Here is a 70008-nt window from a genome sequence, read left to right on the forward strand (position 1 = left end):
GCATTTTTGTTGAAAAAATGCAATATATACACAATACAATTCAGTAAGTATAGAGTTAGGGATTACAAGGAACTCCATCGACCCCCTTGAGGGTTTGCATTCCAATCACCGATAAGTTCCACTCGAACAATACAATTGCAAATGACCAATTTGTAAGCAAGTGCCAAAACACTGATAATCGAAAAAAAAATGTCAAACTCAAAGATAACTTCTCCACCGGATAATATGAGCAAATCAAGACCGTATTGTGTGAAGCCGCTACAGTATAATATTCCAGATTTACTCAGTATCCAACAACAGCGACTGATCGACCCTTTTGAAAAAGGGTCGAACCTCATCCATTCGTCGGGCAAGTTTGGGGAGGTGCCTCGTGAGCTACCATATCTAAAGTCCTTTTTGCCGCCTTTTACAGCTTAGCTGGTGCATGATGCTTGCATTTTAGCTTGCACTCTTTCCCTATATGATAAGAGAGTTGCATCAGGTTGCTAGATTGTTTAGCACAGCTTGCGAGTGGGGAATGTCTCGTAGTGTAGATCACTGCAGCGTTTGGCCGTGTCGCTGCATAAGTAAACTGCAATAAGTCAGATGCAGTAGTCGACGGGAGGAGGGGACGACGTTTCTATCCTTGTAACAACTCTGATCATATCTCAAGTCATTGTCGAGGTCTTTGTTGGCTGTGCGTACTCACATACTGTACCCGAGTAGCAGTAAAACATTTCTATATCGTTATAGAGGTTTGTATTCGCTAAATTATACCTTTTGTGACGACTCTGCACGTTACAATGCCGGAGGGAATGCTGTTTCGTTGGGTCATGCGTTGCAGATAAACATATGATGAGTATGGACTATATCCAACATTTCCTCTGATTCAATTACATTTTTATCGTCTGTCTCCAATACAAACCGAGTGATGGAAACGGGCGAGACCTTTGACAAATGTAGCACGGGGGGCGGAAACATCCCACGGGGCCAAACGTTGCGCTCGTGGAAACTGGGTGGGAGGGTGGGGGTGGGGGTGGGGGGCATTTCTAAAGCGTTGTTTTCTCCTGCATGAGATGCGTCACAGAAGGCCGTTCTCACGTGCCTTTCAGGGTTTGGTATTGGGCGCGGCTATTTTACAGCCAGCATGTGAGCCATTTTTAAACCGGGAGAGAAACCAGGGTAAATGTAAACAAAACGTAACACAGGACCAATCAGTTCACGGGATGCCGCGGAAAATCAAAAAGTGCACCCGCAGGAAAAAATGTCGTCGTCGTCGGACAGCAGGTTTGAATATCATTTGCATTTGCAAGAGGGTACAAACGATACTATTGGACCAGTATGAATGTTGAAGAGCAAGCCTTTGCACCGATCAAGAATGCACTTTCCAGAGGTGGTCGCAGGACAGATGTGTGTTTAGTGACATGAGAGAAGCACTGAGCGGTGATAATGTTCGAATTGACGGTCATCCTCAGAAGACAAGTAGCCAAAAAAGTGTAAAGAGAAATGTTATTTTTCCACCAACACGAGCAGTAGAGAGTTTTATTTTACCGTTAGCAGTAGAAAGTTGCATTTAATTGCATCTAATTAGAATAACACTTGCGATCATAATCCCAGAGACTTTGGCGAATGAGCGCGAATGCGATGCTAGATTGTACCGGACACAGTGATGGAATGTCTGAACCCGTCATGCGGAGCGTCAAACCCAAACGCTGTTTGTTTGTTTTCATAATTTAGGTTTGATAGTTTGTATTTCTAACGTCGAGGAGCTTTCTGTCGCTTCGGTGCGAAATTTTCATCGTTCCGATTTTGTCAGGCGATGCAGTGGGGCTCTGACCCAGATGGGCGGATGTTGCCACTTCCCATTTATTTACGTACGATCCTCAGGGCAAGAGTCCGATTTCACTTGCCCAGTTTATGTCTATGTCTAAAAAAAAACAAAGAAAAGAGCTAAAACAAATCGACTGTTTACATTTTGTCCCGCAATATTTGTTGGATGCAACATTTGGGATAATTTCCTTATTCTTTTTTGGAAGATTGAGATTGAGTCTAAGGCACGAGGCTGGCCGGTTGGAGCGGACTGGGCTTTCGAGTTGGTAAAAAGTTCTCGAAGGATACGAACAAATTGCCTGTTACCGAGGCTGTTTTACAAAATGCTATTGCACAACTTAGAACGTTCAATTACTTGAAGGAAGAATCTGGTATTTATAGACTGAGGCCCCTGCACCCGCCCGGCTCCGCTCTCAGCTCACTCCCAATCAGCAACCGATGAGTCATCGATGCTGTTCTTGTCCGTTACATGTTTTCAGCGGTTAATTTGACCCGGAAGCCTCAATATGCTGTACACCTCATAAAAAATAAAAAAAAAATAAAGTATGTATAATCCATATTATTTGCCGTCTGGGGGATCCAGATGCATGCTATAGCAAAGCAAAAAGAAAAAGGGTGACGTTCCTTAATGTACGGTATTGGTTTTTTTTTTTCTTCTGGATGGTCGGACGAGTTGTTTTTGCCTTTGAATGAGGTTTTTACGTTGGCGGATTCCAAATACACGGCCTCGGGGGACTCGGGGGGGGTCCTGAGTGTCCCCGGGCGGCGAAAGAATGCTGTGAATAGCTCATTTACTCACTTGTTTGACTAGAAGCCGAATGCACTAAACTGGAGGAGATCTATTTTTTTTTTCCCGTGAATGTAGAGTTGGTACTATCGCCTGAATGCTGCTGGATCAAAACAATACGGACAAAAAAAAAAAAAAAACTAAAAAACATTCACACACACAAACGTCGACAGAAATAAGCGCGGGCGCGAGGGAGGTCGGGGGGCGTATCGCGTTGTTTTTCGATACGGTTCCGGAGGCGGCGTAGGGTTTGTCAGGAAAGCAGAAATCGATATTCCCACAATACAAAACAACATTGCGACAGTAACAGAGGAAAAAGTACTAACTGCAGCTGCAACTTTTTCTTTTCCTGAAAATGACTTGAATCACATTGACAAAAAAAACAAAAAAAAACCAATAAAAACGAAAAAAATCTTAACAAAACGCTACACGTGCATTTATGTACTTTACACAAATTTGTAAATACCTCTTAAGTTAATCGAATCGGAACGATATAAATCCTTCTTGTGATTGGTGAACTGGTGAAGGTTTGAACCCAAGAGCGCGACAAAAAGGTGACGAGACGCAGAATGAAAAACAAAGTGCATCTTTCTCTTGAGTTCCATCGTCATGACGACAGTAAAAGAAAGGAGAAACCATTCGACCACAATATGGCCTCATCCGTCCATCTAACCTTGTGCATGTGATTTATTTAGTTATAAGCCTGAATGTAATCATTTAACATGGAGATAATAATAATAATAATAATAATAATAATAATAATAAAAAAAAAAGCTATTTTAAAGAGGTCTATTTGAAGAAGAAAAAAAAAAAGCTTATTGTCTTAACTGGTATTGAAATTACCTAATATTATACTGGGCTGTGCTTTTATTGTTTACCTACGAACATGTTGTTCAGAAGATGCTGTACTACCTGTAGTTCTGTTTCTCATTTTGGACATTGTATTAATCTTAGTTATGTTATCCTTCAGTGCAATATTCTGTATCTTTGTCTCTATTTCTCTCTGTTAAATCTAACTTGTAAAACTAGAACTACTGCAGTGTCATTGTAAAAGGGAAACAGCCTGGTGTTCATCAATTAAAGTACATTGAAATCAAACTCTTGTGGTCCTTTTGTTTGTTCCTCCACAGGTTATTATTTTACAGCACAATAATTATACAAGCTCATTTAAGTTATATAACTTTAATACTTCATTAAGCTAATCTTAACACGGTAATTAGGAGGTGATTTTACAATACAATTTAATTATTTCCTTGAAATAACACAGGAATAACTATGATAATTAATATGCATTTCCCTTTGTTTATTTATTCAGTAATTAGTAATTAATTAGTATCAAGTATGTTTTAAACAAACTGAGTAAACCAAATTCAAGCTGTCCCAATACGTTGAAACTGGCCTGTATAATTGTGGTACTGGGGAGTGGTTTTGCCGGCATCTTCAGGTGGGGAGAGCCGGCACTGGCAACCGGAAGGGGATGCAGCTGCAGGAGATTGAGGTATTTAGCAGAGCCTTTAAAAGCAGCCAGTGCATCGGCACATCGGCCTATTTTAACTTTTTTTTCTTGAGCTATGATTAGTTACAGTTAGTGCACCAACAGCCACAAGATGTTTTCTTTCTTCTTTGAATCTTTATCTAGAGTTTATTTTCATCAACCAGTAGCTAATGAAGGAATATTGATTTATTGATTTCAATCCAGTGTTGCGCCTCGCGGTGCGCGGCAAACAGGAGTTTACAAAACGCAGCCATATATGTTGCGATTTTCACACCAGAAAACAAACTAAGTCAGTATCCCGCAGATCAGGGAAACATGCGGCAGCTCACTCATTGTAATCATTCATGTTCGGATTATGTCAAACTGCATATTAAGATCTTATAATTTATATTGCTGCAAAAAACAATTTAGTGTTGCTGCTTTCACTCCACCTTGTCCAGATGAAAATGAGTTGAATAATTTTTGCAGCTTGTAAAAGGACGATAGAATTTAATTGGTATTTGAATACTAAATATTGATTTGGTATGAGAAACCCATATTTATGTTTATGCTGCCTCATTCTCAGCCGTCTGAAATGAGTACTGAATGTTATCATATTACAATTTACTAAAAAATGTAATCATATGATATAAAAATGTACAATACACATATGAACATGACAAGGCAGCTTTAGCAAGAAAAGTTCCAATTCCATATTACACTACAAAATATTTCCCAGAATATCGACTTGAATTGACCGAATATAGTTTTTTCCCTCCTTTTACAATGTGGAGCTTCCACAGGGATGATGTGATGGAATACGATTCCTGCAACGCTGGGGACGCTGATGGAAGAAAACCTGAGTCCTCACTCCGGTTCAAGGGTGGTCGAACAGAAATCTATTCATTGGAAACATGCACACGGAGAGAGAGAGAGAGAGAGGAGGCGGCAATAAGAAATGGGCAGAAATGAGAAGCGAAAGCACAAAGGTTTCACACTGTTGTGCTGCAGGGAGAGTGGAGGTCACTTCCAAAAACTTCCAAGGGCAAAACACCTGCGGCACCAAGGGACGGACGTGAGGCCTGAGTTGTCCTTGTGGAGTTACACCGTTGGCAAATCAATGGGGTGACTTTGGGAATGAGTGTAAGAAATATGAAGCCGGAAGTCATGCAACCCTCCTTCCGGGGAGGGAGGGTGGTGGAGGATCCGCCTGAGCTGAACCGCTCCGTCCTCTACCTCCACCCATCCCGAAACATGTGATATTTTCCCTGTGACGCAAACAGAACGCCATTGAGAAAAGAAAAACAAAAACACAAAACAGAAAGCGACTCAATAGGTTTTTCGGTGAATGCCACGTTCCCCCGGTGGGGGAGGGAGGTTATCGACTCGTGCCCTGTGACCGGATCAGCCCTGACTGATCCACACCTACCTTTCCCCGGGGTGAATGGCTGTTCATTTGTCACTGGTGACGTAGCTGTTTTACGTCACCTTTATCAACACGCGCACACACACGCACGCGCGCGCACACACACACACACACACACACACACACACACACACATACACGAGGGGATTTGCTCCACCCACCCCACTTGGCACAGACTCTCTAACCTGGCTTGTTCCACCAGTGTGGGGATGACCAGGACCATCCATCACTGCCAAGATAAACAAGCCCCTTCCCTCCATCCCCTCGGTTTCCATGACATGTTCAGCTTGGGTTGGGGTGCCGGGGTGGCGTGATGGGACTGGTTTGGGTGCGGAGGAGGTGGAACTGGAGTCTAATTGGACGGCGTGTTAAGTTCCCAGTAACAGAGCTGTCTGCGGATCACACAACGACTGTAATTTCCTCACATCGGCAGAGTAATAGTTACTAATAGTTCCCTCCACACACACACACACACACACACCCCATCCTGAAGGCAAAGGAATAAACAGGAATTAAATTATTCATTAAATTGTAAAAGCGGATAAAGAGAGAATAAATAAATAAATAAAAATAAATAAATAAGTAAGAAGTAAAATAGATAAAGCTAGGGGGGGGCGACATCACATAAAAGCAGATCAATAAAAATGGGTTTTGAGAAGTGATTAAAAAAAAAAAAGAAGTCACTGACTCCACCCAATCTCCTCAGGCAGGTTGTTCAAAAGGCGCGGTCACCTATTTAGCTTTTAGTCTAGACTTTGGAACAGCCAGAAGGGCCCCGCCCGCCTGAGAGTCTGAGGCTCCGCACTGGCTCATATGGGATCAACATATCTGTTCTGTAGCTTGGAGTCAGACCCAGACGTGCTTTAAAAGCGATCAGTCAAATCTTCAAAATCCATTCTGAGCCGAACAGGGAGCCAACGGAGAGAAGGGCGGGATCGGGGTGAGGCAATGTCGTCTTCTGGAACCGGGCAGGGGCCCACATGGAAGCATCAAGGCGAAGGTGATGGGGTGGGTGTGTCGACCCACGAGTGTAGTGGACAGTACGCTGACGGGAAGTGCGTAGGGAGTGAGTACAAATACTATTGCTACAAAAAGAGGAAGTCAAAGGACCTGCTTTCAAAATCATGCACGGAGAAGCTTTTTTTCGGCCGGTGGAAGAAATTTGATTGTTACCGTCATCAAAACATGCAGCCGCTGTTGATGCAAATTGGCAGTGCCCCCCCTTGCATATCATTTCATCATTATTTAAACTGGTATCATTCTCTTTTTTGTATCAATGCCCAATGACGTTTTTCTTTTCCTTGAAAACAGCAGCAGCCGCCAAGCCAGAACTTCAAGGGGCATTGTGACATTTTTGTTAAGCTTCCATATAATCGTCAACACAAGATCTGTGTTAGCTGTTAGTTGCAGGATGAATGGGCAGACGTGTGTGTGTGTGTGTGTGAGTGAGAGACATTAGGAGAGAGAGAGAGCGAGAGACGAGAGAGAGACTGTCATGGACCAGGATGAATGACATCAGCCTTTGGCTCCTCGACTCGCCCGTCTCTCCCTCGTTCCATTCAGCCACCGTTGCTCTGGAGTCAATTACATCTGGGGGCGTCGCCATGGCAACGCACGGGAGCCGTAGACGAGGAGGAGGAGGTGGTGGCGGCGGCGGCGTGAGTCATCACTATTCCAAAAGTGATTTGGGAGAAGACGAGTGCGGAGGAGATGGCGGGGTGAGGGAGGTATCGCAGAGGGAAGGGAGGGTAATAAGACGCCAAGGGAAAAGTTTTCGAAAACAAAAACGGTCCATGTTATGCTGGAGGTTTGTGGTGCTTCCTCCATGTCAGTACCAACGACATTAGTTTCTGCCTTGCTTCCCTCCCTCCCTCCCTCCCTCCCTCCCTCTCACAGGCACACAAAGAACCGTCCTTTCAGCCATGACGTAATGTAAGGCTTTTGAGAACTACTTCTTGAGAACTTGTACGGTAAGGTAGAACCGCAGTGTTTAAAATAAAATAAAATAAAAATAAGAAAAATTAATCAACATATAATAAACCTATTTGAGTAAAGGATCTTGTTTTCCAGTGGGGGAAAGAGTTGAACTAGTTTAACCCAGAAGATATGGCGGAATTGTAGTTAGTGTTTGGGTTGTCGCCACCGTGGGAGTGTATAATTATTGTGGATTTTTTTTTTTTTTTTTTTTGGTTTGAAGGATTCAACTCAAAACTTGGAAGGGAGGGGGGCGAACAGAAAAAAAAAAAAAAAGGATAAGAAATGAATATTAAAGGAAGAAAAAGTAATTACCAAAAGACAGAGAGGTTACAGTGGTGTTCCAACACACACTACACACTTTTTTTTTTTTATTCCGTGGCGGCATCATGTGAGTCATGGATAACAGACTCAACACCCCAAGAGACAGACACACACACACACACACGCACACAAAAAACAACTTTTAATAAAACTCTCTGGACCAATTCATCACCAGAGCCCTGAGCCAGTCTCTAAACAACGTTAAATTATTACATAAATACCTAAGAAACCAGTGGCATCTCAACGTGAAAGCAACATGTTTGAATGTAAAACCACAACATTTCTCAAAGACTCAAAGATTTTTTTTCCTGTTTGTTTTTACAGCAGAGGAAGGTTTTGTCAATCATCATCATCATCATCATCATCAACAACAAGCAACAACAAAAATACACATTTCTTCTACATTTTCTTCTATATATGTTGTTTTTTTGTTCAAACTTTAGATGCTGGTTAAGTTTAAATGGGGAGGGGGGGGTTGTGTGGAAATTGAATGAAAGTACAAACAATACAGCGGGTCGCTTCAGCCATTTATAGTTTATTGGTTGCCATGACAACACTAGCGGCAACCAAAGGTTAAATTCCTTTGCGCTCTTAAGGATTTAGGGGGAAAATCCACTCTGCATTTCATTACTACATGCTTTGATGGCCGTAAAAGAATTACACAAAAGAAAAAAAGGAAATATTATGTAAAGGTTTGTGTTCTTGGATTTAACAGAAGAAGTGTTGTTCCTAAAATGAACTGAATAGAACAGATCGCAAATGTTTGAATGTTTCAACAATTAAATGTGCTTTACAATCTGCTGCTTCAGATGTATTTATTCGTGTCCCTCATTAGCACATTACATTTGAAGACTTTTTGGTAATCGACTGCAATTGTCATCAGGCATAAATTAATGATATGTATATGATGAGATCAGTCATTGCACCAGAGGAAGGTCATTTGAAATAATTGCACTTTTAAAAACACATTAATACTTTGGTATGACAGCAGACTACAGACAGTAAAAAGTTTGGGTGCTAGCATCTATCCAGAGAGCTCCAACACATGGTCATTAGTCCTTTCTCTCCTCTACTATACTATTTACAATAAATGGAGTGGTTTCATAACGATACAAATCTATTCCAATGACATACAATATTTCAATACAATCAGTTACAATTTGATTCAGTACGACAGCAAAAGAAAAAAGGTTCAGAGCAGTGCTGTGACGCATATTCAAATCATCGTTCAAATTCATCGATTTCAGCAACGAGTTACATTCAAACAGAGGGGGAAGATAATCCCCCCAAGATATCAACTTCATAAAAACAGCGTATTCTCGGTTTAAAGGTTTGATCCTGGACGACCGCTATGGAACACGGTGCATTACTGCAAGGCAGTGCGTGCGCTGAACTCTTCCCTTTGACACCTGGTGAACCCGCACGTTGTGCGTTTCTTCCAAAAACACAGACGACGCCAGAACGGTTGATCAATGTGGCCAAAGTACTTTGGATCTGGACATAAGTCTGCATCCCTGTGTTCCAAAACCCTGTCACCTTCAAAAATGCTTTCTAATGTGTTTTTTCGGCGGAGCAGGGACCTCATTCATAGAACGGCATCGTCACCGGATGTTGTTTTGACAAGTATGAAAAGAGAAAAGCCACAAAGCAGCTGGATTGGTCATGACAGAAATATACTGTATATGAGTGACATCAAATATAATTTCAACCCAAATACGGTTCCCATCTCTGATTTGGCACAACTCCAACTTTACCGCCTCCATGTGAACATACGCATTGTAATCCATTACTGTAATAGTGAACATTACAGAGAGTTCACTCTCAACCTTGAAGATTTCATTTATTTATTTATTTTTGGTTTATGGTTCATTTAGCTCCATATGAGACAGATCCTGGAGTAAAGTAATCAGATTACTTATTTTGAGTAATCCAGTGCATTACTCACGGCAAACTGTAATCCTCAAAAAAACAACATTTAGGCCGCCCAATAAGCTGTTTTAAATGTCATCGTTTCATTGGAGTCATCTCAGGAAGGGTTCAGCTCAATCACTTTGACGTCACAACGGAGTGTTTTTATCACAGGGAGAAGAAACCGATTCGGTGCAAATAAAACCACTTGGGGCATCATAACCAAGGAATTTGAAAATGATCAAAGAGTCATATTTTTTTTTATAAATGAGGTCCCACACCTTATCTTATATCATACATAGGGGATGGAAAAATACAACTTTTGACAATTAATACATATTCTGAGACCTCTAATTATAGTTTGATACCGAGTACTTTATTTTTATTTTTTACTTAAAAGACATCGAACATGTGCAAAAAAAAAAAAAAAAAATTATATATATATATATATATATATATATATATATATATATATATATAGCTGGATAGCTGGATAAAATCAAATTACCTTTCTTTACTATCTCACATATGGCTGTTGGTATCAGACACGTTTCACTGACATTCTGCAACAGAGAGTTCATCCTGGTACTGGACAGATATCCGACAGATATGGCAGTGTTGGTATTGGTCCATCCCTAATTACACAAACATATCAACGAGTGTTCTGATTAAAGGCACAGCGTGGGTCATCCCCGAGGCCCCGCGCCGCCATTCAAACTCCGGCGAAGACGTCTGAACGGCGCCTCCGTGTGCATGTCACTCAGTAGCAGCCAGATGTGGTTTTCGGATAGAGGCTGATGGAAGCGGCGGGGCGGGACGCGGCTTGAGTGCGGTGCTCGAATATCAAAAAAGGAAATCAAATCCAACTCCTCTGAGGTCCTGCTGTGGACGCGCCGCCAAACGGACAAACGGGGAGAAGCGGGGCTGGACCGTTGATGACTTGGAGGAACGGCGGCTCCTGCTTGGCTTTGGTGCGGATTCTGTCCTTCGGTTTTCGTTGCAGGGATGGAAAAGGACGGAGGAGGTGTTAAAGTACTACTCACTGTAGCTGAAGTTCAGGCCCGTGCTCTCTGTGGCGGGTGAGGAGGGGCCCGCACTGGACACAGCACTGGAGGAACTACCATCTGCGCACACACAGACACGCACAGACACACACAGACACACACACACACACACACACACACACACACACAGTAAGTCAGTTAGTCCCATATTTTCAACATCTTGGTTACTTCCAGTGTATTTGTATTGGACTAAAAACATGCATGCACCTTAATAATTCAGACCAATAAAGCAATGGCCGCCGCTTTTCTTCCTATTCTCACATCCTCATAATTGTGTATGATAGTCATGGCCGCTGCATTTAATCAACCTGGAACCCAACGTCGGCCACAGCGCACCGCGAGGGTTCTTTCTCTGCACTCTGACAAGTCAACCGGGTTTAATGCGTCGGGAAGGACAGGTACAAGCAGTGGCTACTGCAACCCAGACTTAAAGAACATAAAAGGGGGGAGAGAGAGAGAGAGAGAGAGAGAGAGCGAGGGAGAGCGAGAGAGAGCAAATTAGTGGAGGGAAGAAAGGCAAACTCAATGTTAAAAACAAAACTAGGCAGACTACAAAGTAGAAGTTAGTCAAAGAAAAGTTAACAAAAAAAAAAAAAAGGTCCAACTGAGAGGAGATGCTCCACCGCCTCACTACAGATACTGGTGGGAGGCCAGATTTATCACCCCCACCCACCCCCACCCAAGAGGCTGGATCAGAAAAAGAAAAAGAAAAAAATGGGTTTGTAGAAAGAAAAAAAGAGAGTGTTCGTAGCCAGGTAGCCAGGGAAGGAGGGGATGGAGGGAGGGAGAGGAGGCCGACGACATTAAAAATGCAGCGCTGGGTTCTTCTCCCAGAGTCCTACTTTTACCCAGGTCATAATTGATGATGGTGTGAAACATAAACGCTCTGTTCTTATTTAGTCGCCCTGACAGCAACGGCGCCGCGAGGAGGCACAGGATGTTTCTCTCGCCGCAGCGCGAAGAATATCACGAGAACAGGCGAGGAGGGAGGCGGAAGGCAAAGCAACTTTCCTGTGAGCAGCGTTTTCATTTCTGGCAACGTTATTTCGGAACAAAGAGGAAGTTTATGGGAAAATTGGCTAAAAGGAAGATAAAATATGACAAGCGTGGTGAAATGACGCGGGCAGTGATGTTTGAAGATATCCTTTTCTTGAGTCACCTTTTTGTGAAACACTGCCAAATACTGGCGATCAACAGGAAGTGCAATAACATCGACTAACATTCACTGCCTGTTTTGAAAGCAGGCAGCTATTTAGCCAATAGTGGAGTGTATGGTATCTATTGATGGCTAGTTGAAATCACCATGCAATAATTATATTCATGGTATGTTTTAAAGCAGTTAAAATTATACTGGTACAACCTTTAAATGCTTTTCTAATACCCTAATATACAGTTAGTCCTCACTTAAGGACCTACCTGTTTAAGGAGCATTCAGACTTAGGACCAGCTCTCTGACCAGTCTGTATTGTACACTGTGTACAATACCACGGTGTCTCAGCGTCAAGCATCTCATCATGCATCACCCTTTATACACTATACCCTATATACACTGTATATACTATATATGCTATATACATGTCATTACCATTCTCAGTCTCATTCCCACAGTCTGTCAGTATTCACTACACTAGCGTTTGTAATCGCCACATCCCCTTACTGAGAAATAACACTATAAACACTATATATATATATATACTACAGAGTATACTTTACACACTGTATACATCTCATCTCCTCCCTGTTCTCAGCCCCCTTGCCATGAAATAACACTTTATACTATACTGTATATAGATACTATATATCCTATATACACTATATACATACTATTGTGGCGGACAAAGGGGCGTGGTCAAGCACCGGCTGCGAACGACAGCACGGTTCACTTTTCCCCGCGGCCACCGAGCTGCCTCGAGGCAGGGAGCTTTCTTAATGTTGCTCTGTCTTACAGGGGAGATCGGTGCACAGGCTGGTGAGCAGCCCAGCAGAGGAACGCCATTCCTCCTGCACCCGAGAGGACCGTTATTATCCACGATTATTGTAAGACTCCTCAGTGATATACATATATAATTGTGGCTTGCGTGCCACATACTGAAATGAACAATAAAACTCTCGCCATGTCGCCGCACCACAGCCAGAAAGACGCCGCCTCCCTCCCTAAACTGTGGGAAGAGACCCCCACAAGTAAGGGGGTTAGGGAGGAAGGCGGAGTCGAGGCAGCTTGGCGGCCGCGGGAAAAGGGAACCGTGCTGTTGTCAGCAGCCGGTGCCTGACCACGCCCCTTTGTCCGGCACAACTCTATATACTATATCCACTATATACACTATAACATCTCACTGTTCTCAGTCTCATTCACGCTCATTCACGCAGTTTGTCAGTATTCACTAAACTACCGTTGGCATCGCCACGCCCCCTTACCGTGAAATAACACGGGTCCTCGCTTAGTGACCTGGTCCCAGGAATGGAACTTGGTCGTTAAGTGAGGAGTACCCGTGTAGGCATTGTACAAAAGCGTTTACAGGATCATTCGGACCACCTTTTCGACCTGGACGTCACCCTGCTATCGAGAAGCATGTTGGGTGAGTGGAAGCACAGACATGAATGAAATGCAATTTTTTGAGATTTGGTGATCATTTTGGTGCAGTGTCTACACTACAGTGTCTTGAACCAGCTATGTGGAGAGTCTGAGTGGTCAGATCCTTTCCACTTCCATTCAATGATATCATCTCAAGTAGAACAAGGAGGTTCTTGCTGAAGGACACACCGCTGGTGAAGGGCAGACATTGGCTGTGGTGGGAATTGAACCTATGATCGATCAATCACTGACCACGAGGTCAGACCCAAGATAAATGGAAGGCTATTAAGCCGCATCTGCTTCTGTCGGCTTAGAGGTCGTTCTCAAAGTAGGAGGACAAAGGAATTTTTTGAAATTATCATTTTTTTTATAACCTTCCTCAAGCCTGACTTTGCGGAGCGGGGGTGGTCTTCATATTGTTACAAACAAACACGCCTAGAACCAGCGGTGGGGGACGAACAAATATCCCATCCTCTGTTAAAACGATCAACACGTTGAGAAAAGGGCACTCTGGTAAAACCATTCCACTCCAGTACAAGGCATGAAAATAGTCGATTTTGAGTGGAAAAAAAAAACCATCAAAGTACTTGTCCAACGTCAAGACCTTATTCTGGTTTGAAGACACATCCAATCCTTCATAAATGAACCTCTGCTGGCCCGGCTGAAAGTGTTGATGGTCCAGATTTGGATCCTTTAACGGCTTCCTCTTTGTGTTGACCGGCTCAAAAGGTAGAAGTTAACACAGTTTTTCACAATTATTTACACACTCAAACTGGAACTTGAAACACAATCGCTGAAACCTCAAACTCATGCCCCAAATCCCTAAAACCAGGTCCGCAAAATTGCCAGCACAATTTCTGCTTTAGACTCCATTTTCAATTCTAAATCACACTTTTTGCAAAACCCTACACACGGTTCTCTACATGAGGCACGACATTCAAAATTAAAATCTCTTGTGTTGCTTCCGAAAGCAACGGCCATCACAACTGGCAACACCCACTCCTCACAGGTGCAAACATCACAGCTTTAGCACTATACTGTACACAGTATAGTACACAGATGAGCTTTCCTGTTTTGGAGGAAAATGGTGTTTTTGTCTTTTTGCGTTTAGAGTTTTGAAAGGTTGAGCCACTTTTATTTTCTTGCAGAAACCCCTTTAGATGTATCTTACTGAATGGTTTTCCTGCTTTTCTCCTGTTGGGTATCCAAAGTGTTACATATGAAACACACGTGTTCCAAAACACTGCATTTTGAAAAAATGTTTTTGTTACTGTATTTGTGTGTTCATATTTATATATTTGAGTAGATTGACATTACTCTAACAATCTTTCACAGCCGGCTACAGTGTAACACTGAAAATGCAAAAGGCATAAACCTACCAATAAGATATTAATAACATTGTTGTGTGTTGAGCATATCAGTGTGTTGTGGTAGAAAGATCTATTCATACGACGGTGCGTGTGTGTGCGTCATTTTGAAAGCAGTTTTCAATGCAGTATTTGCTTTTGCCAGAGTTTTGCATGTTGCGTTTGTGTGTTTTTTGTGTGTTTAAAGTTTTGAGAAAATGAGCCAAAGCTTCAGAAAACGTGTGTAAACAATTGTGAAAAACTCTAAACCGATTACATCGCTTGCATCGAATACCCCTTTAGTAAAAATACACGCAACAGTTATTGATACATGTACCACAGTTAAAAGTAAGATATTTGCTTTGAAATAGTCGTGTAAAAGGTATAAAATAGTACAAAGTTTTGGAAGGTGTACTTAAATAAAGTGCCTGGGTAAAAGTACTGTAATCCGTTAATTTGCATCGCTAGCCTTGGATTCAACTAATATGAACCAGTTTTCTACAGTTTGCCAATCTGCAACTCTAGTGGGGCTTTTTTGGCGGACTTACTCTCACACATTCTTATCGCATTTAGTTCAGGGATTGAAATGATTTGTGTTCTGCAAAGAGCAAAATCTTTTGACCTTTCAACTCTTATCGTCACATTTTAGCAAATGGCTCCACTCAATCAGTAAGTCCTTTGGTGCGTCGAAGCCAGAAATTTGCAGAGCCAAGAAGCTTTATCGCTAAATATCAAGAGACTCACGCCATAACGGGCGACTTGGGGGTCGCAGAGACGTCTCGGATCCGGAGGAGGAGAGGGGCTGCTGGGGGCTGTAGAGGGACGACTGGCTCTGGGAGTCGAACAGGGCAGAGAGAGCTGCGAAGGACATGGATGGATGGATGGATATTAAGATGACAAGGGGCGGAAGAAATATCCTATACTTAAGTAGAAGTGTAAATACTGTGATAAAACCAGCGGCGAAAGGAAAAGCCCAGCCATTCAACATTGTACCCGTCAATGCATTAAAGCACCAGATAGTTCATCCACTCAAGGACGGAAAGTGGACATTCTGCACATTGGCTCGGACCTACCCTTCATGGTCTTGGCGTGGGCCTCACTGCTGCTCTCGCACACCGCGCTGAGGAATTTGTCCACCTGCTTGAGGGACAGCGAGTTGTGCAACGTCTCCAGCGGATAAATAGAGGGCACCATCGAGCAGCCTTCAAATCCTGTGGGGGTAGAGGGGGAGGCACGGGGGAGATGGAAACAAGTCTCACCACCCTCCAATCAGAGCTTGAAGACGGAGTGGTGAGGAGCGGCGGTGTATGGAGCAACCTCCAAGCTTTTCTGTGCTTAAGGAGGAGAAAGCATCTTGGCCCCCCCACCCTCCACGGGGCCTCACTCACATTCTCAACGGCTTCGCTTGACAGTGAACTAGTCACGGCGCAGGTTTGACTGCTCTGACTATGGGAATTTCATGGGAGTCCTCCAAGAAAACAGTGTGTCCGGTCCCTTCCTGAAGGCCTACATAGAAAAATATGGCAACGTTGGCAAGGGAACCCCTGCAATATATATTTTATTTATTTATTTATTTGCCGAATGGTGCGTCCACCCCCCCAATTTAACCCCTGGATGGCAGAGCGGTTTTTGGTTTTCCAATCTCAACTGAAGATTGTTGATGGAAAGGGAGCTCCAAATGATGGTTCATCATTTGGCCTCACGAAAAGGAGCCAAGTTGGGCTTTATTCACTTTTAATTTTTCCAAGTCACAGTACTATTTTGATTTGGATTAGTTGGTGTAATTCAGTCAGTCAGACTGGGCATGAGTATGTATTGAAATACGCTATTAACAAGTGATATATTAGTAAGCTTAAACTGGAACAGGTTTAAACTACACTGTAGTACTGAAAGTTACTGTGCTGTTGCACACAGAACCAGATTTTAGGGGGATCGTGGAAAACAAATTGATTTTGCAGGTGAAAATAATAAGGTGAGATTATAATAAATGAGCTTACTAGTACAGAAATATACTTTCTGAATTAATCCGAGTGAATCAACCCCAAACCTGGTAATTATAAAATGTTAATACACTTTCAAGCCCCGAGCATATACTGTACTGTAATGTGTTCTTTGGGTGTCAATTTGGACCTGGTCATTGTTCTGTATGGGAAAACATGTTTTTGTCTATACTATGGCAGTGATAAGATCAGCAGAAAGGTATGGGTTGGCATAACAAACACAAACAAATGAGGAACTCCAGGTCAGGCTGCCTTTTACACACACACACCAACAGCCAGTACAGTCCAGTGGCATTTGCTGCAGCCAAAAACCATGACGGCGAAGCCATACCGTGACAAATAGGAATAAATGGAAGCTGAAATGGTTTCTCCGAAATTCATCAAAAGCACCAGAGGGTTTGTCACCCAGCATTCAGTTTCACCGTGAGCGACCGGACTACACAAGCTGCAAAAGCATCTCCCTATTAACCCCTCTCCCGCCACTGCGATGAGCACAGCAGCATAAACTTCAGCCTCCTCTGAATATACAGGGAGCCAGTTACTCCGATGAAACTATTTGAAACATCTGATTTACTGTGGCGCTACATAAAAGAAATGGGATTTCTCGCGGAATTACCCGAAAAATATATGAAATCAAAACACTACTTTAAAACCTACTATGGCTGTGAGTTCAAGATAAACCAAGAATGTAATTTAATTTAATTAAGTCTTCACGTCTGCACGCCAGGTCTTTGGTGGACGGTTGGAAAAGATACCTTAATGAAACAATAACATTCCTTTAGACTTGGTTTGGCTTTTCCGAAAATTCCCAGAATATTTTCAGAATCTCTTTTTTTCGGAACCTCAAAGTTTGTATTTTTCTTAAACTGCTTCTTTGTTTGAAAACGAGACTATTTCGATTTTGAACGGTCGGAACAATGCATTTGTTGTACTTTCTTTATTTTTTGGTCTAAGTTAAGCAAGGGAAACCATCATTTCAACGTGTGAGAACACTTAAATATAGCTTCTCCTCAACTAACTTCATTAAGGTTATCTTCTGATCTCTCACACTTTCCTCTTTCTTAAAAAGGGTTTTTTCTTAAGCCAAAACTGCCTTTTAAAGAATAACTGATTATTCTTTTGTCTTTGTCTGGCGCAACTTCTCTTTTGCGTATGGATATTAAACTCAATTCACAGACCGGGTGAGTATATATACCAACAGCTATTACAAATGGATGTACACACAGAGGCAGAGGGGTGTTTATGAAACAATGGGAATATCTGCTACGGAGGAACAAAAGCTCCCTCTAGAAAATGTGATCTAAGAAAATAAAATATATAACATTTCCAGACATTGTCTGACCTCCAAACACGTCAAAGGTCTTAACTTGCATCATATCCTACCATGTTCTAGTTCATCAACGGTGATAAAACCTGTGCCATTTATACTGGGTCATAGTCCTATTTTTTGCTTACTGCAAAGAATAATTGCGTAGCTCCACTCAGGTGACAGATAGTGCCAGAACGGGATACAGAAACTCTCCCAAAAATCAGCAGTTTATGAACAGGCCACACCGTTTAGCCAATTAAAGCGAAGGATGAGAGGATGACCCAGTTTTGGTTTTTAATTCATCACATACTCAAATATCTGCCATCTGCCCAGGAAAGCCAGAAACATCTTTGGTGAGTGCTCAGGGAGGCACAGCGGCCCTCAGTCACAACCTCCCACAGAGCAGGAGCCAAATCAGTCCCAGAAACGCCGCCTTCCCCGGACAAAGAACTCATCCGCCGCCCTGCGCTCAAGGTCTTATTACTCTGCCGCTCGCGTGGTTTCTGTATGGTAACCCAAGGCATTTTTACTTTTCACCTGAAGAATAAACTTGGGTGAGTGGATTTTTGATCTTTTGGATTAAAAAAAAAATATATATATATTTTTTTTTAAATAAACAAACAAACAAACAAACAAACAAACAAATAAATAAAAACGGCAGATACAAATGTGAGATTGGCCATCCAGCACATGCTATATACTTTTGGCAGACATGCAAAGACATAAAGAGACATTTATAAACAGAATATTTCCACCAACCAGAGGGCAGATGGCTAATTGACACAAAAAAGGCAGTCCAATGCAATGGAAAGGAAAAAAAGGTCAGCAGGGCAGCTCGAAAAATAAATAAACAAATAAATAAATAAAAGAAAAAGAGCGATGATCCATGAACAGCAATGAACTGTGTGCAAAGCTCAGTCTGTTCTGGTAGCAACGCCCACCCCCCGTCCCCCGTCCCCCGCGCCGCGCAGCCTTGCATGACACAGGCTATGAAGCAACAGGAGGCAGGGTGGGCTCTGCCGGGGCTGACCGTGGATGGAATCGGGGGGCTCCAGGCCAGACACAAGCCTACTCTTGAGGAGCCGCAGGTGGTAGGGACAGTGGGACGCGTGCTGGGCCAGGGCCCCGTCCACAACCGCGGGGGGACACCCCAGGAGTGACGGCTCCCCGGGCAGCCCCCCCAGCAGCTGGGCGACCGGGCGCTCGTCTAGGTGGTCTGAGGAGGAAGAGGCAGAGCGAGGGGAGAAGAAGGGAGAGCAGTGGAGCGGAAAAGAGGGAGAAGCAGAGGCAGCGGGGACAGAGGCGCAGACGTCCACGGCGCTAGAAGAGAAGTTGGGATTTCAAAAGGAACACCGTGTCTGCAAAGTTCACAGAATGAAGAATAAAAAAAAGTAAACAAGACACAAAGCAAACACGGAGATGGGATAAGACAGGATTTTCTTCGTTAAAAAACGGCATCAAAACATACTGTCTGCAAGGGAAGTGAGCGATCATGTCTTTGCAACAAGTATTCAGGTTCCTCCAAAGACTCCCCCACGATTTTCGTTTCCCATATTCACTTTGTATTCAAACAGTTTTTATTTATTTATTATATATATATATATATATATATATATATATATATATATATATATATATATATATATATATATATATATATATATATATATATATATATTTTTTTTTTTTTTTTTTTTTTTTTTTTTAAATGGACCAAAGAGGACAGTGTGGCCTTGCAGGGGGATAGAACATCTCAATTTGAAATGGAAGGACATGGTGTCCTAACCTCTACTATTGGCAGAGACCGAGTTCTGCACAACCTAACTTCACAAGCATTGACATGTTCATGTTTTTCTGTCAATGGGATCAAAGTAGGTCTTGCCCTAATGGACATGACCCTTACTCTGCTACAGTATAAGCATGAATCACCCCTTCACTGTTTCAACGTCGATCAAGTTCAGGCAGAACTTGTTATCCAGCCAATTAACAGTGTTAACTAATTGATAAAAGGGAAAGAATGACCACACACCGATGGAGTTTTCTATATTCAACATTTCTCAAGTTACCATGGTGCTTACAGGGTAATTCTGGCCATTTTCCACTTGGCCTTCGTTCCCCTGCCCGTACTGTATAAATAATCCCCAACCAAAATCTACTTAAATGCTTCAGTTAAGCGTTTCGATGATCTAATGTCGTCAGACCAACTGCAACAAACAGTGAAACAGAGTCAAATGGAAAATGGAATGTTGAACACACAAACAAACGGACAGCTTTATTTTTCAGGACCGGGGCCACGTGAGAACACGGGCAACGGCTGCAGGATGCATGAAAGTAAAACAAATCCCTTCCCTGATGACACAAGGCTGCGTCGACATCCACCGTCCCTGGCTCCACCAGTGCTGATGAGGATCGGCCAAACAGTCACTTCAATAACATTTTAAAATAATATCCATTCACGACTCTTAACAATGAATCTAGAATAATTAATCTTGGTATAGATACATTAAATGTTTCTATAGCATGATTAATTATTCTAGATTCTTAAAAGTAATTAAAGTAGTTTAATTTTAACTACTTTGCTGTACTTTATAGTAGTACTTTCTTTTTCCAGTAATGTAATTACTAAGGAAAGAAGCACTAATTATTTACAAATATTTCGGAGATAACCAACTCAATATTGTTATCTTATTCCTTATGAAGTAATCGCTTGTAACTTGCCAAAGGGGTCACATACTTTCCCTTCAACACTTCAGAAAGGTAACCATGAGTACTTTATTGATGTTAATGGAAGTACCTCCAGAATTAAAGAATCATTTAATAATAAAATTTAATAAAAAAAATTAAAAAAAATTGTCCAAACTGCAAAATTGGAAAGGGATTGGAACGGCCAAAGGGTGCAAGTGAGAAATGTGATATGTATGCAGATCGCTGACTTAGCATATCATAAAGCATAACAAATATATTCCGTATGCATCCAGCAAACCTAAACCGTGGGATCGGAGAAGTATATTAATGGGAGCAGGCAGAATGGAGATTTGTTAGAAGTGATGGTCAAAACCAAATCCAGAAACAAACACACAGGACGTGTTATGGAGAAGAAACTTTTCTTTTAAATAACAAAATAAAATCAAATTAAGGTCTTCAAAGAGGAATTCCAAATAATTACTGATCCACGGTTCAAAGCCCAAATCCAGAAAACACAGGGAAAATGTTTTCTACCCCCGAAAAAAAAGGGTCATGCAAGATAAACGGGAACTGGAGGGTGGAGATAAACATGAATAAATGCAGACATACCATTAGTCGGATGCCTGGCAAACGACACAGAAAATCTCTTTACTGCCGGCATAGAGAACAGCTCTGAGGAGATAAGAAAAGTATACTGGTGTTACTGGGAGTGCAGGAGCCACGTCGCTGTGTCAGCCACTTCATCTGAGTCTGTGTATTTCAACTCATGAGATTGGTTTTCAGTGTCGTGCTGGTTTGGCGAGTGCGTGCGTGCGTGCGTGCGTGCGTGCGTGCGTGCGTGCGTGCGTGCGTGTGTGTGTGCGTGTGTGTGTGTGTGTGTGTGTGTGTGTGTATCTAGGTTTGTTAGTTAGAATTATATGTTCGGCAAAGAGTGGGAGGAGGAAAGGCGATAGGAGCGTAAATGTTAGGGGGTGAGAGAGAGAGAGAGAGAGAGAGAGAGAGAGAGAAGGGCAGACAAAAGGAGGAAAAATTGCAAAGAAGGGGCAGAGAATGTAACAAGTGGCGAGGGAGAAGGGAATGGAGAGAAAAAGCAGAGCGAGGGGGAGACGGAGACAGAAAGATGGACAAAGAGACAGACATTTGCGCCGTCTTATTTATCAACGTCTGTCTGTTTGTTTATCTGCCAAAGGAGACGTGGGGATGAGGGCATCTCTGAATAAACAGGGTGGAGATGGACTACCACAGGATGGAAATGGGGTAATGAAGAATGTTTGTGTCTACGTGACTTGTGTGTGGATGAGCGGTGTCGGGCTCTAACCTAGTGGCCGTTTGCAGGGGCGACGGAACCGACACCGGCTAAGAAACCGGCCACGCTTTTATGTCTTTCCTAGCTCTGCTACAACCTTCTGCAGTTCATCTTTATCCCTCTTTAAAGCAAAGGGCCGCCCCCTCGATAGCGAAGGCCAACATGAACAGGTGTGGTATTTTTTTTTTTCGTAATGTAAAATGAATGAAAGAAAAAGATGAATTACAGTCTGCCAACATCGAAAAGAACTGTGGATAAAATCAATGTTATCAAGAGGCTTTAAAACATCCCTTTACAACTAAAACACTGCAATGTTGCCTATAGTTTCACCCATTGGGTACACCAGGAGAATCGCTTGCTTCCTTTCAAAATATTTCAAGATAGTTTTAATAACAGGAGATAAGACCCCCCAATTACCCCCCACCACTAAGCCTGTATTACCAGCTGACGTCATTCCAGACCCACATGTACAGTATTTCCTCGTGAGCAGGACAATACACTACGAAACAGCGCTGAGGATATACAGTATGGAGAGGCCTGCTCCTTCAGTCTGTCGTTTTGAAGCCATAGCGCCCCCCGGTGGCCACCAGGGCCAACACAGTGCATCATTTCTGCGCCCGCAGCCCAAGTAAAACAACTGCAGGTTTTTTTTGATCTATCGATGGCAGTCAACTGTTCTGTTTGGCTGAGTGCAACAGTTACATGTTTGGCTGCAAAATATCTAAATGTTGTGCTGGGTACGTTCTAAGCTGTTTTAGGTTAATTAATGTACTATGTGCACCACAAGTGGCTGGAAAGGAAATTGCATTCTACGCTCTCTGGTAAACAAAGCCAGACCAAAAGCTAACAGGCAGGTGAAGGTGGGACATGAGGCTGTGGATTATTGGTCTGGAAAACATCTTTGTTTGTGAATTAACAGGCCCAGTTTTCACAATCGAAGGATTCATTTGTGATTAATGAAAAATCCAGTCTTCTGACGTCCAGACAAGGAAAAAAAAAAAAAAAAAAAAAGTTATTTTACTGGAGATTATGAATTAGAAATTCCCCAGAGCTTGACCCTATTGCGCACAAAATCATGCATCAAGGAGGAAACAATGCAGTTGTCCAAGAACCGATCAAGCAGTGGTGTTGCCAATATTTTGTCACGATGCAGGAACAGTAACCACTGATTGACATGTTTCAACACACAATCCAATACCAAGCATGCAAAGTCAGCACAAAGCAAATCCGCCATGCTGAAAAATCAATGCCATTGTTTCAAGCGTGTTTCGAGAATATGTGACGCAACAATTAGACACAGCTAATTATTCAGATTTAGAACAAATGACCAGTGGAGGAGGAGGAGGAGGAAAAAGGGATTCCAGTAAAAATTAACCAAAACAAAAAGCAGCCAAAGATCCCTTGAAAATGAACTGCAGGGGACTGTACAGAAGAGAGCTCCTCAAGGTCAGAGGAAGATTGAGAGGAGGAAAGATAAGAAAAAATAAAAAAGAAAAAATTCAAAACCCATTTTTAAGTCAAGACCAAAGAAAACAAAAAAAACCCTCAAATTTTTGTCATCCGGCGCCCGGTAGAAGATGGACAGATTTGTCCCCAGGGGAAAGGATTGATAGCGGTGAGGTGCCAAAGGACATACCAAACATTCCGATCTGGCATGGCAGGCTGCCAGGCGACAGTGGTGGTTTGCGATGGTGGTGGTGGTGGAGGTGGTGGGTGCGGACGTAGTCCCGCAGGTTGGGGGCGCTAGAGGACACCCCGAGGACGGAGGCGCTGAAGAGGCCAAAGCCCAGGGAGCCTGTGTGAGGAAGAGCCGCCAGCGAGGGGGGTAGGGAGGGGCGGAGGGGGGGAGGGGGTTGGGGCCGGTGGTGAAAGGAGGGTAGAATGGAGGGATGGATGGATGGATGGAAGGATAGATAGATGGAGTAGGAGAGGAGTGGAAGTATGATGGGATGGAATTAGTTTTTTTTGGTACACACCATTCAGTTATTACGAAAACATTTTTTTTGCTACAGGTTATTATTGACGACTGCATCGCTCAAAAGCCTTTAAAAATCCCCTGTTCCCCTTCAGGTCCTTTCACAGCTCATTTGTATTAAACAGCAATGCATGATATCTTTTACACTCTTTGTACTCTGAGTTATTTTTAGAAAAACACTCTATACTTGATAACGACAAAGGTCTGGGAGGTTTTTGGCATCAAAATGACTGCCATGTGCCGCCACGCGGCATATAAACAGAGGTCAACGCTTACACCCAAGTCTCCTGTGCTGGTGTTGGATTTGGGGTGGAGAGCACTCTGTGAGGTCTTGACAAGGGCTTTGCACTTACTATAAATAATCAGCTGCTAGACCCCGCTCACAGGATGCCAGGGGCTTAAGATGGAGTGGCTCTGATGCCGCGCGAACACTGTGGCTCTCCCGATTTCCAAATTGCAGAGATTTCATTCTGACTGTGTGGGCTGGCATGACAGTGCGTGCTGGGGCCAACACATTTATTACTTGTAACGCGTTACAGTAACAAATTTATTTTTAGCAGTAACAGAGTAATATAACAAGTTACTAATAAATGTGGGTAATATAATTACAGTTACCATGTCAAGTAACGCACGTTACTAGGGGTGGGCCGATTGAATGAAACGATGAAACGACTATCCGTTATGGATATTGTGTTTTGTCAGACTAGGACTGTCGTCCGTTTGGAGAAATGATGATCTCATTGGGTAGATCTGCTATATGTCATGACTAATACATTGCGTGATCTGATCATGCTCACGCGATAGGACAGCTGCGCATATGGACCCTCCCCTAAGCTGTGTCGCAAAATCGGCAGCGGAAAGTCTCTTTGCCAATATCTGGCGTTATATAAAGCGTTTAAGTTAAACAGTTTGATCACATATTCTGAAGCGAGTTCCAAAAAGTGAAGCCCTGTAGTGCAAGTTATGTGAGACACATGCATTGAGGACACACAACCAGAGGGGTCACATGAAAGGCTGAAAACATTTTTCTGCAAAGTCATTCCAGTCATTGCTCCTCTGCTCGCATTTGATAATTTTATGGTTATATCCTCTCCCCAGAAATCAACATTCTGATCGGGTCTTTTCATGCTCATATGAATATCTTCATGTTAGAAAAGGTTGCCAAGGAGTGTAAGACTGAAACACATGCACAAGCAGCCCCGTGTATCTATTGCACTGGGTCTATCTCATGAGAGATTCCTAGCTTGTCCTGACAGACAGAAGAAGGGATGTTTACTGAAATTCTGCGTCGGTTGTTGTTCATTTATACGGTTTGTAGAGTTGTAGATACAAACAGAACTGGGTTTTGTGCATTTGGTTTATCTGTCGAAGCAGATCTACAAATGTATTGACCCATATTTGCACATTTGCTGTTTTTTTAATTTTAATTATTTAAGGCTTGATGTGTAAACATATTTGTATACATTTTTGCACATGAGATAATTTGTGTAAAGTTATTCAAAACACATGGGGATAAAAAAAATCTGATCAAAACATTTGGGAACAAGGTGGTTCCACAAGTTCTAAAACTTAATGACCCTGTTTATTTTGATTCCATGCACCTCGTTCAAGGGTACTTCATAGACAAGTGATAATAAACCTCCGCCCCATGAATTTTCGGAGGAACACTCCGTGACCACTTGCAACACACTAACATACATAATAATCCAACCGTTTGATCTCTCAGTAACTCAGACATCTGCGCTGCACTATCCTTAGGTGCATTTTTACAAGATCTTGGAGAAGACCAATTCAATTTGGAGCTGATCTTGGGATTGTTGCATCAAAGGATCAAAACAGCACCTTTGGCCTGAAGGTCATCTCCTCATCACCCAGTGAATATCCCCCCCCGCACGACGTGACACCAGAGATCCTGCAGTTGGCTCAGGACACATTTCTCCCAGCTGACCTCTTCCCTACATAGTCTAGGTGGCAAACTGTCCGGCTGCTGCTATGCAATGCTGTCATGGAAGCTATGCAGCCGGCTAGGAGGGTGCCACAGTTATTTGGAAGGGCGGGTGAGAAAGACAGAATATGAGAGAGAGAGAGAGAGAGAGAGAGAGAGAGAGAGAGAGAGAGAGAGAGAGAGAGAGAGAGAGTTAAAAGAGCACAAGAGAGGGGGCAGGATGAATATGAGGCTAAATGGACCTGGAAAGGTTAGTGGAGGAATAAGAAAGAAAAAGAGAGAGACGCTAATCAACGGTAGAGCGAGAGGGAGGAGGAGAAGTTACAGGGAAGGCTAGATGATTCCATTGATGACAGCTTGAGATGTGCATTTTGGTGGCAGTGTGTCCGTGGTTTGGTAAACACTCCCTCACTTAGAAGTCTCACACACACACACACGCACACACACACACACACACGCACACACACACGCACACACACACACTAACTTTAGCTGCACAAGTGGTCCTGACCTAGTCCAGAGGGGGGCTTGATCTCAGGCGACTGGCGGGAACTTGAGGGGAAGAGTCGGTAGGAGCCTTTGGAAGAGTACGTCGGGGAAGTCTCTGAGAGGACCTGAGGGGGACCACAGAAAGCAGGGGTTACGGCTGGGACCTCGACCTTGCTAAATCACAAACTGCCCATTGTGGTGGGGGTTTCTTATTTAAATGTGAGATTTGAAAAAGTCAAACTGGGGCTAAAACATCACGACTCAGCTGAGGGTTAGTGAAGTTAACCTAAAATTGAATGATACACACAGATTACACATGTTACGGAAGGGAAATTCGACTCTGGGTTTCTCCTCTATTAGTACAATTAAAGGTGGAACACCTGAGATAAAAAAATAACTTACGAGTGCTCTGCATGTCCAGAGATTTCGCTCTAACTATTTGTGCATGCATCTGTGTCCTGTACAGTAGTTATTCCTATTCCTATTCCTGGCGTTATGCTTTGATCTGTTGCTGAGTTTACTGTTGTTTGCACAGGAATTTCCCTTTAGTCCCTACCTGCTCTAGTTGCCGGTTAAGACGGAGCAAAAAATGGCTTGCTCCTTCTTGAGAAATAAAAGAGCATATGGAAACCAACAAACATTCTATGTGCTAGATAAACCATTAACCCTAGAGAACCACTTTCGCCAGATTGGAGGATATCACAATGATATCATTTTACTGTTTTTACCATTTTGAGACACTTCGCCTTTATCTTGCTGGCCTAAATCTCCTGCCCATCGCTACTAGCTAAGCTTCATCTAGCTGTCCCACGCTGGTACCTCCATGGAACCCGTCTTGCGGTTGCGGATCATGGGGGATCTCCGCTGAATGCTGATTGGCTCAGAAAGAGGAAGTGCCTGGTCGGTCTGGTCATGGGAAAGGTCCTCGAGACTTCCCTGGTTGGTCTGCTTCTCTTGATTCTGGTCAGTTACAGGGAACAAGAAATAGGTGAACAGCCTCAGACATGGGGTAGATATTTGTTGTGGAACTTAAAATAAAAAATAATAAAAATATACATTTTACACACACACACACACACACACACCAACAGTCAGCATACACACAAATCTCACAACCTACAGAAAACAGACACACTGCATATATGTATGTGTCAAATAATTTCTTGAACTTGCGCGCGCGCGCGCACACACACACACACACACACACACACACACACACACACACACACACACACACACACACACACACACACACACACACACACACACACACACACACACACACACACACACACACACACACACACACACACACACACACCTCAGAGGAGGCGGGACGGAACCCGCAGCCAAGAGGCACGTTCTCCTCATCCTCACATCCTTTGACTCCTGGACTGAAGTGAAGCTCCACGTGGAAGCGCTCCTCAGAACAGGGGTCCTGTCCACACACAAAAGAAACCCCTCAATGGCATGGCTTGATACATCCAATGAAAAGTGTTCTCCTCACCTCTGAACTAAAGCGGGGATCGCATTCCACTATGCCTATTTTGCGTAACCTACTTTTTGAAGCTTGATTTGAATATTTAGCAGCCTGGTAAACTGGAAGTTCTAGACAGCCAAACGTATAATAAACTGGATCAAAAGGATATAAAACAAATACACACTTAAAGAGCAACCAAACCATAAAATCAAACAACCGGGACGGCAACCCTTCTGGTTGAATTACTAAAGATGGCAAGTGACATCCGCTGGCACAAATCTGAAATGATCAGTCAAAACAATTGAAATACCCCACGTTAAACCATAGATTGTGCAGTCAAAAGAGGTTGCTTTTAGGGTTTGGTAAAGAATAACCAAACCCTGAAAGTGGAAATCTCTTAATAATCTATTTGATGATATTGAATGACTGAGATCAGCCTTCTCAGAAGTGTTTCACATGACTTTCAGAAGATGTTTTGCCACAAATGGCTCGCTGCCCACGAGCACTGTATTCAGAGGACAGACCTTGTTGTTGTCCTCGTACAGCATGATCACTATCTGGGTCATGTAGTTGAGTTCCGACACGGCACTCAGGTAGTCCATAGCCTGCTTCCACTGCTGGTCATTCTCCTCCTGACACACACACACACACACACACACACACACACACACACACACACACACACACACACACACACACACACACACACACACACACACACACACACACACACACACACACACACACACACACACAGGGTATAAATCCTATAATAAAAGTAACTGTATCACTAATTCTCAGGAACACATATTAAACATTTCCATTCCCCTCTCATATGAGGCGACAGCCTTCATTGAGGAGCACTGAAGCAACAAGGTGAATAAGTTTGTGAAGAAATATTAACAAAACAGCGATATGGTGGAAGATATGGGACACGTCAGCTAAATTGCCCAAGATGGACATTGCCTTCATTGGCAACATGCACAGTGGCAACAGCGATTGCATATAGGACTCATTGAGAAACATGCTCTTGAAGACCTTTTTATCATCCTACTACCATACAACTTTCATTATCCTGTGAACTCCTTTCAACTGCCAAAAAAACAAGCCATAACACATTCATGTGTTTCCATACTGACATTTATTTCAGCGGATGCCATTGTTCAGACACTGGAATTAGTTGCAATTCCTGGATCACATAAAAACAACTTAATGAAGTTAATGCTGGTCCCCTGATCAGCCATCTCAAACATAGCAAATCTAGAGGAGCAGTAGATGATTTCTCCTCTAAGTAAAGGGATGTTGAATAGCCATAATGAAAATTTGGGCATAACTGTTTCTATAAAATCACTGATTCTATCAGATTCTGCATTGATAGAAACCTGTATCATCCTTCAATTGTGAATTAAATTTAAATGTTATTATTTGAGAGCCCACTACAGCCATTGGCACTAAAGCCTTCAAACTATAAAAGGTAAGTGGAGACACAGACCTTTCGCTTTTAAGGCTAGAGGGGTTGAAGTCTCTCATCAGGTAGTTTTGTTGCGTCACCGTTCTCTCTTTACCACAGAGTTTTCCACTAGCTACTGTGCTTAAAGGAGACCATTGCTTAATACTCATTCAAGTCAATTCTAAGTAAATTGGTGGAAATGCGATCCTAACCAAACTGAAGTGTAACGTACGTCCAGCAGGCCTCCGTAGCGGAAGATGCTGAGCAGTGAGTGGACGTGGCTCTCGCTGGTGAAGTAGAGGCGAGTCCTGACATGTCGGCCGGGAGACATCACCCCCCGAGAGTATCTGAAGCAGCAGGGCCAGCAAACACATGAAAAAAATAAACAAACACGTAACCAGACAGTATTGAGGGAAGGTTTGTGCCTTTTTGTGGATGTCTGTTTATTTGCATACACAGATATATGGTGTAGTATAGTACATCTAGCTGCTCAGCATTAACAAAGTGCTCGTTCAGCTAACAACACTTCTGGTATGGTGGTGTATAAGATAAAAACGACATTAATCCGAGAGGTAAATTCAGGAATATAATATGGTCTATGTACTGTTTATTGTTATACTGTAGTGTATAACAAGGCGTATAACATGGTGTATAACATATGGTGTATAATATGGTGTATAACGTGTTGTATAACATATGGTGTGCAATACTGTGTATTGCATGGTGCATAACATAAAGTGTACAATATAGTGTATAACACAGTGTATAACACGGTGTATAACATGGGGCACAACATGGGGCATATTACGGTGTATAACAAGGTGTATAACATGGTATATAACAAGGTGCATAGCAAGGTGTATAGCAAGGTGTATAGCAAGGTGTAAAACAGGATGTGTAACAGAATGTGTAACAGGATGTGTAACAGGGTGTATAACAGGGTGTATAACAGGGTGTATAACAGGGTGTATAACAGGGTGTATAACAGGATGTGTAACAGGATGTGTAACAGGGTGTATAACAGGGTGTATAACAGGGTGTATTACAGGGTGTATTACAGGGTGTATTACAGGGTGTATTACAGGGTGTATGGCACGGTGTATAACACGGTGTATAACAGGGTCTGTAACAAGGTGTATAACAGTCTATAACATAGTGTATAACATGGTGTACAACAGGGTGTACAACAGGGTGTGTAACAAGGTGTACAACAGGGTGTACAACAGGGTGTACAACAAGGTGTATAACAAGGTGTATAACAAGGTGTCAAGGTGTATAACAGGGTGTATAACAGGGTGTATTACAGGGTGTATTACAGGGTGTATAACACGGTGTATGGCACGGTGTATAACACGGTGTATAACAGGGTCTGTAACAAGGTGTATAACAGTCTATAACATAGTGTATAACATGGTGTACAACAGGGTGTACAACAGGGTGTGTAACAAGGTGTACAACAGGGTGTACAACAGGGTGTACAACAAGGTGTATAACAAGGTGTATAACAAGGTGTATAACAAGGTGTCAAGGTGTATAACATGGTGTATAACATGGTGTATAACATGGTGTATAACAGGGTGTACAACAGGGTGTACAACAGGGTGTACAACAGGGTGTACAACAGGGTATACAACATGGTGTACAACATGGTGTACAACAGGGTGTACAACAGGGTGTACAACAAGGTGTACAACAAGGTGTACAACAAGGTGTACAACAAGGTGTACAACAAGGTGTATAACAAGGTGTATAACAAGGTGTATAACAAGGTGTATAACAAGGTGTCGAGGTGTATAACATGGTGTATAACATGGTGTATAACAAGGTGTATAACAAGGTGTATAACAAGGTGTATAACAAGGTGTATAACAAGGTGTATAACATGGTGTATAACATGGTGTATAACATGGTGTGTTTGCGTCTCACAGCGGGTGCAGCTTGTTGACGGCCTCGTCTTCATGCGTCCTCTGCAGGTCCAGCTGGATCTTCTTCATCAGGGGGACGCAGTAGGCCTGGGCGATGTCCAGCTTCTCTGCCTTGCTGATCCCGTATTCCTGCTCGTAGATGCACCCAGTTAGTCGTTGTCCACTCACCTAAAATATTATGTTTGAAATACCGAGGAGCACACTCTGCGTGTACTGTGCATGTGTTGACCTGTGGTATGATGATGTCGGCCAGGGCTCGTGACAGGCGGAACAGTTCCAGCGTGTCCTCCAGCCCCAGCGAAGAGTTGTGCTGCGTGTCGTACTTGACACAATCGTAGATATCGGGGATTTTGCTAATGTCGTAGCGGCCATTTTTCATTCGGAAATCTCTCTCCAGTTTGGACCAACGCTGCAACATCAGCTCCAGAGTCTCACTGTGGTAGAGCTGCAGGTCTGGACAAAAAGGGGCGGGGGGTAAATTATTTGAGAGGAAGGGGGTATCTGCATTTAAAAAAATGTGGTCTCTTCCATTACCAAAAGGGAGTTTCACAGCATGTACTTCAGGTGTTCCTATTCTAAAAAGGTATTTTAAAAGAATCCTGGAAAATTCAAAAAGGGTTAAGGAAGAAGGAAAATCAAAGATATTCCTTGATGCAGCTTTGTGTTATTCAGCCAGTGACACGGTCCCTCGAACACACACATTCTGACTTCATTTTCACGAAATCCAGCTTCTGTTGGATTTTTATAAAAGCAACAAAGAATTAGTGGAGCGAGAGCGGTAATTATTGAGGCAGACGTGTCTTACAGCCTGGCTCTTGTGAGCGGATGAATAGAACTGTGACTCCAGAGACGGCACTGCTGACTGCGATGTCTCTTCTTTAGCCATTCTCTCTATTTTCTTTGTGCACGCCATTATGCAGTGTGTATTTTTGCCAAATGCCCGTTTATTCCATTATATAATGCTCACGAGGGCGCAATTTCACACCTGACCATCCTCAAAGGGTAATTCCTCCTCTGAGTCCCTTACCAAGGTTTAATGTATTCTTTTCCTCTCCACCCACCCAATTCAGGTTTATTTTCTGGTAAATTTAGCCAAACTGGCCAAAATAGCAGTTAATGGCTAATTAAATGAAATAGATTGGAATTGAACCATTCAAAACCAGCAATAAAATCAGACCCAGACGCATGGAGAAATGGATCGGTCAGACCCAACCTGATAATAAAAGATCTTAAAAGATAGCTGATCATTTCAATCCCATTCAACCAGGGTTCTAAAGGATACTTAAACGATAACAGCAAAAAGATGGTTGATATGTTTAGATGATGTCTCTCAATTTGCAGTGTAATTGTCATACTGTTCATACCTGCGGATTTGGGGTCCTCCAGTCTCTTGCGGATCTGTGAGGTCAGGCTCTGGATGAGGGCGTACACCTTGTCACAGGTCTTCACTGGATTCTCTATGAGCTTCATGGAGTTGACCAGCGATAGGCTTCCAGTTGGGGCCAACTGGAACCCAGCAAAGAATTAGTAGATAATATACAATATATACAACAAGTAAAAGGCTTATACTACCTAATGCACAACTGGGGCTGGGTGACAAATCAATATTAATATTTATTGTCAGATCATAATATTACCATCTTGTACACGTAATTAATGATGAGAATATACTATTTAAATTGACATTACTTTACTTTAAGTTATCATATTTTGTAGTTCAATGCGATGAACTGCGGAATTTTGAATTTATAAGGAGGTGTTTTGATAGAAAATAGATACAACGTCAAATTCTGAAATTCTGACTATCGTAATTAAAAATAAATAAAATCACCCCGCCCTAGGCACAGTCCTGTTTTTTTATTTCTTTGTATTCAACCCCAGAATTAGGATAATGTTTTAGAGCCCCAACAATAGCATGTTGTTGCACGAAGTGAGTGCAAGAGAATATCCCCAATAAAGTCAAGTCACACTTTATTTATATAGCGCATTTCATAGCAGGGCAACACAATGCGCTTTACAGAGAAATGCAAGCAAAGAAAATTATATAAAAAATTGTGCAATCATAAGAACAGTCAGCATTCAGAGCACACACACAAATCTCACAACATACAGAATACAGACACACTGCATATACTGTATGTGACAAATAATCTCTTGAAATGGCGCGCGCACACACACACACACACACACACACACACACACACACACACACACACACACACACACACACACACACACACACACACACACACACACACACACACACACACACACACACACACACCAGACTGTAGTGAACAGCAGGGTTTTTAACCTGCTTTTAAAAGTGTTAAGTGTGGGGGCCTCTCTCAGTTCCCTCAGCAGGGTGTTCCATTTACTTGGTGCATAGATACAGAAGGCAGCCTCCCCTACTTTAGAGTTGGTACCAGGGATGGTTTAAAGACCACTGCTTGTGGACCTGAGGGCTCTTGCTGGTTAGTGTGTAATGAGCATTTCTTTTTTATACTGAGGTGCAAGGCCATTTATAGCTTTATATACAGGAAGCAGAATCTTAAAATCAATCCTAGTTTTAAGAGGGAGCCAATGTAGAGACCTAAGAACAGGTGTGATGTGTTCAAACTTTTTAGTCCCAGTGAGAACACCTGCAGCCGCATTTTGGATTAACTGTCGCCGCTACACAGCCGATTTTGGGAGGGCGGTGAATAGGCCGTTACAATAGTCCAATCTACTCGTTATGAATGCATGGTTTCATATTTCAGAGTCTGCTTTTGACAGGAAGCGTCTTAATTTTGAAATATTTTTAGATGGTAGAATTTGTGATGTGATTGATATGACTCTTAAAATTTAGATCGCCGTCTATGATTACACCCAGATTTCTGGCTTCATTCTTGCTCTCCAAAGATAAAGAACTGAGATGAGCTGCAATTTTCTGTCTCTGAGCCTTTGCACCAAAGATGAGTATTTCTGTTTTATCTTTGTTCAGTTGTCAAAAGTTCTGAGACATTCACGCATTAATATTATTTATACACTGAGTGAGGGAGTTTGTGGGGAGTAGGTCATCTGGAGATAGGGATATGTACAGTTGTGAATCATCTGCATAATTATGGTAATTTGTTTTGTGTTTCTACAATAATATGTGCAAGTGGGAGCATATAGAGGTTAAACAATAATGGTCCAAGAATCGAACCTTGGGGCACTCCACAAATAAAATACACTTTGTTCGAGACAAAATCTCCAATGGACACAAAGAACTGCCTGTCCTGTAGGTAGGCTCTGAACCAGTTTAGAACCCGGCCAGATAGGCCGACTCATTTTGTAATCTCGCTAATAAAATATGATGGTCAACAGTGTCAAAGGCAGCACTGAGATCCAGGTGCAGAAAAACAGATTGTGTTTTAGGATCAGTGTTTATATGCAGATCATTCACAACTTTAATAAGTGCTGTTTCTGTGCTATGGTGAGGTCGGTAACCAGATTGATAAGTGTCTAAGAGGCTGTTTTAGGTTAGTTACTGTTTTTTCAAGTATTTTGCTGAGGAGTGGCAGGTTGGAAATGGGCCTGTAGGCAATAACTGTTGTATCAAGATTGCTCCTCTTCAGGAGCGGTTTAATGACAGCTGGCGTAAGTGCTGCAGGAAATATACCTGATTGAAGAGAGACATTTAAAATACCTCATGCGCTAGGCAGTTAAAAACAGTTTAAAAAATGTGGTAGGGAGAGGGTCCAGGCATCAGGTGGAGGACCTGAGCCTTCCAAAAATATCGCCCAGTTTTTTTATGTTTAAAGGGACAAAGTGAGACATGGCAGCTATTACTGGAGAATTGGAGGGTAGGCTCATTTCAAAAATTCACATTTTTTAGTGGAGAGCATCTCTGACGGGGTTGTAGATGGTGGATTAATAAGTTGATCAACAGTGCAGAAGAGCACTTTACTTTTGTTGATATTTTCATTAATGATCTTAGAGAAGACTGTCTGGCCTGTTTAATTTCTATATTGTATTGATTGAGTCTATCCTTGTGAATTTCATGGTGAACCTGAAGTTTTGTCTTTCTCCACTTACGTTCTGCCTGCTGACACTCTCTTAAGCTGCCTAACAACTGCTCCATTTATCCAGAGGGCTTTTTGTTTTTCTGTGTTTTTAGTTTTAACAGGTGCAATGTTATCAATGATATTTTGTATTTTTGAGTTGAATTTGTTACTGCTGTCTCAATAAAGAAATCTGATACCAGGACCTATATCAACCAAATCATATCTGGACCAAGGCTGTGAACTTTGTCGAAGTAAAGAATATTATTATATATTGTATTATAATATTATGATATATTGGATAATATTTATTATTGAACATAGAATATTGTTGAGAATGTACTGTCCTTTGTTTTGTTTAATATATCACTTTATTTCTAGCTTCGTTTTAATACTGTTATTAATTTTCATATTATTCTTAATTATTTTCTGGTGTAGTGTGTTTTCACACTGACAATTGACATACCTATAGAATAGTATCAATACTGTACTAGACTACTATGTACTACACTACAATTGTATCAGCAGTTAACAAACGGTGGATTTGGACTTGTTGAATGGATTTGTTAAGCTTGATGTTAAAGTTGAATAGATAGGTAGCATTCCAATTATTTTGTTTTATGCGTACCTTGTGGTAGTCATCCTGTGTGAGCTGCTGCTCCTTCTGCATGATTTCAGCCAGCCTGGCCTTGACCTTCTGCTGGCAGCCTGTTAGAGAGTCGCTGTCGCTGTCCAGGAGCCCGTTCATGTTTGCGCTCTTCACCATCTGGACCAGGATCGGTGTGAGCTCCCCTTCCAAAGCCAGCAGACCCTGCAACGGTACATCAACGCACCCAGAGTTGGAACTGAAGCCGTTTGATAGCAATCCTATCCGGCTGACACGCTGTGAGGAGGATATTTGATGAGACAAAAGTGCTAGAGGGGACATGGACTCCTGGTGGGTTTGTGTGTGTTGCCAGCTACTCCCATTAGGCAAGGAAAGTTTATTTGTATGGCGTATTTCACACACAGGGATGACTCAAAGTGCTTTACATAAGGCATCAAAGGCATTGCATAAAAGTAAAGAAGAATAAAGTTTAGAAATAAAAATAAAAAGACACTAAAGGTCAATGTCATGCTTCTAACTGAAACATGATTAAATAATAGTGCTGTAGCAGCTCTTGTTAAATCAGCTGAACTAACCTCAATTTCATGGAGGATGTCATTAGAGCAGACGAGAAGGGTGGTGATTAAGTGTGAATTGACTTTTCGGATTGAGTCAAGGGTTATTATGCATTTCCTATCAAACAACCTTACTTTTGGAAGACCTCGCTCTAGTTCACGACTACAATGTAATTAGCGTTGTGTAAGTTGACGGGACAGTGTGTTTGGAGCAACATACAGTACTATGTTGAGCTCTATCAGAAGTGTATCATTATCATTTTTTTGTGCAAAACCAAAACACTCCCAAGAACTAGTAACCTTTCCATTCATTTCCCAGGCTATATTTAACATGTAGGATCTGTACCAGAACCCTGGGAAATACATCTGTATTTTGGGAACCTTGATGGACAGGTTTCCGTGTATCACGTTACATACCAGGGCACATCAAATGCCAAGAAAATGTTAAATAAAACTACTTTATGATTTCACATATTTTAATAAACACCTCTACCTGCATACACAATTAAAAGCAAAGTAAGCAAAACCATGCTTGTAATACCCCTTTCCCACTGCACCAAAAACCTGGTAACACATCTGGCATTTGTCACCAGTGGGAAAGTAAAAACACAGGTCGCAGTCCTGGGTCAAATGACTCTGCAATAGACACAGGTTTTAATCGGCTCCACCTCCGATCGGCTCTGATGTAAAAAGGACACCTGGGTTGACCAGAATTTTGGCCCCTTTTCCTGCGCAATGCCACATGCGTTGATAGTCCGGACGTTGGCACATAAATATACAGGAATATCAGTGTATCATTCCATTATTGGGGGGACCACAGTGGAGAACCCCCTTGCAACCCACCGGGCTCCGAGTCACTCCAGCACCACCCCAGGCCGGTCCCTACTGCGAGCGGCCGAAGGACCCGCGCGCGCAGCAGCAGGATGGAGTTTCCATGCTGCTTCTACTGTAGTGTTGGGTCGTTCATGAACGATCCGATTAGTTTGAACCGCTCAAATGACTTCTTTTTTTTTTCAAGTATTAAAGTTTTATGTCGTTGTTTGTTTAAGTTGCTGTCTCCTCTACTGTTTTGTTCCCAATCACACTGGAGCCATAACACGCCATTTTCCAGACGTGTTTGACGTTAATTGTGATGCGCCAGAAAAGAAAAAAAAAAAAACATTTCTCCTGGCAATGGGAAAGGTGTCAATCGCCAATTTTTAGCAGGTTAACCCGGGTCAACACACTACTTTTGGTGTGAAAACGGTATAAGATAAGAAAAGGGTAAACACAGCCAGAAACAAAGTAAAAGATATAAAAACACTTCATAGACACTCTGCCCACCAAGACAACCATCCACAATGTATGTTCAATTCCACAAAACAGCATTTAAAGCACTCAGTCAATCACATCACAGCTGGGGATGGGCAATATTGACGAAATCAAATATCATATATTTTGACAAATACCGCAAAATTGATAATTTGATGCTAATTTGCTGATGAGCATTGGTGCTGTCATATTTACTACACACAAAATATATTTCAGAAACAGTTAGCAATGTGGATATTATAACCAAGCAGGTAGAAGCATTGATTAAAAGATTATGTCTACGCAGTTCAGAAAATGTATATGTAGGTATTATAATAACTAAAACCCGGACAATATCACGTCTTATAACATTGCCCAGCCCTAATCACAAGGATTTACACTTTTTAGTTATCCAGTGTTTAGTTTAAAAACAAACATGGCTACCTTGGCAAAAGCAGCGGCTGTCATCTGCACTCTGCCCTCGTCGGAGGCGTAGATCTTGAGGTCGTGGCGGTAGGTGCTGTGGAGGCGGAGGAGTCCGCACCCCGGGAACCCGGCGTAGTCGCCTGAAAGGTCACACATTCACCGCAGTTGGAGCAGGTGCAGCCTGTCTTTGAAACGCAGTACGTGCAATGAGAGTTGCATACAAAAAAGGGAAAAAGAAGTTGCCATTGCGCACGCTACAGCCTTTTCACACATGGAAGTGATACCATCTGCTAGTTATATTATTCATATTGAACAGTGTTATGATTATTATTAATGATGATGTCCTAGTCGGAAGAGCTTTTCTCTGTAGGACTGGATGGACTTGCAGTCACCTTGCAGCTCACGTGGCTTTGACGTGTGGCATCTTGCCAAAGAAAAGCGGCGGAGTACATTGTGAAACTCAGAAGGGTTTCACTCCTTCCTGTTCTCCCTTTCCACAAACCTCAAAGCACCGGACGATAAAGGAAGGAATCTCTGTCTGTCTGTCTGTCTGTATGCACGTCCTTCGATTATCACGACAAGCGTTCATCCGATCCACTGGGCGGGGGTCTCGCTGGGGACCCAAGGATGTGCAGTGTCGAATTTGGTGCAATTTGGACAAGCGACACGTGTCATATCAATAAACAGGAAAAACTGAGTTAATCCAAAAGCACAACTTGGGTGTGTTTTGCACGGGCACTGCACTAGTTTACATATAATGTCAGTAAGATACATTCGGGAGTGAGAAGTCTGTGCCGGGAAGAAAACTGTTGGGAGAGTAAAAATATGAAACGGGTCGCTGATTATACACAAAATGCACCATGAATTTCCATTTTGAATAGAGCAGTCACATTGACCGTACAGCACGCTCCACCACCTCGCCTGGGGTGGATGAAATGTTTTGGGGTTTTCTAACTATGGAAATGCTTTACTTCACTTACGTCACACAATGGCTAAGTATATATTATGAATGGGGAGAAATGAAAGTGAGGTAGTATTTGAGTACATAAAAAAATAATGAAGATGATTAGGTGAAAAAAAAAAAAAAAAAAGTTCATAATTTTTCACATTTTTGGGGTGGAAACAAAGATGCTTTCCCATAGACTTAACTTAGATATGACTGCTTTTTATCATGCTACAGTTTAGTAACAGTTTTTAGAATTAAAGAGTCTTGCTTTCCCTCTAAATACAGGCCTACATTACGCTATTGACACAGTTATGAAGGGGTTTGTTGAATGTTTAATAGGCCTTTTCCCATCCCACTGGAATGGCTCAAACTTTATGTGTATAAGATAGTTAGTGCGACAAGGCTGAGGGAAAATTAGTTTAATCCATTTAAGCACCTATCAAATAAGATAGCTCATTAGGTTGCTAGAGGCGCATGAGGACTCTCTGCGCTCTAACGTGACAGAAAAGCATGGCAGCGCATCATGGGGGATATGCTCCATTAAAAAGGACTCAACTGCAGGCCTTGCTTGAAGCAATTTCTAGGATTGAATTTGGGTCTGAAGCCGGGAGGATTTCAACTAGGGCTGCCCCCGACTTAAGATTGTCCTGGTCGACTAGTAGTCAGTCAGTTCAAGCCATTAGTTGACTAGTCGTCGCATGTTTACGATATTAATTTAATTATTTATATATATATTTTTGGGGCATCATGAAATGGTTTGTAAGAACATTTGGGGGCAGCCCTAATTTCAACTCTTGCTTGACATACCATTTGTATGGCAGATAGATCGTAATGACCATCATGCACAATCTTCTAGTCATAAGTTAAAGGAAAACTCTGATTATTCCTTAAATCCGAGACTTATTTATCAGTCATTGGGAGTTAACCTGATTGATTGGCATCAGAATCTTAAGAATCAGAAAACGCATCCAGTACTGAGAGAATAGCTTCAGACGACTGCAGCGCACCAGGGCTACCACGGTTTTAAAAATATCCGCGTTTTCCTTCAAGAATTGCATTCTCCGGAACACGGAAAAGAAAAAGGTAATGTGCTCTAGCTGAAATGAAAAGGCATAACTATAATTGTAGGATGAGGTGCCACAATTCTACAAACAAAGAATAATATGCTTCATGCATTTCTCTTTAGTTTCTATGCAGAAAACCTTAAGTCATACCACGCATGCACTGGACTGCCATGCCCTGTTTGGAAGACATGTGGTGCCTCATTGTTTCTGTATTTACTCACGGATCATCTCCGAGCCAAACAAGACTCACCGTAAAAAATCAAACATTGCCAGACATGAAACAATGATGGTAGAATTAATACAGCATGATCCACGCAAGGTCAGCAGCTTCAAAATCACAGTCAAATGATTGACGTGACGCCCCTTGACAGAGACACAAGGGATTCCACACCAAGCTCAACGCAGGGCAATCACCAGATGCGTGACGGGATTGAACAAAATAAGATGGACGGGCAAAGGAAGGAGTTATACGTCAGTACAATGACTGGATGGAGGATTAGGCAGAGAGTTGAGACCCGTGAAAACCTTCTTCTCTTACCACGGTCAATAGGGGACTCACAGCCTAGGGACTGGCGGTTACCAGCTAGTCGTTTACACAGCAAAACAACAGGTAACAAGAGAAGAGCAGAGTTAATAAGAACGGTGCTACAGCGGAAGCCTGTATCGTCACACAAAGGCCTAAGACGGGAAAGTCAATACTTGTTTTCATTTTTTTAAAAATAAACAAAAACAACAAAAGAAGTAAAGAAGGAAAAGGTCCCATCTAACCATTGGATCCATAATCACTTGCAGCTTCGTATTGGAATGGAAGTGATTGACTGTAGGAGGGGTGGTTCATGCACTATGAAGGCATTAATCAATGAGCAGCAAAGTCTTAAAGAGATGTGCCAGTTATTTGAGAAATTCAATTCAGACAAACGAAACAAAAGAAAAAAAAAAAAGAAAAAGAAAAAAAAAAAAGAAAATCATACCCAAATTCAGATGTGGAGATCAACACCATTTTCATCCCTGTATGTCGAGTACAGAGATAGTGTATTCTCCTATTTCGCAGGAGCTCAGCTCGTCGATTCCCACACATAAGGATGAATCTGGTACTGAGATTTGTTTAACATTCCCCCTATTCAAGTTTCTCACTCTCCTGGGAATTGTCAATGGTCCCACCCTTCATGCAGAATTATTTACTTTGGCCTGTATTCCCTTTTTTTTTTTTTGCATCGAAAACACACAAAAACACAAATAAACATGGCCCTGTGAACATAAAATGATTGATAATAAGAGGAGGAAGAAGAGGGAAGCTTTTTAATCGAACATTAACTGTCCATCTCATTCTCAGTTAAAGTTATTAAGGTCAAATTAAAACGTCATGTGTAGGTAAAAAACAAGGAAAGTAGCCAATAGGGTTGGGCCGGTGTAAGCAATGGAGAGCGAGCGGTGGATCAGACAAGGACGTGTGTCGGCGTTGCTCCACATTTGTATGGTACCGTATGTGTGCAGAAACAGGTTAAAACACAAAAAATCCTAATGCACACATTTTATTTTTAATAATATACCGTATATTGATGTTTAAAATATAAGACCACTTTTTCAGACATATATCCAGGGAAAAAACAACAACAAAAAAAAACAACATGTTTATATTCCAGTCAATACTGTATTTTGCCAGAAAGTCTCAAAATGAAAGATGCCGGTTCAGTCAGTTTGTGTAAAATTAAACTGGTTTAGGGTCGTACACCGGACCGGAGCGGCAAAACCGGAAATCGACCAAACTCCAGTCACCAAAATTCTGAAGTTCCCTTTAAGGACGACATCAAATCTTCTACGTGCAGGACATCTGTATACCACTCTAGATACAGACGTCTGGATGTGCTAAATCTTCCTTTAATAGGCATTACTTCATGTTAACTGGGTCCACAGAATGAAGTAAACAGCAGAAAAGTAGACAGTGGCTGAGTACACAAAAATCTTGCTCAACTCCAAAGATTAAGTCAAATCCATTTTCTTTCAACACATACTCAAGTGCTGTCAGTGCATGACTCAGGGGTATGGAACTGTACGTACGTAAGTGAGATTATGTTTGTAGCCTGTGAATTTGAGAGAGCAGGGGTCGATGAAGGGAGTGTACATCGTATGGACTTGCAGACGCACTCATCTCTACAGTGTGTGTGTGTGTGTGTGTGTGTGTGTGTGTGTGTGTGTGTGTGCGTGTGTGTGTGTGTTTACATAATTTCAAGGAGTGCATGGTTGTCTCTATAATCCAGTATTAGCTTCAAGGTTAGTATGAGTGTGTCTCTACACGTATGATTTATCTTTATGTGAAATGAATACCGAGTAGTTTGGACACAGACCTTTTTAAATGAGGCATTGCTCCTTTCTTTCTTGTGGTTTATTTTCTTTATCCTGCAATTGAATCTATATCGGGTTGAAGGTGTAAATCAAAGTTTGTTTTGATACTTGAAATCTACCATCCAGCCAATGAGGAACCATCCCTTTTGCCATAGTGGTATATTCTGTATACAGGGCCAGGATCAGTACTACTCTGCCAAATGTGTCCACCGGCGTCCATGTTTACGTGCATTGCCCTGGTTGCCGTCCTGCCAGTTTAAGGTAAGCAGTAAATACCTTGTCCTCCAGGGTACATGCAGCGGAAGGCCCGGCCCAGCTCCTCAGCCTGGACCCGGCCTGCTGGCGTCAGCTCCCCCCCCCACTTCAAAACCAACAGGAGAGATGGACCGTCCCTCTGAGAGTCTGGAGGAAGGTTTAGGAAAGAAAAAAAACAAATAAAAAATAAAAAGAACTAAATGAATCTATTCATAAGACATAAAAACAACAATTCAAAGTCGGTCAAAGCACAGCAACACAGTCAGACGCAGTGGTTCCTGGCCATTAAATGCTTGATCTGCAAGATTCTCTCAACATTGGCAACAGTGCCAAGGAACAGATGATGACTTAAGTAACAAGAATAGATTATGAAATAAGTACAAATTAACTGATACAAATGAAGAGAACACAGTTAGTGTCAGAGAGAGAATTGTAGAAAGGGACGAAAATGGTGGAAACTGTAATATGGACCGTTTGTGTGTGTATGTTAGTACCTTCTTCTTCGCTGGAGGCTTTAAGTTGTCCGTTAGGAAGGTAGGTCAGCTGGACCTTCCTGTTGATACCTGAGAAGTGACCGTACCTGGCGTGCGCGCGCACACACACACACACACACACACACACACACACACACACACACACACACACACACACACACACACACACACACACACACACACACACACACACACACACACACACACACACACACACACACACACACACACACTTTCTATAGGAGACTTGTTTAAATATTCAACATAGTCATCTCACCACACAGATCCCAAGTGTGTTTCATTCCATTCCCACACACACACCTAAATATAGAATGGAACAAAGCCAAACTTCCTGAAATACAACACACTAATTATTAGGGCTGCCCTCAAATAGTCGACCAAACGTTAGTTGACGAGAACAGTCTTAGTTGACCAAGTTTTTCATCGGTTCCAAGAAAATAAATAAATAAATGAATAAATACTACATTCAGGAGCTGCACCTTGTCAAAATTAACCTTAAATCCTATTTGGCTGAATCCATGTATGACACGCTAGAGGGCTTTAATTTGAAACAAATCACATTTATATTTGAAAGGTTATAAGTTATTGTGTTGATGTTACTGATAAATCAACAAAATGTTCAGTCCCATTGCTGGTTGTTCTGACACACTAAGAATCATTACAGCTTTTGACAAGCGGCTTTCGCCGGTTTAATTAACAGGTGGCTCACCTTTTAATTAAATTGGTAATTAAAATTGGTAATTAATTTACAAGCGTGCAGCGCTTGTAAATTACATTTATATTTTAAATAGGGATGTTCCTAACTATACTAGTTGACTAGTCTAAGTTGACTAAGTCTAATCGACTAAATATTGAGTATATTAAAGAGCCATTTGAAACCGTTAATCAGATTCTGATCCAGCTCCACCTCCCTGGCAGAACGGATGGAGGCGGGGCAGTGGTGCGCCTGAGCCAGGGATCCCGGCCGGGGACAGGGAAGGTGCAGCGATTAACAGAGTCCGTGGCCCTGGGGAGTGGGCGAGGTTGGGACGGAGGGGGGCTGTAAAGCCTGGAATCCGATCCCAAGTATGCCAATGTAATTTAAATGTGTACAGTTATTATTTTATTATTATTATTATTATTATTATTATTATTATTATTATTATTATTATTATTAATAATAATAATAATAATAATAATAATAGATAATAAGTTTAAACGACTAATATTTCTGGTGCCGAGTAGCGAGTGTAGCAATTTATAATCGACTAATCACGCACATCCCTAATTTTAAAAGACTGATTATCAGGCTTTGTATTTATCTGTAATATAGCAAAGTCTTAACAATGTTAGTTATAACATTCTTTATGAGCCGTGGAAATCAAACCAATTTCTGATGCCCCAAAAATACATATTTAAATAATTAAATGAATATCATAAATGTGTGACGACTAGTCGACTAATGGCTTGAAATGAAGACTACTACAGTACTCGACTAGGAAAATCTTTAGTCAGGGGCAGCCCTTCTAATTAAACAGTGGGACTCACTGTGTTTCACACAGTCAAACACAATATATTAGCAGGTGGTGTGACAATAACTCAAGTCACTCAATCAGTACTTAGGAGCTGGGTAAAGCTAGCTGCAATGCATCTGTGTGTGTTTCCAGCTTGTGTGTGTGTGTGTGTGTGTGTGTGTGCATGATCGGGCATGCATGCTTGCTTTCATTCCGTGTGCTTGGTCTTTCTATTGTCAGTGAGAGCCTTGTGGAATGAGCAGTCTGGAGCGAAAGTCAATACCACCGCCAGTCTTACAGTGATTGATAAGGTTGCAACACAGACAGAGAAACAAACACCCACCCCTACTCTACAAACACACCACACACACACACACACACACACATTCTGTAACAGGACATGCAGCTGATAAGATGCTGTGGGCAGCAACATGGTAATGGATACTTGGATAAATAGAGTTGGCGGGGAACCAAATAATCAGCTTCATCATCACATATACTATTTCCACCCCCAGCTGAGAATGAAAAGAATGAAAATAACTCCAGCCAGAAAGAGGTCAACCCACATTACTACTGGTTTTAATCTAACTGGAAGACAACGCTCAAGGTTAACCACCTCAGGACAGGACGAATATTGTCAGATAAGCTGGCGACAAAAGGAAAAATCTCTGTTAAAATTAAAACCCATAGAAAATAGTCACTCTAAGCATTTTCTCTTTTTTTATTATTATTATTATTATTATTTTTTTTTACATATGATCAGAAATGTTTACTTCATATCCACCCCTTCAATACAGCATGAAGCCTGAGTATTGTACAAGGAAAGAATCACTTAAATATAAAGTAAACTACAAAAAAAAAAAAAAAGATGGCTTTTTGACATTCAGCCACTTGGGAGGGCATCTTCGAAAAATTCAGTTTTTGGAGGATGAAAACAGATTAAAAAAAATAAATAAAAAATAAAAACTCAAATCGATTCCTCAAAACTTCGGCTTGAGTTGCGGGAAAAATGAACAGTCTCCTTGTTTACTTCCCTCTCTATGACTGATGCTTCCAAGAAGACTATTGTTTACGAGAACTGCTGCTAAAATGTAAGGTTCACTAGCAATCGCACCCCTATATAGCGGTGGAAGAAAACCTGAGGGGCAAAGCGAATTGTGAAGTTGTCCTGAGGCATTTAAAACTTGTTCTTAATGGCAAACATTATAAATAGCATTGCAAGTTCCCACATAGGGGTGTCGGCACAGATAACCTAAACGGAAATATAAACAGGGGGGAGGAGGGCTGGAGGCTTTTCCATCCAGGAAAGGAGGACAGATATTCAGAGAGTTGAGTCAAACTCCATGCAGAGTGGCGAGCAGGGCATACACAGGTATGGGTGCAGTACGGGGATGGGAGTGGGGGGATGAGAAGGGAAAATGAGCATACTGATTGTCAATCAGGCTGGATTCCCTTTTGGAAAGAAAAATGGGAGAATTGGGGGAGGGGCAAGAAAAGATAAAGAGAAAAAGTTAGAGACACGAGAGGGGAGGGAGTGATTTGAACAGAGGAAACAAATGATCGACACCTTGCCGAGCGCCGAGGAATGGAATGGGTTGAACACCAGGCATGGACCGACGAGAGCGGACAAGTATGGACGACGAGATGGTCGCGCGAAAGCAGGACGACATGGATGTAAGACCGAGAGAGAGAGAGTGTGTGTGTGTGTGTGTGTGTGTGTGTGTGTGTGTGTGTGTGTGTGTGTGTGTGTGTGTGTGTGTGTGTGTGTGTGTGTGTGTGTGTGTGTGTGTGTGTGTGTGTGTGTGTGTGTGTGTGTACGATCGTTGACGCCCACTCACATCTCCAGGACCGTCTTGAGCTGCTCCAGTTTGGACTTCTTCTCTTCGATCTCACAGTCGTCGTGCTGGTCGAGCTCCACCAGCAGCAGGCGGGCGATGTCCAACACTTCCTGGGAAGAGAGGATGTGAGAAGCCTCGCAAACCCACTTGAGGCTCGCCGACGACCGCTCACACGCTCACAGAATGAGACGACTAGACAATAAGCCCTCAGCGGGTTTTTATTAGAGACCACACGACAAAAGTTTCCTATGTTTTGTGAAATTCTAGTACCGTACATAAAAATAAAAATAAAATAATAATAATAATAATAAAAAAAAAGAGGATCAGGTCAAGAAATCAAAATGACAGAGAAAAGAAAGTAAAAAGTGACTGGATATAAATAAAAGACTGACCTGTAGCTGTTTTGGCTTCTTTAGTTTTAATTTCCCTGACTTGTAGCCGCCACACTTCTCAAACAGCTCAAAAAACCTAGGCACAAAACAGAAAAACGATTCATCCGTCTAACTGCAAAGCACGCAGACAGTGGGACGGGTGGAAAACCTGGTGACTTTGTGACCCAGTGCGTTTGTTTCCATTACAAAAAAAAAAAAACAATAACCTTGACCATCTACGTGTATTTGCTGATGTGACTGACATGCTGGACTTACAGTGGATGCCTGACTTCCATTTTCATCTTCTGCTTTGGAGTGCGGTCCCCATGACGGATGATGGCGATGACGCAACGTAGCTCCATCCTGACGGGCGGAGGTTTAGGGGCCGAAGGGTGGAAAGTGAGACGGCGGGAAGACGCCAAAAAGTGGATAAAGTACACTCAGAACACCACACACAACCCAACCTCCAACTTAACCTCCATAGAATAGTATCATCAAATAATCAACAATTTTCTACTGTCAGAAATAAGGATTGGAAGGAGATGACCCCTTATGACCTCCAACACAGAGGTCTAAAAGGTCACAGAGTGGCCCCATATCACCCAGGCTTATCTGCAACCAAAACCATGCAAAAGCTTGAACAGCCTGACATTTTGAGTCATCTAAAACCTGGATCTTTAATACGATTCTATTTCACTGTTATCTGGCTGTTGCAGCTCCGCCGGACGAGGCTGGCGGCCGGACATGCCTCAGAGTACATACATGGTTCCTGAGGTTGTGGGGACAATGGGGATGTCTTCGGCCTCCAGGGGGATAGACCAGGGAATGTGGAACTGGGGCGCTAGCTCCCTCATCACCATGTTCCTGGTAGAAAACACGATGTCATATGTGATCAATAGTGGTGCAAAAAAGAAAATAGCCGTGCATTGGCCCCGCAGAGGAGCGGCTTTATGTTTGTTGCTACGTCACACATCATAATGTGGGAAGAAAGTATTAATCGCTACTTTTATAATAATTAACTATTTAGCTTGAATCTGTGTGCAAACATACTATACCCACCCAAGAACTTTGGCACAGTCATCGTAGTACTTCATGGAGTTTTTGACAAAGCTGAAGCCGTTGACATCACAGACGAATGAGTGACCGTTGGCCCTCAGCAGGTCGAAGCCACAAACTGTTTGCTGGTGGAAAAGAAGACGAAGGACTAGAACATTTCAAGACAGGAAACGATCCAATGTCAGAAAATGAAATGCCAGTAAGAACCCAGGAGGTTCCACTGCATTAACCCTCCATCTCCACCCTGCTGTGGCACTCGCTGGGAGAATATGGTGAGATCCTGTGTTCTGAGGTTACCTTGAAGGCCAGGCAGACCTTGCGGGCCACCAGCTTCTCCATAGCCGTGAGCATGACCGGGTAGCGGATCTCCTTTCCCTCGCTGTCCCTCTCCACCTTCCCATCCAGGGCGGGAGACTTCCGAGCCTCAGCATGGGCGTAGTCCGGACCCACAGTGTAAACCTGGATCAAACACATTGGCGCTAGGGTTGGGTGATATGTCAAAATTGTCCGTTAAGAGGCCCACAATGGTCAGCCTGACAACCGGCGATTGTCGGTATATTCGAGCGGAGCAGATCGGATCCGCCTCTCCATGGGCCCTTGTCTCCCTCTGCAACCCCATATGGGATAAGTTTGGTTTTAAACCCGACACAACCGGCAAGCCCAAGGACGTAAAATAGATCATTTGCCATCTTTGCAAATGCGGACCGGGACAGAGGACTTAATTAGGTGCTTTAAATGGATGGCAAGGTAAAAAAAATAAAAGGATCAGATCGTGTAATTACCCTGGAGAAAGCCCCCCCAAAATTGGCAATAAATAAATAAATAAATGAGTAGATTAAAAAACGCCGCTGAACTCGGCCAACCGCCGGTTTCCCATATATTCGTCCGATCACCGACGCCAAATTGGCACAGACACACAGAACAATAAATTAATTTCCTGTGAAGATATTTGACAAACAAAAGACATTGGTAACGTTCGTTTTTTAATTTTCTGGATAAATAAAGTACGTATTGTTAGAATAAGGCAATTTGTGTCCAAAAAAAAGAGGGCCTGTGCTTGGAGATAACATTCAATTTCCACAAAGCAAAGCTTTAGTTTTAATTAATTAGAAATGAGTTCACAGCAACATTGCAAACACCTGTGCAACCAGCAATAGAATACAAAGTTTACAGACCAATACATTGAACACTGATAACGTGTTGTTTAAAAAAGCAGGGATGTGAGGCATACTCATACCAATCGTTTGGGAAACAACTAATGAAAGGTGGGATGAAAGCAGCTTTTGAAATGGACTTTGTTCCACGGTCCTCCACCGCCCCATAAGCTGCGTGAACACAGTACCTTGACGTCGGTGCCATCGGTGGGCATGAACTCCTCGTAGATGTAGGATCCTGTCTTTCTCACAGTGCTCTCGGGAGAATACACACTGCTGCGACTCCCTATCTACAGCAGGCGGCACAGAAAGACAAGGGACGGAGGAGAGAGAGAGAGAGAGAGAGAGAGAGAGAGAGAGCAAGGAGACGGAAACAGGCAGACAGACAAGTCAAGTTGCAATTCTCCACCCCTAATGAGCGCCGTGGACGAAGAGAGGCTGAAACCGGCGACTGTTGCGACTCGAGCGGTTCAGGTGGGGAAACCCTACTTTTCTGAAGAGCCGCTGGCTGCCCCCTCCGGCTGAGGTGGGGTAGTAGATGTAGACGTTGTGGTCCTCGGCGCACACGGGTTTCTCCACAAAGGGTTTGGGGAAAACCTCGCTGTTCACCTCCACGTGATCCTCACACTCCACCAGGCTGCACTCTAGTGTCGCACAGCGCAAGTAATTGGAGATGGAGCATGCCCTTCCGGTTTGAAACATTCCCATGAAGACTGAATTCTTACCGACAGAAACAAACAAAAAAAAAAAAAACAAGATAAGAATCAGGTCCTACCTTCCGGTTTGTCGGGGTCGCGGTTTAACACGCCGTAACGAGGTAGGTCGATGCCCTCTTCCATTAGGATACGATAAACTTCCCGCCTGATGGGAATTCCGATTATTATAATTATTTTATACTGTATTATGTGTGTGTGTGTGATCACATTAAGATATTATTATTTGACACTTGTCTTCACCTGTCCTGTATAAAGTACTGCATGTTGAGGTCATTGATGAGCAGGGGGTTCCGGAGCTTGGCGTATTCCACAGCTTTGTCCAGAGGGAAACCTGAAATTAATACTTTTATTTATCAATCCAACATGTAAATAGTTCATTCATGAATTGCCAGTGTTTGTTGAGTAGTAGTTATTTTAATAATCCGGACAGTGAGAATATAAAAATATTATATGAAAAGTTTAAACTCACACTAACTTACTTTTTTCCTACGAGTGTTCATCTTCAGATGTCACAAGGGCCACCAAAATTTAAAATGTTCCACTAACTAATCACAGTCATTAAAGCTAAAAAAAAAAAGTCCCAAATGTGACAGTAAAAACACAAACTTGTCAAACACTCAAGGGCAGGGGAAGTACAATGTGAACACATATTGATTGTGAAAGTGTAAATGTTTGTTTCTTGAAATTCCTCTTGCAAGCTCACTTGCATACTAGTTGTTCCTGTCTTTTGGCAAAGTTTCATTTCGTTCACACACGTTAAGGGAAACCGTTAAAGCCCAGAATCGACATACATCTACATGTCTATACCGGGAGTGTTGTTTGTATTATAGTATATAATACTGTAATATGTTTGCTTTTTGGAGCCATCGAATAGGGAGATATCATAGAAAACACCGGTTGCTGTTACAGGCGCTGGGTGGGACGCTCAACCTGTCAAGGGCATGAAAGGCTTGCATGCATCATGCTGCCGTACAACCATGACATGATAAAGGGCATGAGTGGCTCTGCAGACCTACAAGCCCTGGCAGGTTGGCAGGTCTGGGTCCTGTGAAATTCTGCGCTGCCAGAAAATTAATTGCTCAACAAAATAAACACGCGGTGGTTTGCACTGTGTTGTGAGAAAGAAGTACATTTTTTGGCGGCGCCATTTTTTTTTTTTTGTGGTAGCCATCTTGGATCTGAATTTCCTGTCGCTATGAAAGGGCGTGAAGCGGATTTGTGCTGCTGCATATGGAAGCAGTGCTTCTAAAATAAACAATTTAATAATCACCTTTGGAGTGGAAGGATATGAGGCAGTCGCAGAGAGGCCAGTTCTCCACGGGCTCGTCCAGGATGACCTCCTCTGGGAAGATCACAACCTCGATGTAGTCAAACATACACAGGCGCTCCAAGATCTGGGTCATGGGCTTGGACTTGGACTTCTTCATCATGGCACAGATTCCCACCAAAATCTGGCGCTCTGATGACTGGGTGCGGTAAAGAGGTAGAATTCAGTTAGTAACAGTCAATGTAAAGCCAAGGTGTGTGTGTGTGTGTGTGTGTGTGTGTGTGTGTGTGTGTGTGTGGCGGGGGGGGGGTGGCATCAAAACAACCCAGCTCACATAACAACGAGCAGAGGCATGTCATGTTGGCATTTTGTCTGCCATGTATTTTCACTCCCAAACAGTAGCTCTACAAATCCCCAGTCATTTTTTTTCTGAAATTTAGACCTTTAAAAATGACACCCGGCTTGAAACCCCCGTCACAGACCAGATCACTACAGTTGTATATCTGCCGAGTTGTTGTCATGCTATCCTTCCTTCACCTCTCCATGTCTATTGCTGGACTCTCCCTTACTCCAAATAGATCCCTTTCTACTTTGTGAGCATGTCTAAAGTGACCTTGAGGCCATCAGTCATTTTTCTAATCCCCAGTTCTTCTTTTAAACAGTACTATAAATCTGATTTTGTAACTGTGCATTGAAAAAAAATCTCCCGAAACGGCTAAAATATAATATATAAATAAATATAATATAGGCTATAGTCTAAAATGAAACAAATGCATTGCATCCTGAGGATGTTTGTACTGGGCGAACCAAATCGAATTGTGATGATAATATTCAGTCATTAATACATTGTGTGAAAAGGGAAATTTGGCCATACTGCCTAGTCACTGTGGAATTAAATCAACTGCCAACTTTATCACCTTTCCAAAAAGCCATTTCTTGCGTTTTATACGGCAGAAGTTGTCATAATAGTCTACATAGTAGTTACATAGAACTTAAAGGGGACCTATAATGAAAAACTCACTTTTTCAGTGCCTGTGCACATACATTTGGGTCTCTGGTGGGCCTACTGTACTAGGACACAAACTTTGGAAAAAATTAACTGTCATTTTTTGTGAGCTGTCTGTTTCAGGACACGTCCTAAAACGAGCTGCTCAACTTTGTGTCTCACTGCTATGTAGCATTGAGACACATTAGAATTAGAACCGCCCCCGTCTGAGTAACTCCACCCACGGCTGGAGTGCGGCCGAACCCGCTAGCGTTGAAGCTAAGAGCTAATCAAGGGAAGGGCTCTGTTGGTTGCAGAAACCAGCACAAATCTTTTAAAATATTTTTCCTTCCGACGAATCCGCAATTGAGTGAATAACAGAGACGTTATTCATCACCCTAACCTTACCCAGAAGCAGATTTTGGTGGACTGATAAGGTGTAATCAGTGAACATTTACGGGGTAGAACGAAGCCCGGAAGCCATGCTAAAACGCCATTGGCTCACAGAGCTAGTGGCCTTGGGAGGGTGGCTCCTCCCCCTGAAACAGCCCGTTTTCAGACAAGGTGGCTCGGACGCATGTTGGAATGGCTCGAATGCATGATCTGAGCGGTATTTTCAGCAAAAAAAAACAACTTTAAAAATCATATTTTGGGGACCTCAGAGACTGTATATTGACTTGGTGAAAAGGAGCATATCGGGTCCGCTTCAATCACGCACAGTTCCTCGTCTCTTCCTGCAGCTCCTTACCAAATCATCCTCCATATCTCCATCTTCACAGAACTCCTCGTCGTTCGGGCCTTCCTCCATCGGTTCCCAGTGCTGCTCGTCATGTTCGCATCCGGCAACGAGCTTGGGAACAGCTCCCTCGCCCCACCCCCCTTCTTCTCCTCCTTCTCCTCCTCCTCCTTCTCCTCCTCCCGCTCCTCCTCCGCAGGAATCGGACATCACAAAACCCCCAGCGACATGGATGCAGAGCGTCTTCAGCAGGCCACGATCAGCGTGAGACGCCGATTGTTTAGGACGAGACGAGGAGGGACCCGGCTGTGCAACAACGTGGACGACCCCCTTGTGGTCTAGCTCAGTGTTAAGGACGGACGTGTCGAGAGGGAGCGGGATCGTGCGGCCCTCCCGGAACGAGGTAGTCAAAGTATATTCAGAGAGGTAGAACAGGTGTCACACGCGGACGGGGGTGTTTGGGAGGAAGAGTTTACTGGGCTGTGTACGTGCGCTGAGGTAGTTGGTCAGTTGTGGATTTCGTGCGGCAGGGCGCTGGTTCTCCCTGTGTCAGGAGAAAGACGGCCAGGGAAAAGGAACTGACATGGCCCAGGCCAACGCACACTGCTTCACAGAGACGCTCACTGTTACGCTCCAGACATCATTACGCCAGGCCTATGGAGAGAAAAAAGGAAACAAATCCAGACCGGTAAATCATACTGTCTGCGAAAAAAAATAACAATAATAATCGAACTCGGTACATACATGGTCATTGAAGCGCAATTCCCACACTTTCTATACTTATTACCTAAACAATGTCGCCATGTGTTTGTGTTTGTAATAATCTTTCAACTCCATCGGTCAAATGCGGTACTCATAATAATCTCTGTTCTGAAAAGAGACTTATGATCCTTCTTGACTTTCAGACAGCCAGTACGTTTTGTTTTCCCCATAGTCGCTGCAGCAACAGAACTTGCGGTGACCGGTACAATAGTACGGTCTGTTCAAATGACGTTGTGTTAATGGTCCCAATTCCACTGAGAGCTGGAGGTGGCAGTGTGGACCCAACGGGACCTCCACGTTCCCTTCCGGTTCGGACATCATTTGTCAGGTTTGAGTTTCAGGTTTGAGTTTTAGAATGTTTATAGAAAAGAATTCTACTTTGAGTGACCTTTAACGGATATTATTTATGGCCTGCCACACCAGGCCCAGTTGCTGTGTCAACATCAATCTACAGCAGCGGATTTAGGGACTGTTATGGCACATAAATCACCACAGATTCAATAACTTTTACTGCAGCCAACATGAGAGGCAATGTTTCGGAGAAGGTGAACGTTCATGTTTGGTAGACGTCCTGATCTTTGCTAACATTGAGGCCAACTTTCAAAGTAGTCACTACAGGCTCTTGGTCAAAAAGTTTGCTGTGATTTGGTTGAGGCTGTGTCAACCCATTGCAACGACAATAACGGATTGGAGCCAAAAACCAATGCAGCCATTACATCGCAAACGGTCTATAAGCTCCGTCAATATCAAAGTTACGGTCAATGAAGATGTGATAATAAACTTCCACATTAGAAATGTCGGTTTCATTCAGACTCTGGCTGGTGGTGCTGGGAAAGGAGATCTGGTAAGATCAGGTCCAATTCAAGCTCTAATCCCAATAATAACAGCATTCAATGCAAACTGTAATTGGTAGTTGTTAAAGTTGTGGGCGGGCATCCGTCAAACTCTGATCCTGAATAACAACTCAGTGAATTGATCCACTGTTTAGAATATATATATTTTTTAAGTAAACACCCAACAAAAAGTATGAAAACACAAACACTTCACCATTCACAGTAGTGTGGGCCACATAATGGAAAAGCCTTCGAGAAGCATCAACGCTCGATGAGGCCAAGACAAACTGAATTCATCACACACACTCAAGCGTGTTTACTGAATGGCAAGAAAGAAAACGCTCGAAGACACGAACACAAGCACATAGATAGAAAGCAGCCTTGCCAATAAAACCAGCTCTTTCTCGCGCGCCGTGTTGCTGAGTCAGTGCATGTCATCTGCTGGGGAGTCTAGACCGCTGTTAGGGAGTTGCCATGACCGCAACATCTGGAGCCAAAAAGTCTACGGCCTCTACATGCACTCAAACCTCGTTACATTGGTTTTAAATAAAGTGTGCGGAGGAAAACGACCATTATGACAAAAGACGTAAATAAAAAAGTGCCAATATGCATGACATGACACACTGCAAGAGATAAACTGGAGGACACATTTGGAGTTCGGGACCATTCTTATTCTAAGATGATTTCCTCCGGAAATGGCTCCTGTTTTTTATGACCTAGTCAACCGCAACAACCTCCACCTATCCTCTGGAAGCTTATAACTTAAACAGCAACACTGTACCCATTCTTGACAGATAAAAGTAGACTTGACTTTGCACATCAGTTTTGGGTTGATCTTGGTGCAGAGGATTTTGCAAGTTTCGACTACAGTACATCTATTATTTTTGCTGTGAGACGATATACTCACAGGGAGGGAAAGATGACAGAGACAATGATCAATCCTTCATCTGCAGGAGTCACTTGGAAAGTATATTCAAAACAACAAAAAAATTTAAATACATTCTTGAGAGAGAGAGAGAGAGAGAGAGAGAGAGAGAGAGAGAGAGAGAGAGAGAATTACGTTGTTGACTGAGAATGTGGGAATATTGAGATGCATTTCAATGGATTTTAGGCTGCTAGGAAGTGAATATACTTTACTGCCGGAGAAAGAGGGAGACACTCCATATAGCCTTCAATATACCATTGATCAAAACAACCCCCATCATGCAAACAAAACAAAACAAAGGTATGTTGAGGTTATAAAAACAGACTGGTGCAATGTCTCTGGTGCTTATGGATGCAGTAGTATTGAATCAGAAAATATTTTTCCTCTAAAAACATCTAAAATTAAGCTCTTCAAAGCTGCTTACTTAACTATCTCAAAAACACAAATTCTTTACTGCAAGTTAACTAAAAGCATTGACAAATTCAATGCTGGTGGGTTGGGAGTGGCATGTTATAACTACCAATCTGATATGGGACAGTTAATCTGATCCCAAAGAAACCAAAACAAAAAGCTAGACTGACTATGACGCAACACTCAAATCATTCCCAATTCCAAAGAAATTGCCGAGCCAGAGAACAACTACGTCCATCTACGTTCACACAAATGGGCTAGTCAATGCCAGAACTGTACCATTTTCAAACCAAAATTAGCGGGTTTACCCAAGGTTTTTTTTTTTGTTTTTTTTAACCTGGGAAAAAAACACCAAAAGTAGGCGATCGACACCTTTCCCATTGCTAGGAGAAATGCCGTTTTTACTCTGGGAACAAAACCGTAGAGGAGACAGCAAGTTAAACAAACAAAGACGAAAAACTGTAAAACTAAAAAACAAAACGTTTTTTAGCCGTTCAAAAGAAAGTTATCGTTCATGAACCACCCAACACTACAGTAGAAGCAGCATGCCCATGCGCCTTCGGCTGCAGGAGTGGAGACTGACTTGGGCCGATGCTGGACTGGCTCGGAGCCCGGCGGGGAACGTGGGTTTCTCTGCCACGCTCCCCACGGTGCGATCCCCACACTCAAAACATAAAAAGCCATTAACTTCTGATTTTGGATACTAAATGGGATATGAAATGATCCAATGATACATGGATATTCCTGCCTATTTATGCGGCAAAGTCCGAAACGTCAACACACGTCGCATCATGCAGATAAAGGGGCCAAAGCGGGACGAAGAGGTGCCCCGTTTACATCAGAGCTGGTCGGAGGTGGAGCCGATTAAAACCTGTGTCTATTGCAGGGTGATTTGACCCGGGACTGAAACCCCGGTTTTTCCTTTCACACTGATCACAAATGCCGGATCTTAGCGGGTGTTTGGCGCAGTGGAAAAGGAGTATTGGTTCTCGTCTCTTCGCAGAGCACCCCTCCCCGGCCAGCCATACCCTCTGTAAACAGCTGACATGAGGGAAAAGAGTCCAGGAACAGATATGCAGATCATATCACCTCTGTTAAGGTCCAACCTACACTCAACATGATCTTTGAAAGGCTAAGAGAACCAATTGAAATTGGTCGCATAAAAAAGTAAAAAAAAAAACTGACATTACACAGTGTATCTTGTTTCAAATGTGCCACGTGTACAAGCACATGCATTTTTGTGTATTTAGAGCATGCCAGCCTATATCTAAAGCATACTCTTGTGAGTAAGCCTTGTGAGTAACCCTAGCGTAACCTCAGTACTATGAATATCCCGGCTGTCCTCCTCAGGGAACAGGGAATTGGGAAGTGAGAAGTAAAAAGGGGTAGAACAGGGAGTCTGGAGATGGGGTGAGGTGTTAGGTGCTGAAGTCAGGCTACAACTCCTAACATAAGTCAACATAACTAACCTCTAAGGTGCTGACAGGACACACTAAACAAAGCAGAAGCCATCTTCCCTGGCCCTGGGTCAGGCAACACTAGCAGAGATAAACAAACTCGTAAATAAATAGCTATAACAACTCTGCGAATGAGACCCCCACGACCTCTATCGCTGTGGTTGTTTTAAATTCAGCACAAAGACATAACTTCTGCCTTTTGTTCAACCAATAAAAGAAAAAATGTTGCATGACCGGTAGGGGTCAGCCATTAACGGATCAGTATTTCTCCAAATAACATTTCTCCATTAGAGGCAGAGAGGATAATGGGAGGGTGCACCCAAATGAGGGTCGGAGGACATCACTTGGACACCGCTGCGATTTTTCTACAGCCTTCTGTCAAGTTACCTCCTCTGTCTGACATGAATAAATCAGCAAGGTTGATTGAAAACATCCCAAGCTGTCTCCCAAGCGCCACTGGCAGTGGAGAGGTCACCTCTGTCATCACCATCGGGCGGCAGACCGCCAGAGCACCTCCCGTGGAAAGCTTTTAACCTTTGAGACGGTCTGCCTCAGGAAGCCAGATATGACTGGTTTATGGGTGGGGAGGTACCACTCATTAGTGTGTATTTACAAGCACCATTGCCATGATAAGCTGGCAAATGAGAACTCGCACGCAAACGGAAGGATGAATTTGTCGGTTATCTTGGCCGCACGACAACAGAGTAGGAATAGGGCAAAAAACAGAATATTTACACATGGAAGTCTTTTTGTTTTTTGACTGGGTGCTTTTATTTTGGTAAAATAAATGACTGACTTTTATTTTGGATACAAATATTACCTGCACACATGTCCCATATCACGGACACACACACAAAAAGAAGAGATTGCCTGGCTCAAGGGTCAATCATTTACAAAACCGTTAACAACTATGTCTAATGCGATTCATGGCCAAGTAAACAAGTAAAATATGGGTAAATACCGCAAACATCCATAGCTGATGGACTGGAAAAATAACCCCTGGGGTTATCGACTGATGCCTCCAGGAGAAGACAACAGAGTATTGCAGCATTAAACCCCTTATATTGTTGTTATCGTGCCGTTCATTTCATTAATCGACACTATGAAAGTGGCTTAATTTGAGCATCGATGGTCAAAAAACGATCCCTGCGGATTAACTTCACCACAGCCAATCCAGCACCGCATCACTTGAAAAAAAAATACAAAAAAAAAAACAACGACTTTAAAGCACACGGCGAGCAGGTAAGCCGCTGGAGAGACGTATCACCAGAATACAGCATAATAAGTGTGACACACCCACACCCAGGCACGTTGACCTGGACCCAGCGCCACACCGTCAAATGTGATCCGACTCCGGGCAAAGTTGTATCGGCGTTCGCCAACCTTTAGGAGGCGACTGCGGATCAACCGGTCGTTACGTTACATCAACGCTCGGCCACTTTGAACCCAGAAACAAGGACACACTTCTTCTTTCTTTGATTTTTAAGGAAACAAAAGTCTGCCGCCTCCCCCCCAAAAAAGAGCCGGACCGGTCCACTTACCGGGGTCGGTTCGAGGCGGGTTCGCCGTCAACTTCCTCGTCCTCCGCCGCAAGGTTCAAACAGCGACTCACTCAACTTCTCCTCCGTCGATAATGCGGCGTTCAAGTCGCGTGGGACGCGGGCGTTCAAATCGGCCCGTCGCGGCAACGCGGTTCGGCGACGACCGGAGCGAGTCCGTCCGTTCGCGCGTCTTCCGACCGTAATCTGCGTCGTTAAACTGTTCTCCTGCGGTGCGGACAAAATCAAAAACCTCACCTTTGTGTGTTTTTTTTTTTTTTTTAAACGGTGAAAAAAAAAATTGCTCGCACAAGTTATTACAATTTTATATGTGTGTGTTTTCTAAGCTCCCATCGGAACTTTCGATATCACGGCCTGGTCGGACATACCTGTGCTTTTTGAGAATATTACCGTGGTCCCTTCTCGTCGTATTTACCGCTGTGTTTTGACGTGAAGGATATTTATCAATAAAATCGCGGTGATTCCTGCGAATTCCTGTTAACTTGAATGCAGCATAGCCCCACAGAAATCGGACCATTGTTTGGGGTGCATCATCACTGACATCTGTCGGCGAAAACTCCAAATAATTATAATTTGACATAATAGTTTGAATAATTTGTAGGCTTCTGCATGTTCAATTAAAGCAGATTAGAGGTGCATGTGCTGACATCTTTCTCCGGTGAAATGTTTTTCATCAGATTTTTAAAATTGCTTTTAGTATTGGAGTTGCATTTTCCCAATGCGCCAATAAAGACATGGCCACTTTTGCGTACATAATATGATTCCTTTATAAAACGTATTAATAATAGAGTAACTAATATGTATTGTTCCTGACCAAATGACATAAACAGGAGTTGCAATGACGACCCTTCCCTAGTCCCCAGATGGGGGCGCCACTAAACTTACAATATGCGATGGATCTGATGGAAATTCCAAGTGAAGAGTTTTGTGTCCTACACTGGAGAATAGGCCATGAGGGCATTTTTCACCAATACCATATCTCTTCCAGGTGTCTTCATGTCGACAAGTAAAATGACGACAATCAACAGGGTTGACCATAACTATAAACCTTTTTGGTGCTTGAAGGGCAGGAGAGGTCATTCGTGAAACACAGCCGTGAGAGCCGGTCAATTAAGTGGCATTTAAAATCGGAATTATGGACTTTCCGTTCGGGAAGATGAATTCCTAAATTTTACGTTTGTTTTCTCTCCGCGCTTTGGGGATACGGGCCACAGCCATATTTCGTAACGCCCATGGGTGGCTTTCGATTCATATGGACACACGCACACATTTATACCTTCGGCCAATATCGGGGGGTTTTTTTTATAGTCGGCGAAAATGTCTGTCTGGATATGGAGACACACTGTAGTGCTGTACCCGCTTGACTCTTTTCAAACTGTATTAAAAAGCGTCAGACCCAGGAGTCTGGGCTTCTAACAGCAACATTTTATCGGTACATGTTTCTCCAGATGGTACGGAGCACTTTAATACGTGAATGACTTTCTGTATGTGCTAGGATCCCTGATTTATCACAGACTATAAAGGCTCAACAGGTCGATAAGATATTTATGTGGGAGTGAAATATGCACGACTTAGTGTCAGCGCGTTTGCAGCTGCACCCGTAGGTGCTTCCAGAGATAAGGCATGCAGTTCATTTCGAGGCGCGTCGGGCACGGCTCTTGTGACACCATACACGGCCACCACAGCGATAAAATAAAAGACCAAAATGTGCAAACACGTCCAAACTTTAGCCTCCGCCCCTGGCTTCCACTGAGCCGTGCCGACGGGCAGCCGCCGGTTTATACCAGACACGCCGGTGTAGCTGAGGTGGGCCTGGCACCCGGACAGGAGAATCCAGAGCCGCTCGGTATCCCATCATGCAACCGGGCATGAGAGGCCACACTGTACTGTGGCATAAGGAAGCAGTGTTCCCCTTAAAAATATATATATATATTTAAAAAATATCATTTTGGCCTTCATCTTCTCCACCTACACCACCCCCCCCCTTCTCCCTCTATTTCCCACCACCCTCTGCAGCCTCCAAAACTCTCTTTTCACATTTAAAAAAGAGAGCGCGTGAAAACCGCTCGGAAGACGGCAGAACAGTTGTCGTGTGCTCTCTCCTCGGTCGGAATGAAGGTTTCGCCGCCGCCTGCCGCCGCCACAGTGTGGCGGCCATCCTGGTCGGGAGGCACCGCGGCGAAGAATGGCCGCCTGTTCACGGTCAATTACACTTGGCTTACGAGGAGGGCCACGCCGGGTAAACTGGCAGGGAACGAGGTCGGGGCCCAGTCTGTGCGCAGCACCGTAAACTAAAAACCCCAGCGAACCGGAGCGGGGCGACCATGAAGCCGTTTAAAGGACGCGGCGGTTTCGGACACATATGGAGGCGACGTGGTTAAAATATTTGGGGCCGCGACCGATTAAGCAGCAAACTCCAGTAAATGGTTCGAAAACGGGGAAACTCTTACGCATGCAGTCTCCGCTCACAGAATGTGTACGTAGCCGTGGTCGACGTGCGATCGGGGGTGAGGGGGGATGGCACAGGTTCACCGCTTCCAATCGGCGTCTCTCTTTCTCTACTTTCTTTCCCTGTCCGTCTCTATTTTGCGCAACCGTTTCCCATAGGTCTGTAAAGGAAAAAACAAAGTTAAACGTAACTACTCACACACTCCAACATCAACCTCACCGATATTTCCCGCTCCAACACCCTCTTTAAACACGATCAGTTGTTACCGCCTTTTTGCCGTTATTAAAAAAAAATAAATAAATCTTTAAAAAAACAAGCTCTGATTCTGCTCACGTTAATTGCACCGGCAATGACTGTGACGATGGATGAGCGGCTTGAACGCAAGAAACAAACGTCGCTTTCTTGTCACCATGGGTAAAGTGTTTGCAAAATGAGTAAATGCAAAAATGTCTGAAAGATAAATAGAGAATGCATGCTGCATTAATGGTTGCCGCTGCATATCTTTGGACAAATAACTGTAAATAATTTTAGCATCAAAGGTTCAAAATATAAAGGCCTCATTTAAATAGTGCTTAGCAAATATTATCCATCCTGGCACGCCCGCGCACCTTGAAATAAATGTTAAAAAATTGTTCGGTAAATACAGCGTTTTGACGACAAGCCTATTGAATGACCCGGTTATCTGCGTCAGGAGATGAAGATAGAAAGCGGAAAGTTTGGCTTAAGCGACCGCCGTGCTCTCTCTCCCTTTCCCCCGGTCCGCCTGAGGATCAATGCTATCTCTCCTTTGTTGCCATGGTGATGCCGATACACAATGTTTAATTACTCACGACGCTTTATTGTTTGGAGAAACCCTGAAGGGGGAAGGCGGCTCATGAAACTAGATGGAGCTGGCCTTCACATTGATGCCTTGCACCTGCATTGAGTTATTTGATAGTTAATCTTTAATGTTAGCAAGACTAGCAACCTTCTCTAAAAGCGCTGAGCTTCCAACACTCATTGTCGGATAAATTCTCGTGACTTTGCGTGATTTAAATTGGATTTTCTGACGTACTCTTCTCAAACACTTCCTTTTTAGGGTGTAGCAATGAGGACGCAAACTCAGTTATGGATGCAGAGCTGCTGTGCTCGCGGAATTAGTCTTGATCAATGTCATGTTGCTCGAACACACACACACATGCTCACGCACACGCATGCACGCACACACACACACACACACACACACACATGCACACACACATGCATGCACACACAGACATGTACACACACACACACACACATGCACACACACATGCATGCACACACAGAAGAGCAGACTCTAAAAGTTCAGCCGCAGCACAACCACCCCGAAATGTCCTGAGCTGCCCCTATTTTCTGGCTCTAAACCAGACTCCAATTATGTGATTATATCAGATTCTGACCATAACAAGACCAGCGCATGTTAATATGGTTATAAGTGGTGATTCACAGTGGCCCTTCAGAAACAGCCACGTTAAAATGATCCGTCTAATAACGCTCATTTCTCGGGCAGCCAGCGTCGTCCATATTCTTCATGGCTCATACCCCCATATGTACACCGTTATATTTAGTGAGCGGGCTCCTCATAATGTGACCATTCACTTTTATGGAGAGAGGGTGTAAAAAAAAAAAAAAAAAACAGCTCCCCCCTTGATAGACGGCAAGAGGCTGTGTCAACAGACCCCCCAGACCCCCCGACCCCCCTCCCACCCCAACCCCCCACGAAACGGATCGGAGGAGGACATGGTCAACGAGGACCGAGTGAAAGAAAGAAGGCCTTATGACTGTGTTGACTGTGCACCAGTCAGGAGTGACTTGAGAAGGACATTTAAATTCCAATCCAATTCTTCCCACTCGGACTGACTTTCAGCTGAGGCGTCAAACAGGACGCTAAAGGTTCCTATTAAGAACGCGTAAAAACCTCAAAGAAGTCGCACGTACACCTGAGGCGTAGCTTTTGACAGCAAGCCTTCAAATCTCAATATGACGCTCACATGAATTATCTCTATCAACTCTTATTCTGTGGAAGACGGTCCGAGGGACGCCTCATTTCCTGGAAAGCTTGACTTTACCCCAAGATTAAGAAAATAAAATGAAAAAAAGAGCGGAGCGAGACAATACGTGGAGGACAAACAGTGGGTCTTCCACTATGGGTCTTCAAACATTGAAAAATAAAATAAAAAGATAAAGATGCTGGGATTGCAGAGGTAGGAATGTAGCAGGGGGGAATCCAGAGCTCCACAGCTCCACAGTTAAGCTTCTAAGGATTTTTGGCAATTAAACGTATCAATGGTGAAATAATAAAGTGTCGATCGGAATAAACAATAATTGCATTTAATGTGACGTTTTGTTGTGAGTGCCAAGGCTGACAGGAGAAACAATATTGATAACAATTGATTATTCTTTAAATCTCAGGGAATAAATGGGAATACTTTTCGGAAATTAATGATGAAAATAATATTTTCATCATTTATTTCCGAAAATTATTACTATTTTTCATTTTATTTTTTATTTTTTGCCGCAAAAAACAAACAAACAAAAAACACATTTGACCCCTTTCTGTCTGACGTTACAGTATCGGAGTGTGTCCCTCTGGATCTGCGATCTGTGTCTCAGACTCTACATGAATACGTCTGAACCACAGCGAGCTGAGTGTGCAGAAACCAGGAATAGAATGAAGACTCTGAAGATGCTTCTGTAGAAATGTCTCGATTTATTTATAGGGAGAATGTACTAGATTTGGTCAATCGGGCTGCAAGGTCAATGTCTCTACACAAGTCGGCACAGAGGTTTTGCGAATTGGCTTGTATGTATCTGACCGTCTAAAAAGCCGCTTCAAAACACCAAAAACAAACAGAAATCAGAAAACCCTGTCACCTCGGCATCTTTCCTCATCTTGGAATTTGTCAACCCCACGAAAAAGCCTCAGTGGCCTTCCTGTTGATTTTAATTCCAACCTGTGTGTGTCAGCAGTATTTCGTCCTTTTTTTTTTCTCTCCCAACATGATGCTGCTCCTGTTTGCGTGAATGGAGCCAGAGGAGAGAGAGAGGACACTCGCGGCTCTGTGTCTGCCTCTCTCGTCCACTCTTAAAGGCCTTGTAGGAACACTTGGAAGGCAGAAAGACCTCAGACCATAGACCTGGAGGGATAGGGCATGAGAGTGCTGGTTAAGTCCAAGAGACACACACACACACACACACACACACCCACGCACGCACACACACACAGACACACACCTTGGACCTTAGACCTAGAGGGATAGGGCATGGGAGTGCTGGTTAAGTCCAAGAGACACACACACACACACACACACAGGCACACGCAAATGCACACGCACACACGCACACACATATGCAAACACATGGTGGCACAACGACAGACTCAAATAATGTTTTATTTAGCCAAAGGAAAAACAATATAAACTAGCTGTTTAATGGGCCTTTTGCTGCTCTGCAATGAACTGTGAGTGAAAAGATATTCCAGCTATGTACAGTGATGTTTAATATATTTCAAGAACTCAGCTCAGTAAAATACACACGTACAGAACCTATGACCCAGACTATTAAAAACATGATTCCTGTCTCTGTCTCTTAACACTCCCACAAGGCCAGGGTTTAGAGTTACCCCCAACCCTGCCCGTACATAAACCCCATCCACTGAACACTTTTAACAGCTTTGGTGCAATGTCTGGCGTTTCCTACAGCTCTTTAAAATTAAAAATATTACCAGAGTCTCGCACTCTGCCTCGAACAAAGCACAAGCTGTGTTTTTGATTTCTCCGTTGTTTTAAAATGGAATTAAAACCTGCTGGTCTGGAACGATTCCTGTCATTAAGCCGCGGTACTGGGTGAGTTTGTGACTCAGATTGACTCCAATATCGCGAAAAAGCATTTGCATAGCTTTAAATCAAGCAAAACCACAATGAATATATGTAACATGACCTGTAAATAATTGTTTTTCCTATTGATTGTTTTTGCAGAGAAACTCCTCTTGACACCGGATTCAGGCAACTTTCATCTGTGACATAAATGAAAACTAACAACGTCACAACAAAGAACAACAAAATAATGCAGTACTTTCTGTAAATGGGCCCCAGATAACGTCATCCAGTCCAACTGTGTGTCCTTGTCCATGGTGTCTTCTTGTTTCGTGACTTCAGTGGACACCATTCTCTGAAATTGCGGGAGTAACATATGTGATTTTTGAATCATAAGAATTTTTTTTTTTCCTCTAACAGGCTACTGTTGTGAATAATGTTATTCATATTTGCAAGGGCGTAACTTTGGTTTGAGCGTGGGCGGCACCAACTATGTGGCACCAGTGATGGGCGCCGTGGTCACAGTCGGTACCGTCAGAGAGGGAGCGATTGGGGTGCAGAACCGCTATTATTTAAAACTATATAGTTATGTTTACAATGATATATTGAGGGGGACAACTGTCTGTTTTTCCCAGGAAGGGGGGTCCGGACCCCCCCCCCCTTGTAATTTCCGCCCCTGCATATTTGTGTGGTGTACACTCAGATAGAGGCTTGTACCTTCTAAGGTGGAGCTTTGAACCTCATTCACCAAATTTTTCCTGAAATATCACTTCCAACAGCGAGAGAACAATTCGATATCTGTGGAGGCCAAAGTCTGGGACAAAAGCTGGATTGTGATGGGATGAGGAAGCCAGAGTGGGAAAAGTGAGCAACCCTCAGCCCTCGCTCAAAAACAATTACCAACTAATTGTCCTTGAGTGCAACACTTTAACAGTGGCTGCCAAAAGCAGCTGCAAACTGTCAAACCAGTGGGAGACTGTGGCTGCGCTGGACGCCTCCCATGTCAAACAGTGTGAGTGTGGAAGAGAGACGTGGCCAAAAGAATCTTTCCCTGTGTGGATTTAAAAAAAATTGGTCTATTGAGTCAAGGATTTATAGGCAGTAAGTATATATAGGTTATGGCTATGGCATGTCCTATGAGATGTTTCGGTAGTTTATTTGCCTTTCGGGCCTTTGATATCACACCAGGCAACATTCACAGACATGAGTGATGACGAGTAAACCGGGCGTTGCTATTTATTCCGCAGAAGCAGCGACTTGACAAACATTGTGGAGATGCTGGGCCAGCAAATAAGAACCAAATTAAAGTGAAGTGATTTTTATTTATTTTTTTAATTTATGGTGTGGCTGCCACACGCCACCCGATTGGCATTTTCAGGGCCCTCCGACACAGGGACACAGGCAGAGATGTTGCAAACGCACCAGTCTATTGCAGAGAATGGCAAGATGTAACAAGCCGGGAGCAACATGGACACATGTCAAGACAGAGGCTCTATTTGTATGAGTGGGGATGGGTGATTTACCTGTTGCCATCTGATCCCGGGCCCAATTACCTATACCTATGTCCCTTTCCCGTGCCAGAGAGTCCCTGTTCAGGCACCACTGTGGCAGTTCTACCTGCCACACACCAGCCGAGTGGCCTTTTCAGGCCCTCCGTCACACAGACGCAGGCAGAAATGTTGCAAGCGCACCTGTTTATTGTAGAGGGTGGCAATATGTAACAGGCCTGGAGCAGACGGACACATGTCATGAAAGAGGCTCCCCCATGTGATGTGGGAATAAAAATAATAATAATAATAAAATGAAACAGACTAAAAAGTGAAGTAAAAAATAATACAGAAATAGCCAGAACTATAAAATATACAGAATATACAAAATGTGATATGTGGTAGAAAAAAAACCATGGAGAAAAGGTACTTACACCTGACACATGTGTAATGCCTGGAGATGCAGCAATGTCATCCTTTTTGCTCTGTTTCCAATCCTGTTCGGGACGACAAAAAATGTGTGGTTGAAAAAAATCACCGTGGAGAAAAGATCTTTTAATTTCAAGATTGTTTATCATAAACAGATCTGAGTTTGTCTCTTCAGACAAAAAGACTGGGAATAATATATGGACACGTTCCCTTTTTATAAGATCCAATAGTGTAGGCTGTTCTTGGCAGAGCCTTCCAACAATTTGTCTGATTAATAGTACTGTTTACCAGACTGACTGTGCTCTAGGGAGTTACATGGACCAAGAGAGACCAGCTCAAGGACACTCCCTTCGGAAAAACAATAAGTTCCAATAACAAAAACAATGTGATGCGCATTCCATTTTGAACGCAAACACACACACACACACACACACACACACACACACACACACACACACATACACACACACACACATATAACCTTCTACCACATAATTCCACCCTTTAGGGGCTACCAAGTCCAAAACATAATCTTCCTGCAAAGCAATTGAGTACATATCTCCGGAAGCGAGTCTTCAGGGTTTTCTTTGCTTACATGCTTTACATTTTATGCAAAAACCTTCTAAATCATGGTTATATTTGAATATCGCAAAAAAAACTGTCTATACTCAATACTTTTATCATGGATAAAAATAAGCAAAACCATTGTGGTGTAAACAGAAAAAGATTACCAAACATAAACCTCACTTAGGGCAGGTTTGAATTCTTGGAGTATAGTGAGTACAGGCTGGAACTCTTTTGGTACATGTGTTCTTTGAATAAAAACTGGAACTCTTTTGATCAGCTCTTCTTTCGGCATGAGTGTGATACTTCCAAGATTCGACAGGTGTCGTACATAAAGTCCAGATCCAAAGTTTTCAACCCTTGTTCACCATTCTGGTATTTTACTCGTAGCCACAAAGTTATCAAGTAGAATGTCATCATGCAGACTTAACATGATACGTTGAACGTAATTGCAACAAATGAAATAAGTATGGCTATATGTAGTCGATCCATTGATAACTTAACGGTCTTCACAGTCTTGGAGACATTGCGCTCCAAACGGTCATACAGATGTTTGTTCTGTACATATGATACTTTTTCATACTCAGTTAGATACGGGAACCATGGGCCAAATGGTGAGTGATCTATGGGATACACATAGGCCATATCTACACCGATATGAGGTTTCCTGTAAGAGTTATTAGTATCATTGATTTTATTCCACATCTGCGTTCCAACGCAGATCCCTCGTTGGTGACACAGGATGTCTTCCTGCGCGTCACTTCGTTGGAGCTTGGCTCGCTACTGTCGGAGCAGGACACGGATCCATACTTATAAGTTTCCAACGCAGCTGTAGAGTGGGGGCAGCGTTCGGCGTTCACCCACCTTAGTCTTCCTCAATCGTCCGTTGAAGACTGGGAAATCAGTCTTATTCAACCCCTGGGTCTCCTTAGGAGTATCGCTCCAGGTAGGGTTTACTCCTCCATCATGAACGGTCACCACCTCCACTTGATTGGTGACTGACGGCAGAACCGTTAAACTCTTGTCTCAGTCAAGTTGTTAGCAGTCTGGTCTAATGAGACTCTATTCCTGAAATGAAGGGGTTGCCTTCCGTTAGGAATATCTGTTGTGGGGTGGATGGAATCCATCTAAATGCTGAGGGCACTGGATCACTTCCAGTGTCTTTTGTAACGACGAGTTGGAAGTCAGTCTATACGTTGAATTAGACATATTGGGGACCAGGTCATAACTACTTGGTTTTCTTCACAGTTCCATCCTCTACATGCTTTTTCTTCATTTTCTGCATGGGCTATTGCCAATTGATGCAGTTGTTCCGCTGGAACTCTACGTAATCTATCTCTAGTACATAGCATAATAGAAAGTCAGTCATTGTATATTAGCTCGTGAAGTTCCGGTGTCATTGGCGATTTACTGTATCTATGTTCACCGTCGCTGTCATTATCAGAGTATATATATATATATATATATATATATAAATTATTTTTATGGACTAACTAACTTATTAGAGTCTCAGGAAATTAGAGAATCTGGAAATCTTATAATTCAGATTCAGGGTGACAAGTTAGAGGCTCTGGAAAGCGACATTCTTTCTTTAAATGGCGATTATAAGGTACATTATTTTTAAGGGGGGGGGGGGATGATAGTTATTGAATAGTAACACAATGACACGCACTGTTAATGAGCTTTGCACTATTGTAGTCTTAAAGCTTTTAAAACACACGGTCCCATGCACAGGGCCAACGCGCACGCACACACACACACACACACACACACACACACACACACACACACACACACACACACACACACAATCTAAACTTCTTGATATCTGTGACCAGAAACAGTTTCAGTATATTTCACATTCTCTGACCATATAAAGATAAAAACACAGTTGCATGCCTTTCTGTGAAGTGCTGTCTGGGCTATGATCCATTCCTTTCCTTCTACATATATGAAGGTTGCCCTCACATACAGATTCTCGGTCCTTTGCTCTGAGACAGCCTTCTCTTATCTTCGTACAGTGGCTCACCATTCAAAGCTGTTTAATGTCAAACGTCAAATATGAACAAAAAATTTAAAAAAAATAGTAGATCCCAGTTCTCACTACCTCCTAACCCTCTATTGGAGTGTGGGGACAGTGGTCTAAGGGTTTGCTCCGCACAGCATACGTTCTCCTCTCCAGTATGGTCTCCAGGAGGCCGTGTCAGTAGATATACAGTAGTTGTAGTAGTAGTAGTAGTAGTAGGTGAGTGGAGCAGCCGGTCCACACCTGACTGACCTCCATTACTCACAGCATTGAATGCTATAGGCTTGAATTTATTGGCAGAGACCGACGATAGGGAATTAGGCCAGCCCAGCGTGATGGAATGTGCAGCAACCTGCAGCAGGTTGCTGCACACACCGCTGG

General features: G+C 42.9%; 1 protein-coding gene across 8 annotated transcripts; it reads right to left on the reverse strand.

Moving 5' to 3' along the window:
- Nucleotides 1–7919: 7919 nt before the first annotated feature.
- LOC307231488 (inositol hexakisphosphate and diphosphoinositol-pentakisphosphate kinase 1-like) lies at nt 7920–58948 on the reverse strand. Of its 8 annotated transcripts, none has more exons than XM_080002219.1 (31): nt 58819–58948; nt 52902–53543; nt 51172–51367; nt 50142–50232; nt 49961–50046; nt 49675–49829; nt 49374–49475; nt 48329–48490; nt 48035–48156; nt 47738–47839; nt 47252–47338; nt 46997–47072; nt 46605–46714; nt 46195–46209; nt 43253–43338; nt 42780–42905; nt 40699–40743; nt 38169–38290; nt 35902–36084; nt 32613–32754; nt 31478–31701; nt 31250–31377; nt 29556–29670; nt 28398–28505; nt 27715–27831; nt 27213–27353; nt 26416–26518; nt 21288–21350; nt 15758–15895; nt 15429–15542; nt 7920–10826 (listed from the first exon to the last, which is right to left on the reverse strand). In XM_080002219.1, the coding sequence occupies exons 2-31, from the start codon at nt 53097–53099 to the stop codon at nt 10738–10740; spliced, it is 3546 nt and encodes a 1181-aa protein (XP_079858345.1). In that variant the 5' UTR covers nt 53100–53543; nt 58819–58948; the 3' UTR covers nt 7920–10737. The 8 variants fall into 8 exon arrangements, with proteins under 8 accessions (XP_079858345.1, XP_079858343.1, XP_079858341.1 ...); XM_080002217.1 differs by having other exon boundaries at nt 46195–46218; XM_080002215.1 differs by having other exon boundaries at nt 46135–46218.
- Nucleotides 58949–70008: the final 11060 nt, after the last annotated feature.

Source organism: Zeus faber (assembly GCF_960531495.2).
Source record: "Zeus faber genome assembly, chromosome: 6".
Taxonomy (NCBI): Eukaryota; Metazoa; Chordata; class Actinopteri; order Zeiformes; family Zeidae; genus Zeus; species Zeus faber.

What these genes read in the sequence shown, in the direction of transcription:
- LOC307231488 (XM_080002215.1), bottom strand. Translation starts at nt 53,099, where the DNA reads ATGTCCGATTCCTGCGGAGGAGGAGCGGGAGGAGGAGAAGGAGGAGGA. An exon ending in GAGATATGGAGGATGATTTG is followed by an intron (nt 51,368 to 52,901) that starts GTAAGGAGCTGC and finishes TACCGCACCCAG; the next exon opens with TCATCAGAGCGCCAGATTTT. An exon ending in TGCCAGGCATCCGACTAATG is followed by an intron (nt 15,896 to 21,287) that starts GTATGTCTGCAT and finishes CTACCCCCACAG; the next exon opens with GATTTGAAGGCTGCTCGATG.